We start from the raw sequence: 61,920 nt of genomic DNA, 5'->3' as shown, positions 1-61,920 counted from the left end.
AGAGATTGCTACCCTGATTACTGAACAGCCCAATATTGCCTCAGATTTGTAGAATAGAAATGTTTGATTGAAAAAAAAAAAAAGTATGAGCAATTGCCATGTGCCATATCATGGAGTTCAAGATATCCAATTGAAGAGTAGGCATACTCAGCTTAAAAAGCTGACAACCTAAATTTAGCTCAAACAGTACTAATTTTTTCCTCAGGTATTATATAGAAAGTCTTACCTGAAAAAATTCATTTTAATGTAAACAATTATTAGTAAAATGAAAAGGGATCAAAACTCATCTTTTTAGGATAAAAAGATAAGTATGTTAGCCAAAAAAAAATCAAACATTTTAAATTTCTTATGCTAAGTCGTGAAATTTTACCTAGACACCTGAGATTGCTAAAAAAAAATCAAAATAAATATATTGACACAGGAAAACAAGCAGAACAAAAGAATAAATCACTTAGAAACAGAAACTTGCATTTAAGGAAACTTGGTGCGTGATGGGGAGAGTAATACAAATCGAGAGAAAATATACTATTATACTATATATATATGAACTATCACACTAAATCCAAAAATAAATACTAGATGGATTAAAGTCAAAAATGTGAGAGCAAAATTTTAAATCTTTTACGAAAAAAAGAGGATAACTTTATGAGCTCAGGATAAAAAAAAGTACATGATATAAAGAAAATACTGATAAAGTATTACACTAAAATAACCAATGTAACATCAACAACCTAAAAATAAGTACATAGCCTACCATTAACAAAGTAAAAAATTAAAAAGCTATAGACTGGAGAAGATATTTGCAGCTCATAAAAGCAAAAGAAAGATTAGTATCTAGGATATATAAAGAAGTTCTACAAGTAAATAAGATAATCTAATAAAAAACAGAGCAGAAGTTATACACAGTATATTTACTAGAAAAGAGGTAACCACAGCCAAAAACCCATGAACTGAAATAAAACTTAACATTATTAGTGGCTGGGGTCTTGCAAATTAAAACAATGAGGAACTATTTCACATTCATGAGTCTGGCAAAATAAAATAACCTAATGAACTAAGTAATGACAAAGAAGTTGGGAGAAAAAAAAAAGTAACTCTTGTATACTTCTACGGGGAGTGTAAACCACACTACTACTTTGGTCAAAATTTTGGCGATATCTATAAAGTTGAAGACCCCTATCCTATGACACAGCAATTCTACTTTTAGATATATACATGCCAGAAAAATTCTCACATTTGTACATAAGACGATACATACAAGAAAGTTGCATTATTATTTGTAAAGAACTGGGAACTACGCAAGAACAATGTATAACATATTCATAGAATGAATACACAACTGTTAAAAGGGACAAACTAGACCTTACACTATCAACATGAATAAATCTCCAAAACCAAATGCTGGATAAAAAGAAAAGAACAACATGGTCCATAAAAAGATTAACATCATTCCATATAAGTAAAATGCAGAAATATAAAAAAACACTATATATTATATATACTCTATGTGACAACACTATAACAATATGTAAAGGAGCAGTAAAGATTAAAATGTTATGTGTACAGAAGTAGAAAGCAGAATGGGATTTTGATGGGGTACATAGTAGGCTTCAATTTTATCTGTAATATTTTATTTCTTAAGCTGAGTGGTAGGTACATGGATGTCTGCTATATTATGATCTATCCACTTTAATATATCTGATTTACCTAACAAAAAACCAATTATCAAAGAACTCCAATTATATACATTTATTTAAAAATATTATATACAGGTCAAATTATACAATTTAAATTCACTTTTATTCCTGTTTCCTTGTTAAGATATTTTTCCCAATGTGACAAAATCTATTGATTTAAATGGATCCATCACATATATCTAATTCAATACAACTGTTGTACTGAATCAAGTACTATTTAGTAAAACTGTTTAAGTTTTCAGATGATGCCACAAAAATTAATCTGAAAAGGAGAAATCTAATGTAAATATCAAGACATACTCTATTACAAAACTTGAGCTTTCATATTGTGAGTAAACCATATACTCTGTTGATATTTTCATTATAGGTTTCTATGTTTTTTATTAAAGAGTGCTATACCCATCACAGAAATTTGCTTAATGACTTCTTCAATCTACCAAGGATCCTCTGAGACTAGTAAATCTCTGCACTTTGTCAAAATACAATGTATACAACTGAGTTTGTAAATAATTTATCATAAGGTTATCACATAGATATTTGGTAATAGAGTCTTCTAGGTTTTATAGCATTTGAAGAAGTTATGGTATAATAAATTGTTTTAAAAGATAAAACATTTTTCAATGATCTAAACTCTTTACTTAACACCTGTCATCTGAGATCTCACAAATATACATGCCCCTGAATATCAAGATCCTCCTTCCAGTTTCTATAATTTGGTAAGTCAACACCTATTCTACCACTTATTAGCCTTATGATCTTTGGTGAGTGATTTTGCTTTTTTTGTTGCTTATATAAATAATCAAGGAAAAAACTACTTCATAGAGTTTTCTTGAAAGTAATATATGCAATTGATATATGTAAAGAATTTAGAATGACCACAACCAAACGCTAAAACATGTTGGTTAATATTATGAAAATTTGTCTAAAGCCTATTAGACTCTCCTTTTAGTCAAGAATACTTTCTGTGTATTGAGTATGGTAAATTATACTCAAGACAAGGAAGACCACTGGTTCATATACTAAAGGATAATTTACAGCCCCATATTTCTAGTCTAGTTAATTCTTCTCCAGTCTCCTCCTTATAGTAATAATAGTCTACTACTCAGATAACTTCACTTCTATCATTCACAATATACTACCAAATTGTCAGAGAAAAGTAGGTAACTAAGCCTACTAAATTTCACTTGACACGTATTTTTCAATCAGTGAACTTTGAGCTCAATGTTGATACATTCCTGATAATGGGTTAGTTCAAAAGGTTTTTTTCTTTCCATAAGGAGCTGGGTTTCCATAGGTTGAAGTTCCCAGAAGTCTAGCAGTTGGATAGTTGAGGTATTATGTTATTAACATGTTTTCATGATGCAAGGAAGGGCAATAGTGTTTCACAGACTTTAACCCTAGTATTGTTCCTGAGGTTGAGTAAAGGAAAGATTATCATCTACCATTTATAGAGAGGGTAACAGTGATGATCAAAGAGTGTGACTTGGAAAAGATGCCTAGGTGAAGAGTCAAGACTACCAACTTCAATAAACTGCTTACCTCCATACACCAAAATTTCTTCAACAATGTTCTAAAAGTCCTAAATGGTCAAGAAACTAAACACACATTACCCCAAAAGATCCAGAGTAATTTTTTATAACAAGATGAATCGAACCAAAAGGATAACAAAATATCTAAAAGTACTAATTTAATTCAAATTAGAACCAATCATTTTTATAAAGATAAACTAGAAGAGATCCAATTCAAGTGAAACATTTCACTCATATTCAAACTAATCTAATAATTGCAAAAGTTACACACATGAACTTCTTTCATATCAATTAATATAAATGACTCAATTTAAATCCCCATAGACAGTCACAAGAAGCTCATATCCTTATCTCAACCACTCTAAATTTTGCCTCTAGGTACCAAACTTAAAACAAGCATTTAAGGCGCAGCAGCCACTTAAAAACATTATAACAGATACAGTAACAGCAGTAATCATCAATGGCTACTACTAAAACTATTATGTGAATGTCTGACAGAGAATTTCTAATGTGACACAATACAAAGTACACAGCCCTTGCCTGTGAGGTACTCTTGCTAAAATATCAAACTAGAATCTGATTGATTCTTTAGATTAACCACTAGGTCACAGGAAATACAGACGAGAAAAGAATATTCTACACGACATTAAATAGATGCATTCAACAAAATCCAAACTAAGAAATTCAACAGGTCCAATGATCTGGATTTTTTCCATTAAATAAATGGTAAATAATAAATAAATAAATGGTAAATAATAAGACAGAAATGAAAAAGAAGGGGGTACTAGAGGCTAAAAGATTTATCATCAAATGCTGTGTGGAATTCTTTTGGATCCTGACACAAACCAACCAAAAAAATAAAACTCATGAGAATCAGAGAAATATGCTGAATGTTTAATGATATTAAAAAATTATTAATTTTTAGGTGTGTTAATAGTACTGCAGATGTGTTAAGAGTCCTTATCTTTTTAGAGATATATGCAATGAAGTATTTACAGACGAAATATCTCTGGGATTTGCTTTTAAATTACAGTTGTCCCCCTTATCTGCATTTTTGCTTTCAACAGTTTCAGATACCCACAGTCGACCATAGTTTGAAAATATTAAATAGAAAATTCTAGAAATAAAAAATTGATAAATTTTAAATTGCATGTCATTCTAAATAGCATGATGAACTCTCTCACTGTCCTGCTGTCCCTCCTGGCATGTGAATCATCCCTTTGTCCAGAGTATCCACACCGTATATGCTACCTGTTCATGAGTCACTTAATAGCCCTCTCTGTTTTCATACTGGGGTGTGTGTGTGAGAGAAGACAGATCATATTCACATAACTTTTATTATAGTATGCTGTTATAACTGTTCTATTTTATTTAGTTATTATTGTTACTTTTTTACTCTGACTAATTTATAAGTTAAACTTTATCACAGGATGTATGTTATTGGAAAAAACATAGTATGTATTGGGTTCGGTACTATTCCCAGTTTCAGGCACCAGTGGGGGTGGGGAGGTCTTGGAATATATCCCCTGAGGATAAGCGGGGACTTCTGTTACCCAGTTAAGGGAGAATAAGACGGAAAACAGAAGAAACAAAGTTTACATGTTTCAAACAGTTGAAACTGGTCATGGGTATGTGGTGATTCATTTTACTATTATATCGTTATATGTTTGTAATCTCTCATATTAGAATATTAAAGAAGAGTATTAGAGCACTAGATCAAAAATATCTACAATCAGAACTGTCAAATTTTGCAACTGCTTACTTCAACAGACTTTCATTTAAAAATCAAAAACAAAAATGTAAGTATGCCTTTAAGCATTACATTTGCACATTTTAAGTAATGACTTCAACTATTACATGTTTTCAGTTTATGACTGGTTCTTATTATTGACACCTGCCAGCACACACATGTGCACACACATGTGCACACATTACTCCATAAAAGTAACCAAGTTCTGAATATTATAACTCCTAAACATCTCAATCTGTTTCTTTTTTTCTACTACTTCTCTATTTCAAGCACTGAATATTTTGGTCAGTCTTGCTATAGCCTCCGATTTAAGGATCTCTCTTTTGAGTTTTAGCACACCAATTCACCCTCTATTATTGTTTCCTTAAATGGACCCCCAACAATAAAATTCAAACTTCTTTGCATGACATATATTGCCCTCAGATATCTGGTCCTTGACTATATAACACTCTCACCAGTACCCCATATTATCCTATATGCCACTCATTCCAGACTATGTAAAGGCATACCTCGTTTTACTGCACTTTGCTTTTCTGCACTTTGCAAATACTGTTTGTTTTTGTTTTTTACAAACTGATTTTAGTATAAGTACTACCAAAGCGAGCACATATTTTACAAATTGAAGGTAAGACCCTCCATTAGCAAAAGACTAAGGTGCTGGTTAGCATTTTTTAGCAATAAAGTATTTTTTAATTAAGGTATGTACATTTTTTTTTAAGACATAATGCTATTGCACACTTAACAGACTACACTACAGTGTAAACGTAACTTATATGCACTGGGAAAACAAAAAATCTGTGACTCCCTTTATTGGGATACTCACTTTATTACAGTGGTCTGGAACCAAACCCAAAATATCTCCAAAGTTTGCCTATACAGTACTTGTAGAGTAGTTCCCAGAATAAACTCCTCTTCTAAAGTTCAGTTCCCTTAGACTAAAACCACCAATTTAATGTCCCTTCTAATTCTAGGTTATTTCCAATTCTACTGACTCTACAAGACTTCATCTCTACTACTATCAGCTCCTTTGCAAGCCTATTCTACTTTTACAGTAATCCATGCAATAGTATCACACTATTGTTTTTTACATATCAATATTGCCCTTCAAAACTATTAAGTATCACAGTGCCTGCAACATAGTAGACACTAGAAGTTTGTTTTATGAAGTAATGTATGCATGTTCCATTGTCTTTTATAAATAACTAGAATATAAGCTGTCTGAGAATGGGAAACTTGTCTAACACATCTTTGCCATTCCAGGGCTCATCACAGTGTTTGGAATACATTAAACACTAAAATATTGCCAAACGAATAACGCATATATTTCTAGTAGCCACAGTAGATAATTTTTACACAATAGGATTCTGCTCTAGTTTTAAACTTGTGTTTCTTGGTATTTTATTTGTTTTGTATTGTTTTTTGGTCAGTTGACTGATCACTTTAAAAGCTTTTTAAAATGGTGAAAAATTTTGTATGATTTCTTTCAATGTCAAAGAAGAAACTGATTACCAGAAGCAAATGCCTTAAATAAGAGTTTACAATATGAATTATACTGTGTAGGTACAACATACGTTGGTGAACTTTTAGATCACAGTGTTGACCTAAAAGTTGAGGAGGCTCAACAAATTATTGGAGAACCTCAGTTTTAGGTTATCCTAAGGTTTTGCTATAATTTTACTGGAATAAAGAAAATCATACAAATCAATAGCAGTTAGGATGCAAGCAATGAAAAGAATAAAATCAGACTCTTAATTTCAAATTTTAAAGTGAGATCTCCCTGCAGAATCAACAAGATTTGCTAACAGGATGTACAACTCAATACTGAGTTCTTGCTATGTGACCAGTAGAATGCACAATTTATATACACAAACGTATTGTTTAGGGGAGCACATCTGCTATAAAAGACGACATAAATGGAAAGGCAGCAGAAACAGAAGAAACTCAGACACACCTTAATATTTGAAGGCTAGGTGTCAAAGTAAGTAGATAGCAAGACACTGAGAGGTTGGATTTAAAATAGCACCTGAAGGCTAAGAAATTATATTTTCAGTAGAAAGACACTAGAAACAAAGTCGTTGGCTGCTTTAATAAAACATTAGGAAGCAATGACTTTGAAGATGAATCATTTTCATTTCCACTTTCTAAAATATCTAAAATATTTTTTCAAAATACTTAATTGGTATGTTCGAATTTATGCTATTTATTAACTAAAATAGGGAAAACTAGATACATCACTTAAGTGTTAGTATTAATGGTTTGCTTTTTTTTAAAGGCACTTTGATCCAACTTCCCCTTTTCCCCCAAATTCCCTTAAACGCCATTTAAGTAATAATTTAAAAAACTTAGCGACGGTAAAGGAACTTAACATACTCTTCTTTGAAAAATTAGGAAAAAGATAAAATGGTGTTTTTACTGACTTTACATTACCAAAGAAGGTGGAAAATAATGGAAGGTGCCTATTTTTTCAAAGTATAACTATTTGTGGTTTCAGTTTGATATGGCACTTGAATTAGCTTCTAGAGAAAAGTAAACCTGCCAGACTCCAGCAGAGGGAGAGTTGTTTGCATGAAGCCTATCAAGTTCAAGTACAGACCAGAAATATCTACCTCGCTCTTCGAGTCCCTGATTTAAATGTCTTTGCAGGAAATCTTCAAACTTGATTTCTAGCATTAACAAAAAAAACTGTATCAAAACCTGCAGTGCACCGCATCCCTCTCTCCACTCGTTTGCACCTTCGGTTTAAAACACGACCAACCCTTCTCTAGGGCAATGGATGAGTTAGTACGACATAAATCCAGACAACACATCGCCTCCGTACCTACAGGAGCGCCCCAATAAAACCCTTAAACATTACTAAAGAAAATCCCAAGCCAGATCTACCATCAGTAAAGTGAAATCCCTCCCTTTTGGCTCCAAAAGGGAAATGTACCTGTGGAGTATCCGCTGCGCCGAAAACACGGCACAGCTCCAACCCCGTGTCCTCTATTCCTTTTTTGTTCCCTCGCAGCCCTCCCTCCCCATGCTGAACTTGAGCAGAGCATTTGGCTCCCTTATCTGCCAGCAACTGGCGCCAGGAGGATCGCGCTCCCGGGAGATGCGGAGCTTGGAGGCTGAGCGCTGCGTCTGGCGCGCTGTGGCTGCTGGGCTCAGCCAGGTACTCCCCGGCTCGCGCCTCTGCCTCCACGCGGGGCCCTCGCTGGAGCCGGATCTCCGCTCGGGATTCCCGCGACGAGGTGTCGCGTCATACTTTCTACCTGCTTCCTGCCCCTCACCACTGCATGAACTGCACTCCGGTGTCGCCAGGGCAAGTCCGGAAGTCTCAAGGCAATTTGGGGGTCCTTCACCCCAGTAAGCGCGGCTCCGCGCACACACTTGCCCGCCAAGTCCTCCCCCTTCCCTGCCCGCAACCCGAGTGCCATTTCCCCGCCGGGGCCTGCGTGGGTCCAGTACCATTCTCTTCACCGGGCGGACTCCGGAAGGGCAGCAACTCCACCTCCTCCTCCTCCGCGGCCTGTAGCCATCTATCGGGAAGCGTCTCCGGAGGCGGCAGCAGAGGCCGCCGGGCAAGGACAGCCCAGGGAAACCTTCTCAGAACTAACTCAGCTCCGGCGCTAGCAGCAGAAGCGGAGTCTTTCATAATTGTGCGACCAACTCCTCCGGGTGACCCGCCACAGGGACGCGCCCGCGCCCGCCTCCGACGGCGACGGGGCTGGAGACAGACCACGTGAGAGGTGCGTCGTACGCGTCGCCACCCGCGGGCCGGGTCACGTGAAGGGCGCGCGCTCCCTCTTTTCCAGGCCGCCTTCCTGCGCGCCGCGCGCACGCGCGCCCCCGCCCTCACTACCCGTGTTTCTCGATGGGTACTACGTCGGGACTTTCCTAAACCTTGTCTCAGCTCTGGGAATGGAACTTGAGGAAGCAGTAGTTGAGGGTTAAGGTTCCAGGCCTTTGGGATCCAGCCTGGAGTTGTAGCGTGCTCTCATCTCTACTAACTCGGCCTGGTCTCTGGCTGGGTGCTTAAGCAGCGTTTCGTAGCTCTTTCTCTGTTCTTCAGAGAGGATAGAGGCCTTAAATAGTACTCTTCTCGTCCAAAATAAAAATCATCTTACTCCAAAGTGTGTTCTTTAGCTTCTCCTGTTTTTTCTAGCAACAATTCTCTCGTCTCAAACTATGGACACTATTCTTTTCCTCCAAAGAAATCGCCCACAGACACCCGTACACCTTAACCAAAGACTGTGGGTTGTTTCTGGGTCTAATACATGCCTCTCTGTCTTTCCGTTTCATTTGCTATAACACCAGCTCAGGTTTGACGATTAGGGATAGTTCACAAAATGTTGCTTTCACACATCACACTCCTACTCCCCAACAACAGTTCCTCCCTTTCAAAAGTTCCTGCCTTGGACCCTCTGATATCTGACATTTATCTTTATTGGGAATGTTGGGAAAGCCCGGAGGCAATAGAATGTGAACTGAATCTAGAGGGAAGAATTGGGAGGGTATGTATAGGAGAAGGGTGTGCCAGATAAAGAGAACACTCAAAGGCGGGGAGGCATAACCTTATCATATCAACCTTTTTAAGTGAGACCAGACTAGGTCTCAAGCAAGAAACCCAAACAGCCTCTTAACTGGGATTAATTTAATAAGAATGATCCTTAAGTCTCTTCTGTACTTAAAACCCTTCAGTGGCTCTTCTTCTTATGACAAGTTCAAATAGCTTAGTATCTGACCCCAGTTCATTTTTCCAGGCTTATCTCTATTCACTTCTCCTAGCCTCCTTTCTATCCCCTTCAAATGTCTGTGACTAAACTTGTAAGGCTCCTTATTCAAGAATTTTTTTATTGCAGCATTATTTATAATAGCCAAGTTATAGAAGCAACTGAGGTATCAAATAAAGAAGATATATATATATATATATACACACACATATATATACACACACACACACATATATATATATAAAATATAATGGAATATTACCCAGCAATAAAAAGTGAAATCCTGCCATTTGCCACAATGTGGATGGACCTGGAGGACATTATGCAAAGTAAAATAAGTCCGACAGAGAAAGACAAATGACATGATTCCGCTTATATGTGGAATCTGAAAAAACAAAAATAAACAAAAAAACCCATCAAATTGATAGTTGTCAGAGGGGAGGGGGTAGTGGGGATGGGCAAAAAAGGTGAAGGAGAATATAGTCAATAATACTGTGAAAAGTTTGCACAGTGACAGATGAGTGCTACACTTAGGTGGTCACTTTGTAAGGTATATAAATGTGACTCACTATGTTGTATACCTGAAACTAATATAACATTTTATACCAACTTGAATAAAAATTTAAAAAACAAAAAAAATACATTTTTATAAAAAAATTAAAAATAAAATTTCTTCTTCCTCAAAAAAATAAAAAGGTTTTTACTCTCTCCGGTCAGGACACCGAGTCTGAGTTAGGTGCTCCTCCTGTATATTCCCTTGGCATACTGTTTATTCCCTGTTTAGCATTATCTCACTGTAAGCTAATTACTAACTTACTAACTTGCCAGTGTATCCTACCTTGATGATACATATGTAGAAGTCATTCAATAATATTTGTTGAAAATAAAATAAACTAAACCCCTGATAGGCCAAAATCTGAAGTCCTCTGATTTTAGCATGCAGAGTTTCATGTCAGATTAAGACGAGGTGCTATTCCTACATAGTAGAGGTTTGCAGGAAGTGGAGCAGAACATGGAGCTGATTGTTTAATCAATCAGTGATTTATTTACTCTCATTATAGTTGACGAACATCTGCTATGAATCACATGGTGTGCTCTAGGTCACTCCCTTGCAAGGCCTTTTGCCTCTTTCCTGAAATGTTTTGTCCTGAACCTGATCAACTACGTTGGCCTTAAACTGTAAGTCTCCAATTCTTTACCACATGTGGTATGTAGAGACAACTATAAGATGTCTTATAAGAAAGTAGAAGTGAGAGAAATACAAAAGAAAATTGCCCTTATAAAATCAATTCCTTAAACATCAATTTCCTTATTACTATCTATATCCCTTAAAAAGTCTTTGTATAGGACCATAGGCATATATACCCCAGTTTGAAGACCGCTGCCTCAGAACACTAACTCTGATTATTCTTGTGATGGTTAATTTTATGTGTCAGCTTGACTGGGACATGGAGTGTCCAGATTAAACATCATTTCTGGAAGTGTCTCTGAGGGTTTTTCTGGACAAGATTGCATTTGAAATGGTGAACTAAGCAAAGCATATTGCCCTAGTGTGAATGGAGCATCATCCCATCTGTGAGAGCCTGAATAGAACTAAAAGGTAGAGAAAGGAGGAATTTATTCTCTGCCTGACCGCTGAGCTAGGAATCAATCTTCTCTTGCCCTTGTCTAGGAATTACTCTATCAGCCCTCTTGTTCTCAGAACTACATCACCAGCATTCCTGGGGCTCTAGCTTGCAGACAGCAGATTGTGGGACTTCTCAGAATATATAATTGCATGAACCAAGCCTTATATATTATATGTATCTCAGTACTGTTTCTCTGGAGAATCCTGACTCATAGAACCTCTATTCCATCTTAATGTTTCAATCTACTGAAACATGCCTAATTTTGTTATAGAGAATTATAATAGTGTGGTCAATAAAAGCTTTTCAAGCAAAATTTTTTTATTTTAATCAAATCAAATAGGAAATGAATAATTGAATTTTTTAAATTAAAACCCCAATACCATTTATATTAGCACCAAAAAACAAAAATCTAACAAAATTAATACACAATTCAAATGAGGAAAATTATAAAACTCTGATTAAAAAATTCAAAAAAGCTACAAACAAATGGGGAGATACTCCGAGTATGTGGATAGAAAGACTCAACATTGTCAAAATATTAGTTCTTCCAACTAGATCTATAGATTCAATATTATCCCAATCAAAATCCCAGCAGGTTATTTTGTGGATATCAACAAAATGATTCTAAAGTTTATATGGAGTGGCAAAAGACCCAGAATAGTCAACACTATATTGAAGAACAAAGTCAAGGACCGACTTCATACTACCCATCTTTAAGACTTATTACAAAGCTACAGTAATAAAGACAATGTTTTTTTAATATTATACTAATTTTTTTTAGTTTTATTAAATTTATTGGGCCTACCACCAAGCCACTCTGAACATGCCCGATCTCGTCTGATCTCAGAAGCTAAGCAGGGTCGGACCTGGTTAGTACTTGGATGGGAGACCACCTTGGAATGCCAGGTGCTATAGGCATTTAAAAAATAAAAAAAATACAACTCTATCGGGATGACATTGGTTAATAAAATCATATAGATTTCAATTGTACAATTCAATAATACGTCATATGTGTATTGCATTGCATGTTCACCACTCAAAGTTAAATTTCCTTCGATTACCTAGATAGATAATTGGATAAAGACATTGTGGTACATATATACAATGGAATATTACTCAGTGATAAGGAAAGATGAAATACTACCATTTGCCAGTCTCATAATAATCTTGAGATTATCATGCTAAGCAAAATAAGTCAGACAGAAAAAGTTGAGAACCATATGATTTAACTCATATGTGGGATATAAAACTGAAAGCAACAAATAAACATGACAAACAAAGACAATGTGATTTTGATGAAAAACAAGCAAACAGGTCAATGGAACAGAACAGAGAGCCTAGAAATAGACCTATACAAATACAGTCAAGTAATATTTGACAAAGGAGCAAAGTTGTTTCAATGAATAAAAGGTAGTCTTTTGTACAAATGGTGCTGGAACAACTGGACATCCACATGGGGAAAAAATGAATCTAGATATAGATCATAAACCATTCACAAAAGTAAACTCAAAATGGATCATAAACCTAATGTAAGATATAAAACTTCTAGAAGAAAACACAGAAGTAAATCTAGGTGACCTTGAATTTGGCTATGCCTTTTTACATACAACACAAAACCTTGATCCATGAAAGAAAAAAATAATAAGTTGCTCTGTGAAAGATACTGTTAAAAGAATGAAAAGATGAGCCACAAACTGGGAGAAAATATTTGCAAAACACATCTCTGATAAAGGGCTGATGTCCAAAATATACAAAGAATCCTAAAACTCAACAATATGAAAACAAACAACCCAATTTTAAAATCTTCACATTAAAAAATCTGAAGAGAAGTAAAATGGTCTGAAAAAACACCTCACTAAAGAAGATATACAGATGTCAAATAACCATATGAATAGAGATGATACATCGTATGTCACCAGGAAATTGTAAATTAGAACAATAAGTTACCACTATGGACCTATCAGCTGGCAAAAATTCAAAACACCTATAACGCTAATTGCTGGCAAGAATGTGGAGCAAGAGGAATGCAAAATGGTACTGACACTTTAAAAGATAGTATGACATTTTCTTACAAAACTAAACATGCTCTCCCGATATGATCCAGCAATTGTGTTCCTTGGTATTTACCCAAATGAATTGAAAGCATATTTCATTTTAAAAACCTGCACATGGATGTTAATAGCAGAGTTATGCATGACTGCCAAATATTCAAAGCAACCAAAATGTCCTTCAATATGTGGATAGGTGAACTGTGGTACATCCACACAATGGAATCTTTTACTGTGATGAAAAGAAATGAACTATCATACCATGCAAAGACATGGAAGAGCCTTAAATGAATATTGCTAAGTGAAAGAAGCCCATCTGAAAGGCTACATACTGTATGATTTCAACTGTATGATGTTTTGGAAAAGGCAAAACTCCAATAATATTAAAAAGATCAGTGGTTGCAAGAGGTTTGAGAGGGGGCGAATGATGAACAGGTGGAGCACAGGGTATTTTTAAGGCAATAAAACTATTATATATGATACTGTAACGTGAACATATGTCATTATACATTTGTCAAAACTCATAGAGTGTACAACACAGAGTGAATCCTAATGTAAATTAGAGACTTTACTTAATAATAATGTATCAGTATTGGCTCATCGACTGTGACAAATGTACCACACTAACGCAAGATGTTAATAATAAGGGAAACTGGCTGAGAGGGATGTGAGGGGCTATGTGGAACTTCCTGTACTTTTCACTCAATTTTTCTGTAAATGTGAAACTACTCTAAAAACAAACAAACAAAAAACAAGAAAAGTAGACTGAAAACACAAATGAAGGACAAAAAAAAGATGTAAAATTTCCTATTATTGAAGAAGAGTTTGTTAGCATTCTTAAATGAATGACAATGGGTATGAAATCATTATATTTAAATTCCAAGCAATAAAATTCATATTTTAAAATTTCTAAATTTGGAATGTTATGGTGATTACATTTCTTACAAATATTTTTTAATGTGATGACAAATATATGAGAGTTACATAATAGTTGTTTTAGTTTGATTTTTTTTTAATCCCATATTAAAATCATGTTTATTCATCTGATCTTCTAGTGGGAAAAATTGGGTAATCTTTATTTTTGAAATCTGGTATAAATTCCTAATTTTTTTGAGCTATATCCTCCTTTACCTTCATCCATAGTCCTTCATGTTCTTTGTGCATTTAAAAAAAAATTTTATTAGTTTCAAGTATACAGTACATTGGTTAGTTATTTATATAGTTTATAAAATGATCCCCCTAATTGCTCCTTCTTTCCTCTGTTTTCCACCTAGCCAATATATTATTAATGCTAGCTGCATTCCCTATGCCGTGCTCCCCATCCCCGTGACTATCAACTACTAATTTGTACTTCTTTAACTTTTCACCCCATTCTCCCAGCTCTCCAGCCCTCCCTCCCCTCTGTTACCAAATTATCCTCTATGAGTTTGTTTTTGATTAATTTGTTCTTTCTGTTCCTTAGATTCCACATATAAATGAAATCATATGGTATTTATCTTTCTCTGTCTGACTTATTTCATTCAGCACAATAACCTCTAGGTCCATCGATGTCATTGCAAGTGGTAGCATTTCATTTTTTTTAATGGCTGAGGAATATTCCATTGTATATATGAACCATAACTTCATTATCCAATCATCTGTTGATGGGCATTTTAGGTTGCTTCTATATCCTGGCTATTGTAAATTGTGCTACTATGAATATTGGCGTACATAAACCTTTATGAATTATTGTTTTGGTTTTCTTTGGATATTAGGTTGATTTTTTAATTGAGATTATAATTAACGTATAGCATTATATTAGTTTCAGGTATACAATATAATGATTTGAAGAATGTGTATATTGAAAAATGATCACCAAAATAAGTCTAGTTAATATCCATTCATCCAAAGTAGTTTTACAAAATTATTTTAGGTGTTATGCAAACAAAAATGTTTGAGGACCACCATTCCAAGGACTTTTCATTGTTTTGGAAGAAGGTAGAAATAATCATAGTATTTTCTTTTTCCTTTCTTTTCTTTCTTCTTTTTACAGTGTTTTAGACTTTAAGTTTCATAACATTTAAAAATTAAGATTAAGAAACATGAGAATAGAAATAGATTATATAACTCCCACACAGTAGGGAGGAGAAATGGATAAAATAAAATAAAAAAACCTCAGTCAATCCAAAAAATGTCAGTGATTAGCTCCACAATTTCTTCTTTGTTTTTGTAATTTAAAATCTGTCGACAAATATAAACAATACTTGCTGTTCCATTTACAATTAGAAACTTTCAGAAGCACATATTGTTAATTTAAATTCATAAACAGCTGTAGTAGGGATATGGAAATTTTAAAGCAACCATTTTAAACATTAGTAAATTCTCTGAGTTTTTAGGGTGTTTAATAATAAAGACGCTTAATTTTAACCTAGAAAAAATATTTTTAGAATGCTGTTTTAGTATATCTGAAGTGACTAACAAGTAGTACAATTTATGATTACTTTCTTTGACACGAGCCAGGTTTTATGACTTCCCATAATTATTTAAAACATTTCTTACAAACCTTGAAATCCACACAGATAGAGAGTTATATTTACATATGTAAACAATAGTGAAACAATTTGAAAGCATCAGTTATTACTTCCTTAAAATGAATAGCTAGCATTTACTCAATAGTTTCTATTTGCCACGTATTGTTCTACTCACTTAACAAACATTAACTTATTAAATCCTCTCAACTCTATGAGGTAGATACTATAATTATTATCCCAGTTGTACAGAGGCATAGGGCAGAACCAGGGTTTCAATCAAGACAGTCTAATTCAGAGTTTATGCCCTTAATCCTAATGCTATATTACCTCTTATGACAGTAAAACACAACTGAGAAATCTGCCACTATTAATAGAGAACAGATTATATATGATTCAATCTTTCACAAAATCTTTTCCTCAGACTTTTCAATCGGCTAATCAAGAATCTTAATTTACAATGTTCATTAAGTCCAAATAGTTGGCTTATGTGACTATTTCCACCTTAATCATGCTCTGACTTCTCCCCGAATGGATGTGCCACCAATGTGAGTCCCTGGGCAACTGAGAAAGGACACTGTATCTCAAAATTAAAGAGGAACAACTTAGAATGCTGGGGACATTAAAACAATTAAAATCAATTAAAGCATCAAAATAATTTAAAAGAGCAAATATATGAAATGTCAATTTTATATAATTTTCCCTGTCACTTAAAATTAGACACTCACAAATGTTTGGCAAATCCTTTGTTTACATAAGCAGAGAGAGATTAAACCAGTTCTAACAAATTTTGCTGTACTTTGGCTAGAGGATTAATGGATTTTCTTTCTTAGGAATTCTTTCAAAAGAATTAACCTGGTTTGCAAGAAGAAAGCTTATAAAATGGCAACCAAAAATAATTGAAATGTTTCAAACGTTAATCTCTAACCCCAGTAGCTTACTACAGTGCCTGGCATATCATAGGTATTCAAGAAATAGTTCTTAAATAATCAAGAGGGTGAAAATCAATCTTCTTCAATTTGAAAATTAGTTACACAACATATAAGTAGTAAACATTTTTTAGTCTTTTTCTTTGGCCTTAGTTTATTTTTAAAGGAAAAAAATCTGTTCCTCAAATTTTCAAGCTCTGCCCCAAGTGACTAGATTTAGGCAAAGCTAGAACAAATGATCAGTAACCATAGAGAGAAATTCCCCTTTGTATTTAGCAAAGACTGTGTTGATGAAGAATGTTATTGCTAGGACTACATGAACTTCTCTGAAGCATATGTGAGTGTATAATGAATGAATTTCTTTGGTTGGTTAGAGTTTAGCATGGTCTAAGACTATATGCATCAAGCTGTGGTAAACAATGATAATTTCCTAAAGCTAATTTTGATTGTGTAGCTATTCCTAAATCATTTGATTCAACTACTTCCTGAGAAAGTGAAAAAAAAAATCAACTGATGAAGCTTAGGTAAAAATACCAGCTTCCAAATTTCAGTCTGAGGCAGAGACTTAATCACATAAAATTGAAGGATGAACAATCAGGTTGTACACATAAGTGATTCTGGATTTAAGGAGCATGAGACTGCTGTAGATTTTAATTTTTACAATTTGAAAATTATTAATTGGTGATTCTAGCTGTGAATTGTTATTCGTTTGCACTGACACATCAATGTTTTTGAGCAAAGCTAAGTAGTAAAATATTTATGAAAAACAGTCTATTTAAACTTGATTATTTAGTATGACACAAGCTGTTTGCTTTGATATTTATTCTGATTGCTAAAAAAGATTTTCTTTACATAGGTAAAAAATTGAAAACAAGGAATCTTAAAAAAATCTGATTTTCTGATACTGGATATAATTATTCCTAATATATATATACATTACTAACATATATTTCCTAACTTAATAACAATTTACTGAAATTTTAACATTTAAGGTTATCTAAGGAAGGTCATAAAGTACAGGTTAAATAGTATTAAAATGAAGTTACTATAAATATATATGTGTTTATGTGTATGAGTATGTGTATACTTGCCTCACTATTTGTAAGAGATTTTCATCTTGTTTCCTGAAGATCTCAAAGGGATAGCATTCAAGTAGCCAATCTTAACCTAATATACTTCAAGATCATAAAAGCCAATTACAGTATACATAACACTCTAAAACATGTAAACATAAAATAACCAAGCAACCAGCTATTAATTGGATTAATTGGCTCTGTGCTTTAAATATTTAAATACAATGTTTAATAACGAATGATTCCAAATGTATAGCTGGAGTAAAAACATAAAAAGATGCAATAAAAGGTGATGAGTTGAACACAGATGTAATTTTGTGCCCTCATGAAATACTATGAAACAAATTTTCAAAACTAATGAAAAATTTCATACATATGCAAAATAGAAACACTCATCACCTAGATTAAATTGTTGTCAAGATTTTTCTGCACTTTGTTCTTTATTTTTTTCTTATTTTCTTAGCTGAAGCTGATTTATTTTAAAGTAAATCATAGATATCACGTCATTTTGCTCTTCTATATTCAACATTCTTAAAATAGAGCTGAAAAATGCTCATGCCTAATGACATAGCCATCATAAGGGTTGTAGCACAATGCATTACTCACGTTTGTAATGATGCTGGCGTAAATCTACTGCTGTCAGTCATGTAAAAGTATAGCACATACAATTATGTACACTGCATAATACTTGATAATAATAAACTTCCATTCAGCTGGTTTTTGTATTTACTATACTTTTCAATGTTATTTTGGAGTGTACTCTACTTATTAAAAAAAAAATTTTGCTGTAAAAGTGTTTTACTAGCAGCAGCCACAAACATCTTTTAGTGCATCTTGTTTGTATCATTTTCTCTTGTATTTGATTTAATCTAGTGTTGTTTTGTACAGTAAGATGCTGTATAGGCTATACCCTATTGCCTAGGTTTGTGGTAGGCTGTACATTCTAGGTTTGTGTTAAGTGCACTCTGTGATGTTTGCCCATCCATGAAATCACCTAATAACACATTTCTCAGAACATATCCCTAGCACATGGCACATGACTAAGCAGCACATGACTGTATATTAACATATGCTTAGTCATGTGCCATATCTAAAAAATGATCAATAATTATTTGGTATTGTCTTATATCTAGTTCATAACCAAATTTTCCAACATGTGGCTCTCAAATATTGTTTGGTTTGTCGAATTGGGATACAAACAACATCCACACAAATCATTTGGGTGTCATGTCACAAACATTTCTCTTAATTTAGAGCAGCACCTCCTTCCTGTTTTCCCCTCAGTGCTGTTGATTCATTGCAAGAATCAGTTGTCCTTTAAATGTTACATATTCTATATTTTAAAGTTTGCTTTCTTGTCATTTAATGTGTTCCTCCATCCTCCAGATTTTCCTTAGTTAGAAGTTCCTGCTCTAAATTTGATTAGATTCTAGCCTGTCTTTTTTGTGCTTCACACTGCATCATATTGAAAGGCCTACAATGTCTGGTTGTCCCACTTCTGGTAATTCTAAGATTTATCAATGATTTCAGGTGCTGACAGCTTAAGGCCTTCCTTTCATCTAATGGTTTCATATGCTGATAACCATTGCCTAAAACAATTTTCATTTGGGATTATGAAATGGTTATTTTCTAATCTTATCATTCACAAAAAGCTACGGATCTCTTCTCCTATTTCATATAGCTGAGTAAATGTCCCTCCCAGACTCTGGCAGAAAACTGGAGTTTTATTCTCTGGAGACAGTAAAATAGAGGGGAGGATACCAATAACAATTGAGGGTATGCATGGGTAACACACTGAAAATGGTATTTGAGTGAATGTCTGCATATAGAATGCTGAGACCCTCTCCACACTTTCCCCAATCACATGACTCCAGGAGTTTGGAAGAGAAAACAATACAAATAATTTACTATTTAACCATCTATTAGTATGAATGCCTATTAAGAGAAAAATAATAATTTTTATAATTTGTATTTTGAAGTTTAGTAGAAGTACATGATAGAAAATGCAAAAAGTACACATATATAGTGAAAAATAAATCACTTTCTTACCCCTGTCCCTCAGCCATCTAACCGTGAGAAGATTGAAAATCAAGTACATAATAGTTTGTTATGCATCTTTCCAGACATGGGCCTGTGGGATGAAACAATGTTCCTCTGCAGCAGGACATGGAGGGAACAAGACTTCCCCAACATGTAGTCAAGACAAAACATGCTCCAGATACAAAACTGGGCCAACCACATCTGAGTTAAAAAGAAGTACGATGGCAGAGGATCGTAGTATTTGTGGGAACAACATCAGCAAAGCTAAAAAAGCCAGAATTGTTCATCACAAGGGCTATGATACTTTCTCAGTAAAAAAGTCTGTACATACATTAATTCAATAAATATTTATTAAGGGCTATTATGTATCAATATAAATTTCCAATAAATGACCCACATGAAATCTAGGTTTTATGGAAATTTGTCAGACTTATACAACTACACGATTTCATAAGTGATTATTACCATTTATACCTTATGTGAATATGATCTAGTAGTACACTTTTAGTCCATTTTCCATTATTTTTACTAGTCAAAATAAAACATTCAAATTTCATTTTAAAATAGAATTTATTGAATATCATAATGAATTCAATACATTAAAAATTGTTTTTCTTGTCAGTATTGGCACATAATGAAGAGTTTTAAAGCACTGCTAAATTAACACTTGAAAAAATTTTTTAATTTTAAATCATGTTCCATAAAAAAAGCCTAATAGTGTTATAAAGTATTAATTTATATAACTTACATATCAAAGTGTTAAAAAAAAGAATTCCACACTCAAACCAATCATCTAAAAAGTAAAAATTCAATCATATGTATTTTTAAAAAGGTTCTCGTTAAACAAAATACAACAGAAGATATAAAATGCCAAATTTACATTGATTGGTTTTACTATGAAATTCTGCAGGCTAACCAGATAAACTTCGGCTATTTTTTTTTTTAAAACAATCAATATTCCAAAGGAATATTAGTTGTTTACAATACTTTTCATGCCTAATCAAAGAAACACATGACATTAAATATTCTATATATTTTTTCTTGTAATTGGCAATATGGGACTATAGTAAAACTTTAGTTTAAGAAATAATTTCCCCCCAATGATTAATTTCTTAGATACAAAAGATGTCCTTAAGTATAGAAACATTAAACGAGAAAGCTCACACATATGGTCTTCATTAGAACATGGCCTGTATATTACTGTCAATCATTTTGTTTACACTGAAAATTCAGTAATCCAGATCATGCATACTATACAATTTCTTTCAAATTCCAAAACACTGAGTAATTTGGTTCAGATCTCTTTAATTTACAGAGTATCTTCCTTCCAGGAAGCAATATTCAGTATTTTTATTTTATTTACGTTACCTTCCCCAACTTGTTTAGAATTATCTCTGCGATAAATAGATCACTGAAAATAAAGTTTTTAACTGTAGAATTTGTTATTTGGCATGATTTTAAATCGAACTCTTTTCCTCATTAATGGATAAATATAAAGCCTTTCAAACTAGTACATTCTACCAGTCTGAAATGTAATTCGTGTTTTTGATGTCTCATTGGTTGAGAACAGGCTGATAATTTAGAGATCAAGCTTAAATAAATTAGTTCAAATATTTTTTGGTCAAAAGTAAAAACCATGTTTGCTTATACCTAAGGCAAAAATTGAAAGAAAAAAAAATATATTAGAAAGCTCATTTGTATTTACTGTAAATGCACCATTTCACCAAAATCTCTATGGACTTTAAAATCTATGAATGCCAACAACAGATGGATTGAAGTTTTCTTCTTTCAAAAGAGAAATGGCAGATTCTACTAGTAAGGTACTGCTAATCTAAAGAATACAAGCCAGAAGAAAGTATAATGTATTAGAATAGCAAGGTCTTTCCTAACAAACCTCATATTTATCTTTGCTAAACTAAACTGAAGTAAAAATCACCTATATTACAATTTGAGATACTTAGTTATTTGATAAGCTACAAAAATGTTCAGGGAGAATTTCTAAGAATAATTTTTTTCAATAAGTAACCTTATTGACATGTTTAGGAAAAAACAACTTCTCTTCCCCTTAAAGTTATGGGTTGTAGGAGGGCAAGAGAAGACATGATACAGCCTTTAAAAGCCAAATTTTCATCTCCCCTACCCTTTGTTCATTTTGATTCCCAAAATAAAATATTTCTGTACTTTATAATTTTTCTTAATATTTTCAGCTGGGTTGATTGAAGAATTGTTTAAGTACAATGTAAAATTGACACTGAGGATGGAGAAACAAAGAATTTCACTTTTTGTTTCTTATTTCTAATTAATCAATAAGATTTTAATAGCAAACTAGAACAAGGTTTAACTTCCTTGTTAAATAATGGTTGGATAGAGTAGAATTTGTATCAATGAGCCAAAATTTCAGAATTCTACATGTAAAATTTTCTTTAACATTCTTCATAAAATGTGGTTGAGGCTTTTGAAAATCAAAAAGCTGGGATGAGAATGCAGATAATTTTACTAAAAAAGCTGTATTTTGGCAAACATTTTATTGATATTATAAAGCAAAATATAGTTGGAGCTTTAAAATGGCACTTAATCTCTTCTCTCTATCAGAGTCTGCCAACTAAATCAGATTCTTTGGAAAAAATTCAAATGATATTATGGAGGCAAAATTAAGATTAACCCTTACTTGTCAGATACTTACTTATCATTTATCAAAGAACCCATAAGTGTATTAAGTGGATAGAGGGCTGTCAAGAGAGCCTCTCTATCTACAATTTACTCAGCAAGTTAACCAACAAAAACATCTAATTCTCTCAAATGCTAAATTTAAGCTCTGAATCAAAGCTCTGAATCATTTTAAAAGACATTAGCTTTATCCTTTAATCAATCAAACGGGACTTAGAATGAAAGATCATAGATTTATTCACATATCTTGTATATTATTTACAGAGAAATGCAAAATTCTGCTGCCTTTGCAATCACTTGTCATTTGGAAATTTCTCAAGAGAAAATAAGAAAACGGAAAGATAATTTGATGTTTGACTCCCAGTAGAACGTTCAAGGCCACATCTGAGATTTAGCAAAGAATGAAAAAGATTTTTTCAAGCTGGGAGGTACCAGAGTGATTAATTGGTCTAAACTACTCATTCTATAGATGAGAAAACTGAAACACAAGTGTCTTGAGCTAAGACAGTTTACACAAACTCTTGTAATATAATTAAATTGAAACTAACACCCAGTCTTCTGTCTTTTGTCTCCAATTCTTTCCTCTGAAGCACACTTTGTATATTAGTAAACCATCCTCCACCAAAATATTAAAAGGTTAAGAGGTTTCCTTTGGGGAAAGGAGTGGGAATCAGGAAAAAAAGTGGGGGAAGGATTGTTAGAGATGTTACACTCAAACAACGAGCTATATGTATCAATATACAATTTGATAAAAAAATAATTTATACAAAATATCAAGCCTTAACATCAACAGAACCAAACTTCAGAGATCAGAAATGCTGTAGTGAAATTGAATGTTAATGTAGAAATATAAGCTACATCTTCAAGGAAACAGCAGACCACTGAAAACTGTGGACTTCAGTTTTTGTGTCCTTTTAATGACTAGTTCTATATATTATGTTTCTCTAATCTGGAAAAATAATCTAATATAATACATATGCAATTTGAAACAATTTAGGTTCTCAAGTTTAAAAAAAGGACTGGAATCTTTGTTAACTTATACTATAAAAATATGCATTTATGTATATTCCCAAGTTATATTTTTCTAACTTTTGCAGTGATAAAAGACCAAAATTTCATTGTTGAACTGCCTTTTTGCATGGTCTTAAATAGTTATTTCTATAGATCATAAAATCTGCATAAACCTTTACAAGAAAATCTGTTCGGAAACTCACTTTGACAGAAATACTTATATCTGTCACTAGAGTTGAAAAAGAACAGATTTCAGTAAGAAAAGTGCAGGGGTGAGTTAAGACCTTTTTTTTAGAAAAATATACTGTATATAATACATTCTGAAAATTACACAGGCCATATCCTTTTATTTAATGTGAAGGCACAACTTTAACATAGTTAAAAGTAAATGTATTTTAATTATTTATGATGTAATTGTCAGTACCAGTGCTTAGAAATACATATTTGCAAGCTATCATTGGAGATTCTTTCAGATTGTCAATTCAAAAGTCAATTTAAAAGTTGAACTCTATTTGTAGATAATCAATTGACGCATTATGGCAGGTCCACATAATATTATTGTTGGACAATCTGTTCACCAGGAGTCACAGAGTTTTCTTCATTTGTTGCATAGTCCGGCTGGTCCATCATCTAGGTATAAACAAACATGTTAGCAAATGCAAATTTTCAACTTGTCACTAATTTGGCAAACGGATTCCCAATTTTTAAAAATGACAGAGTGCTCTATGGACCTGAGCACTCCCTTTTGGAGTAATTTACTGGTTCAACATCCATGCTCCTAAGGATGTGGTTGAAGTGACACTGAACCTTTCGGCAAGCCCAATCATTGGACTTAGGGCCAATTTGATAAATGCTTTCTCCGGACCTTCACTATTTCCCTTTCCCTAAATGAATACTGCCCTTCATGCCAATGGGAACCCTACTGTAAAAGGATGATATTCTTGATGCTTATTCCAGGACACTATACCAATCAGCGTCCACTCCTAGAAGTGAAAAAACTAAAAATGGCCCCACGACTCACTGTAAGAATACTTGCTGGTTCGGGAACAGTGCAGCCTGGTTGACACCTTGAACTGACTTCAAGACAACTTAAAAATGATATGAAATTCTGGAAATATTGTATGACAAAAATTTCTACTAAAAACAAGTAACTTCAAGGTACTTAAGGTCAAATGATATCTAAAAACAAAATCAAGAATACGTTTGCTATAGACTATTTTAGAGGAATTAATTACCAGTTAAATTTTTCTCAAATGATCACTTCAGCTCTTCCTATATTCCCATAAAAATCTTTCCATATTTGGGAATGAAGGAAGAAGTGCTTAAAATATTTTCAGTGTTTTTACCCTGTTCTTCAGATAAATTCCTTAAAAATAGAAAAAAATACTTAATGTCTTTGTGAATATTGTCAAAGATTTTTAGATTAGTGATTAAATTTCAGTATTGTGATGCACTTTTTTTTCTCCTTTATCAAAAATCAGAAGAAAAGACCAGCAAGATAAATGTTCTTATTTTTGTAAACTGATTCTATAAGCTTTAGTGTTTTTTGGAAGAGGAAGCAGAGAAGCTTCCAAATAGGGTCTGAAGCACTTCCAAATAGGGTCTCAGGACTCGCCAGACAAGAAGAATACAATATGAGCTGAGGCTTTCAGCTGACAACAGTCTCAAGTATAGAGAGACAGCTTATATAACTCAAACTTGCTGATACTCTGAGTCATCGCAAATCACCAGTCAGTTTTGAGGTCCTCTGTCTGCCAAAGATATCCCCTATATGAAGGTAGTTACATGTGCGTAGCTCTTCTGGAGGGACAGAAGAAGTCAAATCAAGGCAGGTAACATTTATTAAGCATTTTACTATATGAAACATAAGGTGAAGTTGTTGAAGAGTTGATTTTAGTCACAATTTAAATGAAGGAGTGAAAGGAGAAGCATGTAAGATATATTTAGCCCCCCTTTCTTCTAGGAATTTAGAAGCTCTGGGTCTAAGAGGCTGGAGCTGTGGTGAGAGAGAATGGAAGCAACCTCACCTAATGGATGGTGGGGAAACCCTCTTTCTTCCTCAAGACCTGTTTACCCTGGTACCTGTAACCTAATGAAATAATAGCCTACATACTTTAAGTTCCAATATGCCTCTACTTTGCTAATGTTCAGGCACCTCATTGGTACTGTAATCTAATCCCTAAGTATAGAACTATATTAGTTCTATAACTTAGGGAATCTAATCCCTAAGTATAGAACTATATTAGTTTTAAAAAACACTTTAAAAATCAACTTACTGAGAAGTAAACTTCTCTACTCTGTATTTACCTTTCTTTACTGACTTTTCAATGAAAATAATATAGAAACATATCATTTACTGATAGCTCTGCTTATTTATAATTAAACCAATTTCCAAAAACAGTTTAATAAAACACTCATTAAAGCAGGAGAGTTACTGGAGAGTTGTTGATACTAAAGTAGAGTTGTTCTAAGTATCTCTACTCTGACTAGTTAGTCACAGCTTGTGACTTCTAAAAATAATTAGAAGCACTAGTGACATTTAACAGAGACAAACCCATTGTATACTGGATATCAACAAACTGAAAACTTACGTCCCACCCAGAGTAAAACTGCCCATTGGAGATAGCTGCATAAATCTAACTGTACTGATTTAGGATTAGGAACAAACAAAAATCCCCTAAGATGATTATTTCTTTTAATTGTTCTACATGCCAAAGTAATTACACTACTGCCTGATTTTTCTCTCTAGAGAAAATACACCTTTATTTACTCTATACTAATTAGAACTAAGACTTTTAGTAAAATCAAATAAATGGAGTCAAATACTGTACTCTTGAAGCATTCTAGAAAAAAAGTGTTAAGTAGCTTTGAGCTACAGAAAAAATATACAATTGAGATTTCGAAATTAGTATTATTTTAGTGAAATCCTATAGAAACATTACTTATTTTGATCAGAGAAATTCACGGAAAGGGCAGTAACACTCCATGTAAAATACTTAAGTATTCTATGAAGTCTCTCTAAGTTTCGACAACAAGGGAGGTATAATTTGCCCTTTGAAAACAACACAAAAAGGCTGTCAGGGCTTCCCATTACATTTAGAAGTCTCCAGTGGAAAGCCCTGCTTTTTACCACCACTGTTCATGCACTCCACGCTAATATTAGGCATTAGAATAACCAAATGATTAACAGCATAAACAAAGATGCCATTGCCTTAGATTCTGACTTTATTTTATATTATTTGTTTTATCTTGAGTTATTTCAAAACAGCAGCAAAAATTTTTAGCATCTGCAAAAAAAATGATTCTATATACAGATTGTAGAAATAGAGGTCTAGTTTAATGTTTTTAAAGTGCCTCACTTTTATACCTTATAACAATTTTGGTAATTTTATGAGGGCTGCTAAAAAACAATCAAGAAGCTTATATACACACATACAAAACTGACTAAAGGTTAGTGGATTAAGGACCAAACATTACAGCTACTTTGCAGGAAGAATTTCAGTAACACTGAGAATTTCCAGTATATAAAACACTGTTATCGGCACTTCGGAGCTAATAACTTAGGGAGGCACATAAATATCTACATCAGAAGGCAGATGTTAATAAGTATTTAAAGTACAAAGTCTAAAAAAAAAATATGGGGAAAGGTGAACGAACTTAATTGCAGTTAGAGAACTCTTGGATGTCTGCTTGGAGAAGGCTGATTATGAGTTGGGAGTTACATAAGGGATATTCTAGAAACTGAGACTGCCAATACTATAAAGGTAATGGAGATAGGGAGAGGAGGGAAATGATTATTACACTTGTTAGCCTAAGAGATGAACCAGGTGTCTGACAGTTGTCTTCAGAGCTGACCCTCAGGCTTATCTTACACAGAAGGGGTCCATATCTAGTCTCCCTCTGTTTTACCAGGCTTGTTGAGGTTCCCTGGTCTCCTTTCCCAGCGTCTGCCCAGCCTTATCTGATTTCACCTGACTCACCAGGTCTTGGGCTAACTCACCACTATGGATTACACATTCTCCTACCTGCCTGTGGATCCAACTTCATTTTATGGATGAAGAGACAGTCTTAAGAGATTAAGTAATTTGCCAGAACTGATGCCAAAACCTATAATATACTTTATGTATATAACCTATAATATACCACAAATGGTAACATTCAAACTAAATTAATTTTGACTTCAAAGGCTGGACAAAAAGCAATGAGAGATTTTTCTTTTTCATAGTAACAGGAAAATAATTTTGTGAAGGCATCACATTGTATAACTTTTAAAAATGCTAGTTTTCTGGAAAAATGAACTCTCTCTTGGCAGCAGTTTATACCATCCTACAATTAGCTTGCTTAAAATTTCAGCAAATATCCATTCTTCATATTTTAAAATCTAGTGCACAGTGGGAAAATGACTGCATTTAACAAACAGCTGTGATGGGTATCAAATCCTTTTACAAATAAATTAAAGGGACCAGATTTAACAAAGACCCAAAGTTTTGATACCCAAACCAGGAAAATGGAAATCTAGTTAATGAATTGAAAAATAACAGCCAAAACAACAAATAAACCAAAGCGTAAAACTCCAATTCCTACAAATAATAATAGCAAATACATTTAAAGTGCTTAACGTTGTGCCACGTACTAGTCTAATCATTCTATATATAGTACAACAAACCTCTTAAGTAGGATGGTTATTATCCTATTTTATATTGGAGGAAACTGAGACACCAAGAAATTAAGTAACGTGCCTAAGATCACACGGCTAATAATTAACAAAATCAGAATTCATACACAGGCAATTTGGCGGCAGACTCCACGCTTTTTATTACTATGTGTTATTTTACATTTTGAATGTCTTTATTTAGTAAAATTACGACACCACACTACAAAAGTGAGAAGTGTATAACCAAGTTGTTCTATCTTTTCAGACACTTTTAAAGGACTTTCCTACAATCAATATCCTTATTTAGCTACTATGTCACATGATGAAAGCCCTGGAGTCTGTCCTTCTGGGGTGATTTAGTACCTGCTTTGTATCCAACTGCAAAGATTGTTCCCTTTACAGGTAGCTGTTGTGTAGCAGATCATAATTTTTTCAAGATCATAACTTTTAAGAATAAAATTTGGATGGTCCAGGGCAGAGCTTTTATTCATAGGTAACATAAAAGCATCCCATGCTTGAATTCCTTCCTTATCTACAACCCTTTCTCCTCAATAAACATGGAGAGAGAAAGAAGGTGCTACATTAAACCCTAGAAAAAATGAGCTGTAGAATATTTCCAAAGAGACACAATGTTGTTATATCCACCTATAAAACATCTCTAAATATTCAACTATTTTTAGTATGAGTTGGCATAAAAAAGATGTGGACGCTCCACACAAACTGTTCAGAGTAGCTGCCCCTTCAGGGTAGGGGTGGGGTTGGAAGATAGCCTTCAATATTTAGAGTTTTGTATTGTTGGTTTAAAAAATGCAAACATGCATTACTTCGTAATTAAAATACAAAAAGAAAAACAAAGTAAAAGCAGGATTAGGGTCTATGTAAAAAATTTAGTTCATTAACTGCCAATAATATTAACCTATAAGTCATTAAATACAACAAAGATGACTAGAAGTACACTAATGAACATCTTTTCATGTCAATTTTGCCCAAATTTTTAATCATTTTCTGGATGAACCGCTGAAGAGAAATTACTGGGTCAATGGAAATGGTGAAATAATGTATGGTAAGTACAAGTAAGAAAATATTATACAGCCATTGAAATGATTCTTACAAGGAATTTAAAATTAAATAACACAAACATGCAGTGGAGAAAGAAGACAAGAGAGAATTACTTAGAGTATGGTATCATCTACTACTCCCCTATCCATTTATCTAGGAAGGCATAGAAAGAACCTTACTTAAATCTTAAGAATGAGATTATCTAGGTGGTGGGATTACGGGTGGATTTAATTTTCTTGTATTTTCCTACATTGTCAAATAATAAATAATAAAGTACTTTAAAAGCTATATTAAAGGGGAAGGAAAATTTTATGAGTAAAAATGAAATGCTGCTGATGAAAATGACAAGAAATATAATTTAATTCTATAAGATAGCACATGTGTTCTAACAGTCCCAAATTTAAATTCTAACGTAAGTAAAGATGGAGTGAAGGGTTAAAGAAGTACAAATCAATAGTTGATAGTTGGGCATGGGGAGCACGGCAGAGGGAATGCAGTTAGCATTAATATGATTGCTAAGTAGAGGGCCAGGGGAGGGAGGGAGCATTTGGGGGGATCGTTTTATGAACATTATAGATGTCTAACCATGTACTATATTCTTGAAACTAACTGAAATAAATTTATTAAAAAAAAAAAAAAAAGGATTTAATGCCAACTCTAAACAAAATTTCCTCATGTTGCTCATCTTCCTTACCCTTAAGTCATAATCAGTTAATCAAATCGTCTCCAGTGCTCTTAGGACAGAATCCAAACCCTTTAACATGGCTACAAGACCCTACAGGCTCTGACCTCATTTCCTCCTCCAGTTTTCATTTCCCACAGCTCCCTTACTCCTACTCAACATTATGGTCACTCTTAACTCCTTTTGGTCCCTAGAATGTGCCATGCACTCTTCCCTCTGAAGACATGGTTCCCTCAATATGGAACACAGCTTAAAGTCTCAACATAGGTTTTTATATTCTTTAAAAAGCCTTCCCAAAATCACCTTTGACTCTGTCATGAAACCACAAGCACTGGGTGTCCCACCTCTAGCTTTCATGTCACGCTACCCTGATACATTTATCACACGTTACTGTTAGTGACTCTATCTGCAACCCTCACTACACTCTAACTTTCAAGAGGCTGTGAGAGTAGGCCTGTTTCTAACTTGTTCATCTTTTATCACCAGCACCTAAAATAGTACTTGGGTCATAGAACTGCTCAATAAACATTTGCTAAATGAAGAAATATAAAGCTATTGTTTTAAAAAGGATGACAAAGAGCACTTAGGGGGATGTGACTTTCAAAGGCTATTAGTAGGGCATACTTTAATTTTTTTAATCTATAAAAAAATCTATGTGGATGTCCTCTTAATGGAAACATTACCATAAACTAAGTCTATGTGTATAAATATAAATTAAAGCAATAGCATTGTGAGGTAGGCAAGGCAGGTACTGTTATTTTATATAAATCTCAGAGAAATTACAAGATACTTAAAAAAACTCTAGATCAGTGCTTTTTCCAATTATGATAATCTAACTTAATGTGTTAAATCACCTCTTGTTAAATAAAAATGATCCTACAGACCAACCACAAGATGGGTATGAACTTTGAACTGTTTATCTACTAACAGAATTGTAGCCATCCACTCAAAGTATCTCTATTTTGTTCATGTGACCACTGATATGCATGCATGAGGATGGATGGAGGAGGGCAGTTTGTTGCAATAGGGCAAAGCAAAGCTAACTGCTACATGAAGGAATCAATGCCATGACCCTGACCTCAAAGGCTAGGATTTCCCAACCTTTTAATTTCCATGCAAACAAACTTTACTGGAATACCAAGAACATTCAGAAAAAGAAGAAAGGGGTTTAACTTCAGCGAAGAAAGAACTCAAATATAATAGATTCTGGTATCAAGATTTTCTCTGTTCTGAAATTTTACAGAAAGGTCAATCTTGATCCATTTAAATCTGAAATGAGTGCCCTACTTAATTTAGTCAGGCCTACTGAAATGCTGAAGAGAGTATACTTTTTATCTGCAAAACCTTAGGACTATTACTATAAATAGCTAATGTCACTCTCAAAATTCAGTACTTAAAAAGAGTGTTACCTCATTACGTCTACTTTTGTGTGGATTTTACAAACTCATGTTGATATGCTGTTTTGGTTTTCCCTGATGCCTTCCACTTCTTCCTAGTAGTTTTATCTTGAGTCACCAGGATTTTGGCATCAGATTGACTTTGGACTGAGAAATGATGACACAGCAAGTGGACGGGAAGGGGGCAGTAGTGGAAAAAACTTAGGACATCCTGAGAGATCCAAGATAACTTTTCGGCACATAAAAGCTCTGATATACATAGGCAGCTCCCAGCTTAAGTCAGTAGTGAAGTATGTCATAAGATAACTCAGTAAACGAAACATAAGCACATACCTGATATCCGCTACCTTTCCAAAACCTTTTCATTTCCTTACGTTTCCAAGCAACAACTGAGGCAGTAATAAGTGTGCAAGGTACTAAATAGAGAAGAGCAGGTTGCCCCTTTTTCATCAGCACCAGAACAACAAATGTAAGTATCATGCCAACAGCATAGGCTGCAAGAAGAATACCAGGTATCAGTCATTTCTACATGCTCCCAAAGGTGGATTTTAACTCCTTCATTGAAGTGATGGTTTTCAAATATTTGAAGACATTTTTACCCTATGTTGTCTTCTCATAATTTCATTATTTTTCTAGATAGTAATTAGGAGAGACATTTTACAGAACTTCTGAAAATTTTGGAAACTGGTATTTCAATTATAATTACCCTAATCATCAATCATAGGTAAAGAAGTAATTCAATAAAGTCTCAATTATTTGTCACTATTAAGGATTTGAGTTGGTCCACATTTTAGATAACTAAAATCTGTACCTATAGGTACTAACGGTTGCTTTGAAAGATATTCCTAATATTGATTATATACTTCCTGAACTTCTTCAACAAAAGTATACCAAACATCATTTGATCTTTTCTTAATGACTCAGGGTCTCATTATGAACATAGGACCTCAGAATTTTGGAGCTAGATTGGCTTTTACAGACAATTTACTCTTTCGCTTCATTTTATAGATGAGGCAATGGAGAATCAGGGAAGTTAAGTGAGTTGCCCAAAGTTAAACAGCAGAATTGACAGACGGTCCTATTATATAACTTCATTGAGTGTTCTTTTATTGTATCACTGTGACTCTCTTATTGTGACTCTATTATGTTAATAACCTTACAAAGTACCATACATAATGGCCTCAGATTGCTTTTCTTATTTCTTTATAGATTTTTCTTTTTTTTTTTTTTCATCTTTTCACTCACTTAACTGTTCTTTCTTATTGTCAGAGTACCTATTTCTAGCAACAGCCTTCTCTACTACTAATGTATACTTTTAATTTACTGGACTTAATTCTACTGTGGAATTGAAAACCTTGCTAGAACAGTATCTAATTGGCTCTGGTGCAGGCCCCTTACCTAAGTATAAAGAACTTCAGTGTATGGACTTTGAGATAATCTATTTGATATATTCAGAAGTATTAAAGTTATTTTTTGGCTCCCTTTCTGTTCTTATCTGTTTTCAATAATACAGAGAGGTAAGTTAACAACTACCTCTGCTGTCCTAAGTAAGATGTTATTTTGCCATAATTCATTTATATAAACACAAAGTTATCCATACAGTATTTTTTAAAAAGTCTAATATTATACAACTTATTGACTACTTATGTGCCAGGTGCTTTAATAAGCATTTTCTATATAGAACCTAATGTGTTTCTTTCACATATAACTTCCTTTTTAAACTTTGAAAACTTTGTGATATAGGTAGTATAATTATCCTTTTTTGAAGGAAAAAGAATTATCTTATTAGTTAATGGTAAAGAATTAGAATCCTTATTTTCAGACCTCTACCTTTTCCTACAGATAATACAATTCAAGATAATAAAAAGAAAAAACAAAAAATTTACCAATTGTGGAGGAGACATAGTATATAGAAGAAGAACCAGTCTGTTCATCAAATCTTCTACAGTATGCAATCAACAGACCTTAAAAAAAAAACAAAAAAACATTCCATGTTAAACAACAACTGTAACACAAATTCAACTGTTAACTGTGGCAATAGTACACGTTGTATTTAACCTTCATTTTTGCATCCTGAGAACATTGAAGTACCTCAAATTCTGGACAAAATTTTATATGCTAATTTTTTGTACTTAATGCCCTATTTTAAACATTCCTCCAAGCCATTAAATAGTCTTTAAAAACATGATTTTATTAGCTGCTTACTATTTCGTGTCATGGAGAAAATTGTTTATATTTCTGTTGTATCAGTTGTAATATTTTCTCTTTCATTTATAATTTTATTGATTTGGGTAGTCTCTCTTTTATTCTTGGTTAGTCTAGCTAAAGGTCTGTCAATTTTGTTATCTTTTCAAAGAACCAACTCTTAGTTTTGTTAATCTTTTCTACTGTCTTTCTGTTCTCTGATTTATTTCTACTCTAATCTTTAGTATTTCCTTCTTTCTACTAACTTTGGGCTGAGTTTGTTCTTCTTTTTCTAGTTCCTTAAGGTGTAAAGATAGGTTGTTTGTGATCTTTCTATTTTCTCCATGTATATGCTTATCGCTATAAACTTCCCTCTTATAACTGTTTTTGTTGCATCCACAATTTTTGGAATGTTGTGGTTCATTTTTGTTTGTCTCAAGATACTTTTTCATTTTTCTTTAAAATTTTTCTTTGATCCATTGGTTGTTTAATTTTCCTGTGTTTATGAATGTTCCAGTTTTCCTCTTGTTACTGATTTCACAGTTCATACTACTGTGGTCAGAAAATACTCTTGGCATGATTTCATTCTTCTTAAATTTGCTAAGATTTATTTTGTAGTCTAACATATATCCTAGAAAATGTTCTGTGTGCACTTAAGAAATATGTGTATTATACTGTTGTTGGATGGAATGTTTTGTATATGTCTGTTAGATCCATTTCATATACAGAATAAAGAAAATATTTTGAAGACAGCATTTTAAAAAACCATATTGAAAAGCATCAAAGAAGGCAATTTCAAATTGTGATCTAAGTCTCCCTCATAGAATAAAATGACTTGGAATTTTAATACAAAGAGTTCAAATAAAAATTAAATATAAGCTCCCATTTGTAAATATGCATGTATGCAGAAATAACCCATTTTACTACCTATTTCTTTTAAGAAATCTGTTGACCCTTTCCAAAGAAGTTTCAATTGTATTTACTGATTTAACACTGTTATAAAACAGTAAAAATGACACTTAACTATTTCAAAATCATAGAATAATTTTATTATTTTTATTGGTTGTTTGAATTAATTAGTTTTGGTTCCAACATAATTAATCAAATAAGTTCCTTGACAGTCCTTGTTATTTTTATTATATTTGCTGTTTAATTACATTTCTGCGTGCTTAAAAAAATGGTATTCCCTCCACCCAAATCAGAAATATAGCTTTTACAATTAAGTCATGTATTGTCAAAAATTCTGCTGTTTGGGAAAATACTTGTTTGGGACCTTTAACATTTACTTCAAGAACGTAAAATTTATATACTTTTTCCCTCAATTCGATGCTAAGTGCTATATACAAGATTTTATATAGCACTTGGTGTAGAAGTAATAAAATTGGGGACAAGATTAAAGGTATCTGACAAATCATAAAGTTACTCAGTAGAATGCTCTCCCTACTTTATTTGAATGGAGACTCACTGAACTAAGACCAGTTGCCAACACTGGACTCTGGCACACCAACTCACAAGGCAACACTGTTAAATTCTCCCTCTACCTGGCTTTGCTATGTAAATGAAAGAGTTTTTTCAGACGAGCTAGCACTCTTTACCCATCCATAGGCAGTTAGTACACAAGGAGACTGTAAGAAAAGTGAGGAAGGACAAACTGTCAGCTGATGAGAAAGATTAATTACTTCTAAATTAGTTTATTAATGAGCTAGGATTAAGTTTATTCTATAGGTAGCCCAGTTAGGAAAACACCGTCAGAGATGGGAAAATGATGCAGAACTGCAATCACCGTCAGAGATGGGAAAATAATGCAGAACTGCAGTCATTGTCAGAAAAGACACGTTGAGAGGTGACTGACTCACTACATGCCGTATTTTTGGGTATCACAGTGCCCTACAAGCTGGTGTTCTACTATGTTTCCCCTCTTAATCATGACTTTGTCTAGTATTCTTAAACTACTTTTCCTAAAATATAACTATTATTTAAAAATAGAAAAGAAACTTTAATGGATTTGGTATTATTACCTTTGACTTTTAAAAAGGGTGTAATATATATTATACTTTCTTGGGAAAGAATGTCAAACTGATCCTAGTTGCTTCATCTAAGACACTTTTTCAGTCATGGAAGATATACTTTGGTCGTTACCAATTAGGCTTTATCTTCCATACCTCAAAATGTTTTTCTTTCTATGTTACTGATCCCAGCTCTACTGATATATTTAATACAGAAATATTTAATACAAAGTAGGTAACTTTTAACAGATACTATGCATTTGAGAATTTTAAACCATCAGTATATTTTTAGTGAAATTGTTACAAACAATTGCTTACCTGGTACAATAATGTCTCCAAAACCTAATATTGAAACTGGCATGAGGCACACACTCATTACTGAGAAATGGGCCAGCTTTGGTACCCTGATGACTACTGGTAACTGTAATTAAAAAAAAAAAAAGGGCCATCAATAAACCTCTTAGGAATCTTTACCCATTTCTTTTAGAAAAGGAAGGATTAGTATTAGAACAATTGTTTTAACATTTTAAAATTGACATTTATAAGAACTTGAAATTAGAGAACATAAACTAGACACATATATACTCAATGTATCAGAAAGCTTGAAAGAAAGAGATTTGTAGTGCGAGAAAAATGAAACCCAACACACATATAGGGTTAACAGTATTAATCCAGTATTCCCATATCTAACCTTTTTTTTTTTCCTTTTTATCAAAAATAGGACTCAGGCCTTGAAACAGATTTTTTTTGCAATCTGAATTTTTTTCCCCAAAGAAGAGTCTTTTCTCAGAGGGTGTGATTTAAAGTCCAATGAACATATCTGAAATACAATCCTTACTTTCTCATGGGGAGCTGAGGGTTGAGCAGTGGCTTCCACCAAGTTTCCATCATTCTAGGATGAAACCCAAGTCAATAGGTATTTAATAATTTAGAATAACTGAGAAAAGGGCTATATTTTGTGAGAAATAAAGTTTTACAATACCGTAACATGCACTACATGACCAATGAGTTACACAGGAAGGCAAAATTATAAACAGGACACACATACATACACTGGCAACCATTTGTTTAATTGCCATCGCTACCTTTTCATTATTTCCAAAAGGTCCAGCTGCAAGTTCAACCATGATACTCTCGCCGTTCTAAAATTGAGAAGATGAAAGAAACTGTCCAATCATTTAAAGAGAACAACCTACCAGTATTCAAGAATGATTTGGCCCCATTGCTCATGGCCTACTGTAAATTGTTGAAAAATGGGCTGTAGACTGCTATCTCTGTAGATAGTAAAATCTGGAGTCATCTAAAACAAACTCACCTAACACACTGTTCCACTTTATCAGAACTCAGCAATTATCAAAAACTGACAGATAAGCCACACACTTATTAAAGTGAAGCTTTAAACACTGATTTGTATTAACGACTAGTATCTAGCATTTCTAATCAGCTACAAATTTTAAGTGCTTATAGTTATATCACATACTAAGTGTCCTTAGTCTCTTTAACAATCGCCATTGGGACACAAGAAACACTAAAATTTTTAATATTTAGATTTGAATAAATATACATTTGACCTCTGGCTACTCACCACAATAACAAAACAATGAGGCCAAACTTGAACAGACCCAACCCTAAAGAACTTGAGAAGTTTCTCTAGCCTGACTCCTTTCCAATTTCAGCCCTGCCTACTTTTTATGTCCCAATCAAAACATTAACCTTAGCTGAATTTCCTCCCTTGTGTTTGGCTAAGTCTTTTAATGTGGGCTGTGTGAGTTCATTAAAAAGTTCTTTCCTGACAGCCAAGTATGTTGTGGAGTGAGGAAACATTTTGAGGTTAGCAAGCTAAGACTGCATGAGCGCCCATCGTATGCTTCACATTATAACAAATGTATCACTAAAACAGGTAATGGGAAGATAAATAAATGCTGAATTTTAGGTAAATTTGATTTACTAACTATAATATTTTCCATGTGGGTGGGGTTCATAGGAGATATCGCTAGAGTATTTTTAAGAGGCTTTCACTGATACCTGAGCTGAGTAGAAAGAAGGATAAAATCCCCAGCTACAGAAATCTTTTCTTCATGTTAAGCTTCGGGTTACAGAAGGGTTAAGTTACAGGAGTTTTGGAAAATAAACTAGTATTAAATACAGTTTCTTCCAGCAAACTCCCATCATGTGATTCAATTTCTCGATAAAGAGTTCATTTTGGTTTGTTTTCTAATTGTTTTTAAAACATTTAACTGAAGACCGTCATTGACATACTCTCATATATTCAAAGATATCTGAGTAACTACTATTTGTAAGATACTATACCAAGTACGGTGGTGGAGGAAAAAAATGAAGAAAGGCTCTTACTACCTGTACTAATGGCTAACTGCTCTGCCAACTCATTAAAGTTTACTATACCAGGTTCAAGAACATGCTTAGAATGCTCAATATTTAATTCCTGAAATTTTCATTGAAAATCACAAAAATCAGACATATCTGATTCTCATTTCAAATTATGTACTATAGCCTTAATAAAAACAAACAAGACTGAGAAGAAGGTGTTAAAGTAAATCTTTAACAGTGAATAGCAAAGAGCACTTCAGTTTTTTCTACCAGATCGGATTACTAGAAATCACATTCCTAGTCAGTGGGAACGAAGATGGAAAAGATGAAAAATCCCCTAAGCACAGAAGGAAGAAAGTAGGCTTAAAGATATCTTGATTATTACCTTATACCTTTAAAATTCTAAAACTTTTTATGTGTAGAAAATAGTTTGCTGGCAGATACTTTTGGCATCTAAAAAGTGATACTAGTGTTCAAATAGAATGGTTAAGAATTTAGTCATAGTTTATAGCTATAGCCACTGTAAAATATATGACTACCTGTTGACCTATGACAATGGCTTTGTAGAGAGAATACTTTCATTACGAGATCTCTGAAAGAGTGACTTACAGAGATGTTTTATTGAACCGAAAAAACTGACACAAGCTAGGACAACTTTAGATAGAATTTTTAAAAATAGAAAATTAACAATTTTTGTTATAATCTACAATATTAGTTCTATGCTTTTGTAGATTACTATCACAAATGAAGTCAGTTAGTCAAATGGCTCATCATCAAGGTGTGAACGTGTGCTAGTAAAAAAGTTTGGGTAGCTGTGATTTGGGGCAGTTAACTAACTACATTTGTTACCTAGTTGCAATTTTAGCTCCCCGATGGAGCACATACTTGTTGTCTTATGCCATTACAGCAAATATCAGAAGTGCAGAGTTTTACAGTGATTTCACAGATGGTAGGCTGGGTTTAAGAACAGATAAAGAACCAATGGGAATATAAGTAGTGATTATAGTATCAAATACTAAATATATGAGAGTGACAAAGGAGAAAGAGATGATATATTTATGAAGCAAGACTCAAAATAAAATGGGGAAAGTGGGAGGATTAAGCAATAATTAATAATATATTCATGAGACAGGAATAGGGACAAGGTGGAAAAATTGGGCGAGTAATGAAAGATTACTACACTCACCCAACACCCCTTCCTTATTCTGGGAACAGCATCACCATTTTATTGAGGAACTAGTGGCAGAGCTGTGAATAGATGACCTAGGAAGCTTCCAGTTGCTATGATTCTGACCTCATGGAAAAAGCCTGTCTGAGATAATGAAAAAATGGACAGAAACAGAGTGGGAGAGCATGGAGCCCTGCATCTAGTTTCTCCTAAGGCCAGCTCCACCCTGGCCTCTACACACAGCCTCCAGAGATGGGACATTTTTAGTATAAAAGGGTAGGTTGGATTCTGTCAGTAGCAACTAAGAGATTTTTTACTAATGAAGAGGGAAGATAAAATGCTAGCAATATTCTTTCACACAATGGATTAGAAAACTGAAGCACTAAGAGCTAAGTGACTTGTCCAGGGTTACAAGGTTATGGAGCTACACTTTAGGTCTTCGGATTTCCAGTGTGGTGCTCTTTCTTAGTCTCAAATAAGGACTACAGAAATAAAAGCAGTGTTGACATTTCATTATTTTTGTATTCTACACTGCCTACAGCAAACATTTATTTTATAATCATAAGAAAAGTTACTTTAAAAAGGGTAGGAAGCAAATTTATAGACATTCTCATGTTCGCATCAGCCAGGAGACATTTTTTATTTAGCTGAATGTCTTAAAGGTTTGACAATATCCTTTATTAAAATGCCAATTTCAGTGACAATTTTCTTACAAAAATTAGATCTCACTCAGTGGTAAACATCTGCATAATCAATAATCTAAGGGCAGGGTTAAGATTCTCTTTTAGCATGTTAACATCTTTTAGCATGTTACTCGTGGATTTCAAAAAATATCATACCTTTGTGATGAATGGTGTTATGAAAACAAAAAATACATCATAGAGGAGGAGGAGGCCTAGAAGTATCACACATGACTGTTGAAGAAAGAAACAAATTTAAAGGTCAAACTTACCATGTCTAAATTAAGAGATTATTTTTCAAGTTACAAATAAACTGTGAGCATACATTTGAACACTATATTTTTAAAGCATTTAATGATTATTCTATTTGTAGTTTTATTCTACAAATCACATCAAAACTTTTCTTTATCTAAATCTTTTTTGTTTAAAAAAAAAAAAGAATCACTCAACTGTTCTTCCCTGATATTTAGTCCTTTATGGATTTTATGAATTTGTCATATTATATGAATGATTAAAAATATTTTAGCTAGCAAGTCAGTGGTTATCTGGGGCTAGGGACTAGGACTGATTGCAAAAGGGCATGATAGAGCCTTTGAAAAAATGAGAAATGTTGTTGGACTTGATAGAGATGGTGGTTACAAAGTTACACATTTATAAAATTTCAACAAACTGTACACTTAAAATGGGTGCATTTTATTGTATGTAAATTACACCTTAATAAAGTTGTTTTAAAAAGAAAAAACTTGTTTTAGCTAGAAAAGCAGTATACTTTACCTTGAAATTGGGTAACTTCAGTGTTTTAATTAAATTCAGACAGAAAGCAATTCCCAAGATATCCTGTAAAATCCAAGCCCACCTAAAATCAAAAGAGGTTACTCTACTGTTTTATCCAGTTATTTTTGATGGAACTTTTCAAAAGAAGCGATCACTAAAATAATACTGTTCAATTGCTATAATTTGACTATTTAATAATTAAGCAGCAATTATAACAACAACAAAAAAAAACCTGTCCGAGTCTCCATATTTAATAATTTACTGTCCTAGTAGAATAATGAATACTACACTAAGAAAAAGTTGAATGGCTATCTCAGAAAAATGTGTATCAGAAATAAGTGCATATTTATCTTTAATCTTTGAATTTATACACGTCTCTTTCTAGAAAGGTAACTCATCACAAGGATATTGGTGTTAATACATGCCCAGGTAGCCAGAATATAAAGGAAACAAGAGCTATACAACATACTTTATCAGAAACTGATATGAATAATTATCAATTGATTTATCACACCTGAAGCTGCCTAAAAGTATATGAACTTGACGCCTAAATTTTAGACCATTAAATCATTTGGGCTTTAATGATTTTATTAAAAAACCATTAAACAAACTTAAATATACATTTTTTTCTGGTCATCTTTCCTGCAAATAGACAGATACCCATGTATTTTCTTATATCTCCTTCTTTATTAAATAAAAGGTAGCATATTCTAGATATTCTTTTGCACTTTGCTTTTTTCACTTATAAATATATTCTGGAAATCACTGCGTATCAATTCATAAGAGATTTTCCTCATTCTTTATAGGTGTATTGTACTCCATTGTGTGGCTATATAATAATTAAGTACATTTTTGAAGTTTATTTCAGCTTAAATGTTTAAATCATGATTCATATTTCCTTCTCTATATAATGTCAAGTCTATTCTCTATATCACAACAAATCTGCTTATTTAAGAAGTAACTTTTTTCAAGACTATGGTGTTCTGGGGTAAAAGCAAAAAACTTCCATAATAATCATAACAAATAATTATCAGAGCAAGATATAAAATAATCCATCCTTAATCTAAAAGCAAATTGACTCATACCTATCTTCATTTCGAAACACGGCCCAAACAACAGCTACTGCTATGCACAGTCCAGAGAGAAAAATAAGTCTCACTTCAATGCTTTTGCTGCAACACACAATCCTAAAAAACAGATTGAAATAGGTTAACTCTGCAGATGAAATAAACTGTTCACTTAATATGAGAAATGACAAATGTTAACCACAGTCACAAGAAAGCTACTGAAGTACCAATTTAAAAGTCTTGATTTTAAGTAAAACAAATGATACACAATAAAATAAAATATTTACCAGTTCAATAGGACTTTCTGTGATGACAGAAATATTCTTTATCTGTGCTGTCCAACACAGAGGCCACTAGCCACATGGGGCTATTTATTTAGCACTTGAAATGTGGCTAATAGGCCTAAGAAATACGTTTTTAATTTTATTTAATTTTAATTAATTTAAGTTTAAATAGCCACATGTATATTGAACTGCACAGGTTTAAAATGAGACTCTAACTTTTTCTTGTATTGTTTTAAGTTACAAACACAAAAATAGGATTCCTCATAAGAGATACATACGTGCATTGTCCATATGGTATCTTACGAATTAGTGCAGCAAGGCAGTTGTACAGACTCATTGCTGATGCTATGCAGAAAATTGCTATCATAACATAAACTAGAAAAAAAAAAGACACTAAATTATATGAGAACCAAAAAAAAGGTGACAGAGAAATATCTACACAAGCAATATTAATTCTTTAGCTTTCTCATTGGCTAATGAGAAAGTAATGAGGTACTTTCAATGCAATGACCATACTATAATCCAAATTGGTTACTAAACTGAAAATATTAAGTTCCTGAGTTTTAAGAGCGGGTATTTTATGTGTTGTTTTAGTTACACTATACATTGGTAGGATTGCCTAGGGGGCTGAAGCTGGCTCTACATTTTCTATCATTCAATGATTCAAAGTAACGTGTTTGTTAAAGATTTCTATGAAATGAGCTGTGGACTTTTATAAATATTCAATTTTAACTAAGGAATGGAAGAATTAATAAACTATTACAAACACTTTTTAAAATGTAGAACTGAGACCTGAGACATTAGCTATGCTACCTCTATTTTCCCATGGTGGAATTTATCTGTGATAAAACCAAACCTATTTAAACAAACCTTTTTTTTATAATACAATACTAAGGTAGTTAAAATTGACAAGTGTTTTTCTATAGTAGGTACACTTATCTGAGAATTCTTTAAAATTAAAAACATTTTATCTCTTTGCCGTTAAAATTTCAGACGAAATTATTGTATTCTAAAATAAAATAAAAATATTCATTTTCTGAACTTTACCAAAACTTCATAATGAAAATGCAAATTTTACCTGAATTTTTCAAATTCTACTAAATTTCAGAAAACTGTAACTGTGCTGTGAGAAAGAGAGAGTAATCTACAGGCAGTAAATCAGGAACAGCCACTTTCTAATTGGTGATCTTGGACAAATTACCATTTGAGTCCCTTGAGTCTCATCTTTAAAATGTAGTAATACCCATATCAAGGTTATTGTGAGGATAAGTTAATATATGTAAAATGCTTACAACAGTGTCTGGCACATAACAAGCTTTATATAATTGTTATTTATTGTCATTTTTATTATTGCTTATATACAGTAATATGAGTGGTAAGACAGACAAAGATTGCCAAGTCAAGTTAGAAAGTCATCCACCAAAGTCTCCAACCCAAGTTTGAAAACACGGTAGAAATCATGCTCTTGAAGCCATAACAGAGTTTTAGGTGTCTCATTCGGTGTCATACTATATCTAAGAAAATGATTAAGCATGGAAAAGAATTTGAGCATGACCATCATAAAATGGTAAGGGGAATCCTAGCATTTAACAGAGTCCCATTATTTAATTTATTAAGAAAAGGCAGCAATTTTAGCCATAAGAAATCAGTTGGAAGTAAATTAGATCTTGCAATATCACACAAGACATTCTGAATCATAATTAAAATCCCATGTCCTAGGATAAGTTTCCTCCTACGTCAAAATTACATTTATAAACAGGGTCAACTTTTTAAATAGCAATCGGTTTAAGGAAATTTCTCATAAAAAAAAACACACGCTTTATGGTAGGGTGGCGAAATCTCTTTTTCTATCAAAGACCACTAACATATTGTCTGAGGGTCAGACACAAACAATTGAAGGCTATCAAAATAGAAAAATTAATCGCTCAATGATATGATACAAATAGCATCCTAGTACCCACTCTCCCAGCAATATATTGAAATCTGAGTGATATTCAAAGAATGATTTTTTTTCTAATTGGAAATACACGTCATAAGTTGTATTTTTAATTGCTGCCACAGGACAAGAGAAATTGAATAAGCTGAAACCTTAGGGCCTCAGTTTTCTAGTCCAGAAAATTGTACTAATGTTCTCCAAATAAGCACTGTAGCCTTTGGTGGTTTTGACAAAGGGTTTTTGCTAGTTCTCATCGAGCACATCTCCCTTTTCTCTGATCTCACCAGTCTCTCTTTGTGTTGTACGTTGGTCAGAGATGGCAAATTTCCATCCTATCAAACCATTAAGATTGTTCAGGGGATGGACAAGCCATTACAGTTCCTACTTCTACCTTCTCAAAGGAAAAAATATCAGTTACTCTCTAGATCGCAGGCAAGTACCTGTGTGTCTTTAGATGTGTTATGATCCCAACTGTTTATAGAAGTAAAACAAAATTCAAGCAATATAACATCTTGATTTGCAAACTGAAAAAGAAGAATAAACTACATTTTGGGGATAAGCAGAGACAATAATTCAGTAATCTGAATAGCCTTCTATTTCATGTAACTAAATATAGCCACCAAGAAGTCCTTAGTCTGCTCTTTAGATACTAGGCTATCAAGCTTTATCTGCAGAGAGGGAAATTTAGAAACCATAGCAATTCTTTCAAGTCATCCATGAAGAAGTGTTCTTATCTGAAGACATAGTACATTTTTAATCTGAATATTTTTATTCCAGAGTAATGCAGACCTAACACTTCTGACAATTTAAAAAGTTAATATCACTTCTTAATTATTTACTTAAGTTTTCCAGGTAGAAAGAAAAAGATACATCTGGCAAAGTAAATAAAAAGATTGTACACCAAAAGTAGCAAATATAAAATATGATCTCTTACCTAACCATTTGTAGAAGAAATAAAGTAAGACCATCATAACACAGCAGATGACCACAAATATTACAACTGTTAGAGGACTAAAAGTTAAATATTCTTCCTTCTTTCTTCTCATTTCTCTATCTTCAGTGCTTGTCACTGCCTTCATGTTTTCCCTGCATAAACATACACGGGAACTTCAACAAAACTCTGCCAAGCAGTTATTTTTAAAATCTGTCTTTAACTTAAATTTTAAATTTGTTACTGATTATAAAGTAATATACTTTAAAAAAAATTGTACGCCAAAAAAGAAATATTTAATCCAGACAGAAAAAAACTCCCATAATTCTATACTCCAAAGATAATCTGTTATTAATCACTAACTTTTGAAACAGCGTTTTTTTCTGAAGGCAAAATTGTTAAAATGAATGACATTTATTATATAAACAAATTAATGTTTGTGGAATTTTACAATATTTAATTTGGATACCATACTGATGTAATAAATTTCAGACAATACCAATTCTTCTTACACACTTATCAATTGCACATAGTAAAGTACTTCCAAAGTTAGCTTCTTTCAAATGTAAAACTAAATTCTTCTATCCATCCACTCAGTATTTACTACATGCCTATTCAGTGCTCATCAATGTAATATGAAGGATTCGAAAGAAGTTCAAGACATAGCTTTGTTCTACCTTGATTTGAGATAGCAAAATATTATTTCTAATTCCTCCAGTAACCCTTGTTAGGTCTCACAGCTAATAAAACAGAGATAGAAGCTGAAGAAGAAAGAGCCACAAGTGTCCTTTGTTGAGCAGTCTCTGTTCTGTCACTTACTATCTCCTCCCAGTCCTACGGAAGCCACTACATACTGTTCCATCGCCAATCCTGTCAACTTTGGTCTACTAAACTCTGTTCCCATCTTATCAGGTCTGCAGCTCAATACAAACTTCAGATTAAAAAAAAAAAAAAAAAAAAAGACTATTCTTATCAAATTGCACATTGGCCAAACTGCTTATTCACCAAGGTGTCGATTTCTTATTAGAAAATTGTTGATTGGGATGGCCACCACAGTACGCATCTATGACTTTAGGAAGGCTGCCTGGGATAAGAGAAAGGACAGAGTTTGGCGAGAGACACAGCAGCATCTCCCTGAAACTGAAGAGCTGGATGATGGGGTTATTAACATAAGTTTCAATAAAAGTGATATCTGAGTGGGAAAACATGCCAACTTTTGGTATCAATTATTACAAAGAGATACATTTAAAAACGTTTTTATCATAGCACATATGTAAGCCATAATAATGAAAGATTTATATATTCATATTGAGTGAGTGTACTAAAAAGCACCAGGCAATTTCTTGAAGGGAAAACATCTACTAGATTGATATCACATTAATTTGATACTATAAATCATCTGTTTAAAAAATTGTACTCTTAAATCTCTCAAGAGCCACAATGGGAGGGAAGCTAAGCTCTTTCATCCATGCCATCTTGAGTTTACGAAGCTTGAGGACCAGTGATTTCATTATAATAAGACTTAAGTCTCGACTGAAAAGTCTGTATATGGGACCAAGGCATCTTTCCTTTTTGCATAAGGTGCACCTTTCATATGGCAGGGTAATTCTGAGTTATGAGGTCCTGTTCTGGCAAATTTTCCCTTCCCTAAGCCTTATTCTCTTTCCCCTTCTTTTATCTTACTCTTTACTTGCTAAGTAATAGTCTTTATGTTCTTAATAATTCTACTTTTCATGAACATTTTTCCTGCACATTACAGTTTAAGAAGCACTACTCAAAAGAAACAATTTACATAGTAATGGAAGTACAGGGAGAATCTATATTAAATGGGAAAAGATGTTTAACAAATCAGTAGCTTTTGGGAAATTATAAAGTTTCACCAAATAATCTAGAAAATAATCTTGGAGATCTTATATAGTATGCTTCATAAAGATTAATAATGAAAAAAAATGTTTACATGAAAACATGTGACTGATACATGTTGAACCATGTTTTCCGAATATGTAAAATATCTAAAGTTCAATCCTCCAGGAACCTAGACTTGTTAAACTCTAAGATTTCGTTCTTGATGTAAGTCAATCAAATTTTAGTATTTTAAGTAATTACAAATAAGCTTATTAGCTTCATTTAGTTGCAAATAAGCCCTTTTTAATGAAACCTATAGACTAATTCACAAGGTGAACATACTGTTCTTTATGAATGAAATAATATGCTCTGAACACATTTTTTTGTTCAGTTATAAATATGAACTGATATTGCCTGCTTTAATTTAGAGCCAAAGGTACATAACTATAATATTGGGTATAGGTTGTTATTAAATAGGGAAATCCAAATTTTATGTACATTTGGAATTTCTGTATTTAAATTAAAATACGGACATGCTTAATATCCTTAGGACTCCTACAGCACTGAACAGAATGATAAGGTTGCACTGTAATGATTCAACTCAGAAGGAGCTGAAAAACTCCCTACCTCCTCTTACTTATTTTCTTCCAATCAAAATAAATAGGCATGTTAAGACACTAAGTATTTTCACCTTTTCTGGGAGAGATCATTAAACATCTTAATTTAAAGGAATCTTTGATGGAATTTCAATGTTTCTCTACCTCCAGAAGAGTCAAAGGAACCTATGACTCCCTTCTTCTCAGTCAAAAGTTAAATGACCTAATGTGGACAAACTGTAATATAATCTTAATGGCATCATATTCTGGGGTCAGGTAGAATTTTAAATGTCACATGATTAAAATGATTATCAAACAATAACTTTTAACCATATATTACAAAAACACTGAAGTATAATTAAACTTACAATTCAATTAGTCCACTCCAGTATCCTCCTAGTGCCACTGTGGATACAGCAATTACAAAAATAACCACCACAGTATAGTCAAAGTTAGGCCATGATGGAGAATACATTTTCACAGTAATGTTATCTCCAAGAGTCTGAAAGGCAAAAAATAAGAATTAAAACACTGGGTTTAGTTTTCTTTTTATTACAGTGTATGTCAGTGTATGTCCATTTTCACTCCGGAATAGCCACTATACAACAGACAGTCAAGAATACTACAACTATTTTTGACAACATGATATATTCTCTTGTCAAAATTATGAGGCTAGACTTTGGTTTATTAAATCTTGAAAGGGCAGTGTTCCACACAATTAGAGATTTTGAAAGTAGAAACAAACACATATCCTTTCTACAGTCAGGGCTCTGAAACATCTTGTGTTAAACGAGAGGTGAATACTTCCCAAGTAAAGACTTGCTAGGCATTTACAGCTTCTCGATAGCAAATGGGGCACGTAAAATCATTTAAATATCAATGGTTAAAAGCAAAGAGCTGTTCTATTAATAAACTTTGTCTAATATGTAATTACTAATTTACCTGTTTCATATCTTTAAAGTCTTTGCGGTTTATAAATGCAATCAGTATTTTCACATCATGAAATGCAGATTTGTTCCCTGAGGGAGGAAACTAAAAGAAAAAAACATATTATGAAAACATGAAATACTAGTATTTTTACAGAATAAAATACAAATTATTCCATTAAATATAAGTATTACATCTTTTTTGAAGTCATAAAACAAACTTTCACATGTTCTTTCTCAATACAGTAAGCGTTCTCAAACTGATATATACAGGTATATCAAACACATGTACCACACACAGAGACACACATACATATACATATTTGTTCCTATCAAAGTCTTGTCTACTTTAGGAATAGAAAAGAAACTACAAAATTTTCCAATTTAATACATAACCAGAATGTTTATTTAAAAAGAATCCTACCATCAGATTATTCAAAACTCAGCCCCTAAAACACACACAAAGAAAATAATTCAATCTGTGAAATTTGATACCATGAGCTCAAAAGAAGTCATTACAGTTTCATAACTTACTAGGACACTGTTATTGGCAACCAACAACGCTTCAGCACCTCCTATTTGTGCAATTCGGGCTTTTTCAAGAAAATGGCAGGTTCCCCACTGTACCACAACTGCTTTGTTCTTTATTCCATCAGGGGGAATATCAGAAGTGTTGCATAGTGGTGTGGAAGTCAGATTCATCAAACTAATGGAAGTCTGAAAAAAAGAAATGTCTTTAATATGACAAATATCATATTTCACCCTAAATGCATTTAGTGACGAAGTATCTATTGGCTTAACACAAGTTTCTTTTAAGTTATAAATATTTTTTTATGACGATTAGGCTTTGAAGTATTTTAAAGTTCCCTAACTTATTTTTTTTCCACAGAGAGAAAAATATTTAAGCAAAAGCAATAAAATGAATATTACTTATTAATCACCATATATTACAATCAGTTCATATACTAAAACATAATCATCACTTATTTTCACCTCTCGATTCTTTCTATGATTACAAATAAATAGTAACTATGATTTACTTACTGCATTTTCTAGGGTACTTGGAAGAGCTGTCCAATGAGGGTTATATAGCATGCAATAGTCCTTAGACAGTAAAGGTTTGCCATTTCCAGACGCATGCAGGATTGCTTCCTCAGCAGCTGCCTAGGATGCGAACAATAATTTTCACACTGGTGATAATTTGGCTTGCCGACAGCTAAGGATTTTAATAAAGTTATTTATATACAGGTTTGACCACATTTCCGTAAAAGGGAAGATCTTCCAAAGAATTGTTTTCTTATTTGAGGAAATACTGAAAGTACACATTTGCTTAGAACACATCCTTTGAGGAAGTTAAGTCACTTTTTTATGGGGATACAACTATGGCTCTTGTTGTAAAGGGCCATATCCCAGGGAGGATTCTTGCTATAATGTGTTAACTTCAGTACTCCCTTTACAGTCTGAAACTTTCCTTCTCAATCTCTTAGGTGTTAATACTTCACTGTTTATGTTCTATAAAAAGAAAATTCACTTGAAACCCCTCAACCTGTCATACCTTCCATATTCTATGAGTAACAAGGATAAAAAAAAAAAAGTGCTATCTTTGGAAAAGAACCAAAGAAACTGGGACGTAAGAAACTGCAACTACTTATTCAAAAAGGCCAATTCAGAGTTTAAAGTGAGGAAAAAGAAGAGCTAGAAAAATGTTCTTTCCTTTTGTCTCATTTCTCACTACCTGGAAAGAAAAGAGAGACAAGAGATAAGAAGTAACTGGAAAGAATAACTATTGTACGTGGGGGTGGGAGTGGAGATGAAATGATGAAACATCCTAAAATAATTAGAATACCACTCCACGTCACAATTCCCTTCAAACATGGATCAATCCAAATCCTTCCTCTTTCCTCCTTTGAGCAAATCCTTCTCTAAAACATAAGAGAGAAAAAAGATTGCTTGGCAAATAAAGATGCTCTACTAAGCCTCCATCACTAAAGCATGCATTAGGTTGAGCCACATAAAATATCTGATATTTGACCACTTTATATATAAAGTTGATAATTAACACAAGTCAATCTGAATTTCTAAAGAGTACAGAAATGTTCTAATCTATGCTCTCCTACTTAAAACCTCCCTTGACCATTTGGTCAACAACTTCTACCAGTAAGAAGCCCATTACATTATGATATGCACCGTACGTAGCTATTAAAAAGAAAGAACCTGATCTACTTGTAGAAACAGATGTCCATACTAAGAAAAGCAAGTTCCAGGCAAAAATTTATAGTATCCTATTTTTATAAAAATAATGACCCCCCCCAAAGCTCTTTATATATTTATATATATCTGTACATTTATGTATCTGCGCATTTATATGAGCTTGAAAGAGGATGTGGTGACAGACACACCAGGCTATAGAAAAAAAAAAAAGAAAAAGGAAATGAGAGGAAAACAAAGGTAAAGGTGAGGGTGTGAAAAGGGTGGAGAGAGAAACTTAAAAGTGAAAAAGAAAAAAATTCAAACAAAACAGAAAGGTAGAAAGTCCCTCTCCTATTATTCTGGCTTTCACAATCATACTCTCAGGGGTTTCTTTTCTTTCCTTTTTTTTTCAGGGGTTTCTTTTATATCTTTCCAGACACTACCTATGAATATTTAGACTATATATAATATACATATATTGTTTATTTTACACATGAGATATGAGATTATACTATATATTCTGCTCTATAGCTTTTCTAAAATTTAAAATTTAAAATTAGATTTTCCATATTGATACAGATAAACTACCACCTTTTACACAACTGTATAATATTCAGTGTTACTCTTATAAATACAAAAACTAAGAGATTAAAAAAAGCTTAAATGTCCAAGAATTTCCTATAATAATAGAAAATTCATCACTGATAAAATAAAAACAAAACTCATCAATATTAAGACGAAACAAATTGTAGTGGAAGATTAGTATAAAAGAGGAAAGTATAACCATACATGTTGTCGATTAGACTGAGTGTGGAACATGCAGCAAATTTCACAGCAAGCTAACAAAACATAAAAACTTAAGCATTTCCATTAAATTTTAAAACATTGTGGCAAAATTTCTTATAAAGTTTGTATAGCTTTAAAAATTCAGTTTATTAGCAATAGATGTCATGAGTTTTGGAATTAGAGACCTAGACAGAATGGCAGTTTGATCTTTTACTGGCGATACTACAAGTCATTTAATCTGTCAATCGACATCTTCAGTTTTGAGATGACAATAAATGCCAACCTCATAAAGTTGTCATGAAGATTACATTAGATGATGCAATTGTTTGCACATATTAAGCTCTTAATAAATGTTAACTATTATTATTAATAATACATCTAACATCTTGCCAAATACTTGTACCACGCAAAAGAAATACAAGATAATTAGTGGTTGCTTAAGGTTTGGTGGGATGTGGGGATGGGGGTGATAAGCTAATGGTTATGGAGTTTCTCTCTTTAAATAGACTTCATTTTTTTAGATCAGCTTTAGGGTCACAGCAAAACTAAGCAGGAAGTACAGAGTTTCCACATACCCGCTTACCACACACACACATAGTGTCCTCCATTATTAACATCCGCACCAGAGTGGTGTATTTGTTACAATCAATGAACTTACATCCATCATTACCAAAGTCCATACTTTACAGTAGGGTTTACTCTTGGTGTTATACAGGTTTTGACAAATGCATAATGTCAGGTGTCCACCTGGCCTAAAAATCTTGTGTTCCACCTATATGAGGTTTCTTTTTAAGGTGATGTAAATGTTTTAAAATTGACTTGGTAATGGTTACACACAACTGTGAATATATTAAAAGCCACTGAATTGTACACTTTAAATGGGTGAACTATATGGTATGTGAATTATTAAAGATGTCCCTCCCCCGCAAAAAAAACACTAAACAAGAAAGTATAGTCTTATTGAAAAGATTTAAAACAAATCTGAAGGTGCGAAGGATTAAAAAGTACAAATTGGCAGTTACAAAATAATGACAGGGATACAAAGCACAGTATAGGGGATAGAGTCAATATTACTTGTAATAACTGTGTATGGTGTCAAATGGGTACTAGATTTATTGCGGTGATCACTTCATAATAAATGCCTAATCACTATGTAGTACACCTAAAACTAACAGAATGTATATCAACTGTAATTGAAAAATAAATTTTAAAAAAACCTGGGACAGATTATCACAAATAGAATGTGATTAAAGTAAGAGTTTCTAGTAAAAGCTTTTGTGGTTATAAGGGTGTTAAAAATGCAAATTCTTGGCCTCTATTCCAGATCTATTGTATCAGAGACCCTGGGTAGGTCATTTTTAATAAACTCTTCTTGAGATTCTGCTTGTTAAAGTTTGAGAACCACAGCTATAGAAGCAGTGCTTCTCAAGATTTAATGTGCGCACATATCACTTAGTGATAATATTAAAATTCAGATTTTGATTTAGGTCAGTACGAGTGTGAGATTCTACATTTCTAACAAGCTCCCAGGTGATGCTGATGCTGCTGGTCTATGAACTGTACCTTATGTAGCACGGCTATAAGAGAATACAGTAGTGGATATTATACCACTGTGGATCACTTAATTTGAGAAGCATAGAGAAAAAGGCTTGGAATTCAGTATCCCTTCAAATATTACAAGCACAAAATTAGGTTGAGATTCGTGGCCCACCCAGGCTGTTAGATCATCTGACAAAGACTCTATTGTGAGAGGGCAGGACACCTTCCTTTATATCTTCCAAGTTAGAGACATGCTCCAAAACATCTGAAATTTTCCCCTCTGATCAACTGTGGTCCAGGCTTTTATGACTATTCAACTTTTAAAAAATATCTGTTTATATTTTCAATCAGTAATGACAATACTCTCTTTGTAAAAAGCTCAATATCAGGAGCTTGAAAGGATTTAGGGTAACATAATCGAGTGCTTTTATTTTATAGCTAAAACAGATCCAAAATGATCAAAATGGAAGTGGTCTCAGGGGGCAGGATTAGACCTGAGCTCTCCAAAACCCAGACCAGCAGTCTTTCAATTCTGCTTTCACTTCAAGTTCCTTCATGCAGCCAGATGCCCAAGCACCTTTTAGTGCCCAGCCATCACACTCCAGTTTTAATAATGGTTGCATATATCTCTGCATTAGCTGTTAACTCCTTCTTCCACAATATTGGCATGGGTCTCCTACCACCACTCAAATTCTAATATCCAATTAGTTCTTCCCACATCCTACATATCCCAAACTCTAAGTCCTTTCCTTGTACTCTTCAAAATACCCTCAATTCTAAGTCTGTAGAACTCCATGGGATTCATTTCCCTATGACAACTGCTCCTTACTGCCTGCCCCAAATCCTCCTCTTCAAGCTAGTTTCTACAACCACTACTTATGGAATCAAGCGTTCTTCCGGGCCATCAAATCATCAATCCCACACCAGTGCCTTTATTTTCTGCATTTTACTTGATTCTCACATGCAAGGAAGCAAGTTTATTAGCCCTGAGTGTGAAGTAACACTTTTTGATGCAAATTTACCTCACATAATACTTCATGGGATGTCTGTTGTTCATGAACAATTCCTAATTTACTTGATTTCAGATAATTTTCCATCACCTTCTTTCTAAGTCAAAGAATACTGATATTTAAGTCTATCTTAATGTTACAGTTGCCTATTCCTTTATTTTTTTCCTAAACAGCTTTTGGTATGACATGTGTCAATGATTACCAAAAGTCTAAAGAGCTGTAACAGCATGTACTATACTAACATCCTTGCAGGTGCGCTATCTCCCCATTTTCCCAGACCAATCAGACCTTAAAAAGAGGAACATATTTAAGGTCCTTTATGACATCAACATACTTGAGACTGCGTCAGTCTTGCTCTTGCTCTGACCTTCGAGTTCCTGTCCCTCGGGGCTACACCCTTGCTTTCAACTCCAGTCTCTTGGTAGTCCCAACTACGGGCATTTGAATTCCTGGCCTCTGTTCTAACAGCCTCCTGATGATGACTCACCAGTCCAATATTAACCCACTGGGAACAGGGCTGTTGTCCTACTGTCCAAGTTAACAGCACAGTTTGAGGATTCTTCTTTGACCTTGGCTCACAGGTTTAGTTTGTCTTCTACCTTTCTTTCTCCTTCAAAAGGTATCTTCCAGCATTAGCTCTATTTTCCAAATTTAAGTCTTCACATATTCCTTTTGAAAACAATAATTCTCTAGCTAAAAATTCATCTTACTATTTACCCTGTATCCGTGCCATCTTTTCGGTCTGCCAAGACTCTGTCTTGGCCCATTTTTACCTGCTCAAGATTAAGCCTGAATAATGCAATACTTTTTTTATTTGTATGTTTTGTTGTTTTTTTGAATAATGCAATGTTAACCCTTATCCATTTATATATTAAATTCCCTTAGAAAATGTTAACAGATTAGCCACACATGGTTCTTTTTTCCTAAAGATTATGCTCAGTAATATGTGTAGCAATTTCTTACTCTATATTATAGATCATTGCTTCTTGAACTTTAATGTTCTTTTTGAAATGCAGATTCTGATCCAGCAGGTTTTAGGTAGGCTTATGATTAAGAATTTCTAACAAGCTTCCAGGTGGTACTATGATGTTGGTCCATAGAATACATGGTTATAGACTTCATAAAGAACAGTAAAACTTGCCAGTCTTCCAGACATTGTTGGAATTTTCTCAAGAGGTGAGTCGCATCGTACCTGCTAGTATAGCCAATGTTCGTGTTTTGACCAACAGTTCGCCCATTTCATACATAAGTTCTTTCAAAACTCTTCAGTATATGTATCGCTGGGTCCTAGCTTCCCTACAGTATGTGAGTTAAATGTGGTTTACGTTATTTCTATCATTCTCCATTAGAAATACTTAATTCTCCAGTTTCAAGGGGAAGTGTGTGATTGTGATTAACTGCAACTCTCTTTTCAATTAACTCCCTGCAAAATTTCTTCATAAAATCTACAAATTTAACTATTCCTCTACTTTTAGAGACCAAATATGAGAGATGGGGCTTTTAAGTAAATTTTGTTAATAAACAGACTTTATTTATAATGAGAACTAGCAATTTTTTAAAAAACTATATTCCTAAACCAGAAGATATAAAGTTACAACGTAATCATGGAATGGTAAATGCTGAGGACCTAGTCATCTAACATTACTCTTACATCATGGCAATGTAGGAGGTGTTCCTTTCTTTACAAACATCTTTCTTTTTACATAGCTGTGAGTTTTAAGTCAATAGCAATACAGTAAAAGAGTTGAAAGGGGCCTCTACAGGAAAGGCAGAGGGGTAGTATGCCTGAATGACATATGTTCCAAAGTCAGGCCTAAGTAACTTTCTCGTCATTCACTATTTCTATTCCTCTTTGCTCCCTAATAAGTTATATAATCAAGACAATCTATATTGTTTCTACACTCGCTTCCAGTATTCAAGGTTTATGGAAATGATTCACTAAAAGCACACAGACCCAGACCCAAAAAGATTAACTGTAATCTTATTACTTAGCTAGTGGTTTAGGGGGAGCTAGGGCATCAAACGGGGATTTATAGGGAATCAGAGAAGACTGTGGGCCATGGGAAAAGTAGAGCTAAGATCATTCCTTGCACTTGGAGAATATGGGGACATATAATATACAGGTTAGGTACTAGGTTGTGAGGAGGAGACAAGGTAACCATTCATTCATTCAACACTCTGCAGTCTATGAGAGTGTTGAATGAATGAATGGTTACCTTGTCTTCTAGGAGTCTAGGGGAGATAGCAGAGCACAAGTAAGGTAGGGTTTCTCCTTCATGAGGCTTATATTCTACTTGCTACCTAGATCCAGCCTTCTTCCTGGTTATCGTTAAGTAATCTTACTAATGCTATATCTTGGCTGTTAGAGAACTTATTACTAATACTAGAATTCATAAACTCAAATGCTTACAAGGCCGGGCAGATATAAATGCATAAATCGGAGTTGATTTATGACCATAGGGCAAGGTAAAGTATGACAAATTCTGTCCTAAGGCAATAAAAAATATTTTTTTAAATAAGTATTTTGGGGTAAAGGCCTATACTTGGAGACTTTACGGTCTAGATTTTTGTAACAGACCCAATATCAGGTGATTTTTAACAACAACAACAAAATCTTATCAAATGTATAATAAACATGACTTCTCCTATCTTTAAACCTTTTCTTACTTTCACAAATTTATTCAGTCTTGTGATATAGTGATTCACCAAAAAATCATTACGACACAACTAAGTGAATGTCTGGAATCTCTGGGTTGTAGTTTTCTTTTTCATGACTTCCTATCTAATCTAGGACAAGACATAATCTTCCTGAACCTTCTCAGGATTATTTTTAATTTCAAAGAAGATGTACCTGTAGCAGTTGCATTTTGGTAACAAGATAACACAGTCATCGGTGACTTAGAAAGCAGAAAATGGGATGCGGAATCCACAGAGACAGCTCAGAGAAAAGAAAAATTGTGAAGAATCTCAAAATTAAAGGAAGAATGTGACAAAATGTATCTAAGCTCAGGCTGTCATAACAAAATACCATTGTCTGGACGACTTACTCAACAGAAATTTATTTTTTCACAGTCTGGAGCCTAAGATCATGTGCTAGCACGGTGGATTTCTGATAAGGGCTCTGTTCCTGGCTTGTAGATGGCTGCCTTCTCACTGTGTCCCCATGATACGGAGAAAGAGGGAGAGCAAGACAACAATCCCATCTTAAAGGCCCCACCTTGATGACCTCATTCTAAACCTAATTATCTCCCAAAAGCCCAATCTCTAAATAACCAACCACATTGCGGGGTAGGTCTTCCACATAAGAATTTGGGAGGACACAATTTAGTCCACAGCATTCCGCCCCTTGCACCCCAAATTCATATCTTTCTCATGCGAAATACATTCAGTCCATCCCAACAGTCCCAAAAGTCTTAACTCATTCCAACATCAACCCTAAAATCCAAAATTTCATCTAAATATCATCTAAATCAAATATGGGTGAGACTCAAGATACAATTCATCTAGAGGCAAAACTCCTCTCCAGTTGTGAAACTGCGAAAGCAGACAAGTTATGTGCTTTCAAAATATAATGGTGCGATAGGCATAGGCTAGACATGCCCATTCCAAAAGAGAGAAATCAGAAGGAAGAAAGGAGCGATGGAACCCAAGGACGTCCAAAACCTAGCAACACAAATTCCATTAGATCTTAAGACTCAAGAATAATCCTTTTTAGCTCGATGTCCTATCTTCCAGGCCCACTTGGGTGGCAGCATCACCCCCATGGCTCAGTGGGGTGGCCCCACCCCTTTGGCTCTCTGGAGTACCATCCCTAAGGCTCCCAGCATATGCCTAAAGCTTGCTGAAACTGAGCCAGTGGCCCTGATGATCTCTGAATGCCTTTGAGGCCATTACTCCCTCTTCTTGAAGAATAATGCACATTCACAGCCACATAGCTCCACCATCCCATTCTGTCAAATCCAATAAGTCCAACAACCTTTCTTCATTTTGTCCCATTTCTGTCCCTTCAGTTCAAACTGGCAGTGTTTCTACTCATATAATCCTATCCATTCATTATCAAATAGTTGTTCAGCCATACCCTTAGTGTTCCTTCCAGAACAAGCTTCTCATTTTTTGCAATATGGATAGCCCCCAAATTTTCCAAATCTTCAAATTCTGCTTCCTTTTTACTTAACAATTCCTCCTTCAATTCTTCTCTCTTTTACAGCCAGGAGGAACCAAGCTGCTCCATGACCACTTTGCTTAGAAATCTCCTCAGCTAATGTCCAATTTCGTTGCTCACAATTCTTCCTTCCACAAAACACTAGAACACAGTTCAGTCGAGTTCTTTGCCATTTTATAACAAGGATCACCTTTCCTCGTTTCCAATGACATGTTATTCATTTCTCTCTGACACCTCACCAGAATCGCCCTTAAGGTCTATACTTCTAGCATGCACCTGAAATCTCTTCTAACCTCTAGCCATTACCCAAGTTACAAAGCTGCTTCCCCATGTTTAGGTATTTGTTACAGCAGCATCCCACTCTTGGTACCAAAACCTGTCTTAGCATGGGCTGCTATAACAAAATACTGTAGAGTAGCTTAAAGAGAAATATATTTTCTCAAAGTTCTAGACATTATAAGTCCAAGATAAAGGTACTAGCATGGTTGATTTCTGTTGAGAGCTTTCTTTCTAGCCTATAGACTGTCACCTTCTCATTATGTCTTCATATGGGGGGGAAGGAGAGACAGCAAGCTCTCTAGTGTCTTTTCTTATAAGGCCACCAATCCCATCACAAGGGACCTACTATCTGACCTCATCTAAACCTAATTATTTCCCAAAGGCCCATCTCCAAATACCATCACGTTGGTGGTTAGGGCTTTAACATATGAACTTGGGGTGGGGAGTTAGGGGGTGGGGGAAGGTGGCACAATCCAGTCCATAGCACAGCAGCTCGGCATGTCTCCCATAGCTTGGGTAGCAGAACACACCTCATTTCCTCAGGAGGTTTCGAGAGAAGGACAGAAGATAAGGAATTAAATCCTTTCAATTGGTGTAACATTCCAAAGGCATGCAGATTTCTGCAAGAGATTTTCCTGCTGGGGATCCTGATTATTACTTCATTGTAATGAGTTCAAGATGGGTCTATATAGCACTTCACATTCTTTGAAGTTATGAAAAAATGAACTGAACTTTTGTAAAAACATTATGAAAAAGACTCAGGATTCTTCAGAGAACTTTGAAGCAATTTTAGAAAACAGAACCAGGTTAAACTGCATTCATTCTCTTTGCAATAGAACTCTGTGACTGTATGCAAGTAACACTGAAATAAAGGTCTAATCATCAAGGTTAGGGGTTGGGGTTGCACTAGAGAAAGATGAGTGCGATACGGAATCATGGTGAGGCAAAGAGAGAATTAACTACCTGCCAGAAATTCTTTTTAATTCTAGACTTAATGTTTAATGGGTTTAGAATTCACTAAAATATCCAAACACACAGTAGTTTGAGTTTAATACACACAGTGACGTCATTGATGTGAATAGGGCAAGATGAGGAGAGCAGACTATATGAGGTTCAAGGACCTTTCCAAAATTAAATCCTCTGCCTCTTCTATAAGAATGCAGTGGTTTCTGGAGATTACATGCTGCCTCTAGATGAGGATGTTGGCCCTGTTCTTATGTGACTAAGGGGAAAGAAGCCCAGCAGTGTCAACTGCAAAAGCCCAGAAAGGAGAAATGAAATGATTAAGCTGACATCATTAATTCAAATGAATTCAGCGAGGCTACCCAGAGCTGTCAGATTACAGAAGAGACATAAACAAGGGTTTCAGGGAGAAAATGGTAAACAAAACATAAACAAACAAACAAAAACATCAGATAGTGTTGTAGGAAGGGAAGTCGTATCCAGTAAGCAGGCAGAAGGAAAAAGATCGAGCTCCTACTGAGGAAAAAGAGATCAGATTTGAGTTCCTCAAAAAAAAAAAAAAAAAAAAAAGAAAAAGAAAAAGAAAAAGAAAAACGAAAAAAAAAGGAATGAGAATCATTTCAGGAAATTAAAAGAAGAGTCAAGACGAAAACAAACCATTGAAAAACCAACAAGAAACAGGAAATCAATACTAGTTGGCACTGAAAAAAACTTTGACAATTGAAAAAGATTTTGTTGGTTTATTCAGTCAGCAGCACAGTACCTGGCATATAACAGATGCATGCCAAATATGTGTGGAGTGAAAGAATGTTACTATGGGACTTCAGAAGTAGTTGCCCCAAGATGTGCATCTGTGGCATGTGGACTGTATTGAGCTAAGGGCAATTTTAGGTGTGGGCCAGGAGAAACTTCTGTCCCCCTCTGGAATTAGGAGCTTTACCCTTAATGGGAGATTATCACAGATAACCAACCTCTTTTGACCTGTCTCTAGGACAGGACAAACTTCTATTTACTAAACTGTCTGCTTTTCTTATCATATGGCAATGACCCTTTGAAGTCTCCAAGTCACCTTATCTCATTCATACTTCAGAATGTCTTACATATACATTTTCCCTTTCTAACTCTGAACCTCTGACTCTCTCATGTATATGAGGTTCCCAAAGATATGTATGCATTAAATTTAGTTATTTTCTCTTGCTAATCTATCCCATGCCTACCTGATTATTGAGCCAGCTAAAAAAAACCTTGAGGGTAGAGGAAAGTTTCTTCCTCTCCCACAGTCCCCACAATCCTAGGATTGAGGATTACAGAACCCAAGATTAATACAGTAAGATACAACAAAATACATACATGCAATATAAAAAGAATGAAATCTAGAATGTGGGAATAGGAGGCTAGCAACAATCTGGAAAAAGGACAACCTTCAGATTTGTGAAGCTCTTGAAATTGTATGAAAATTTTGCTTACATTTTTCTAGTGAGAGGGTTCAGAGATTTTATAAGAATTTCAATGTGAGATCATGAGCAATTGATGTATTAGATTAATTTGTGTTGAGAAAGGATTAGTGAGAATGTGATAGAGAACATATATTCTTATAATTAGCTTAAGAAGTTCAAATGAAAATGAGTGCAAAAGCACTCATTTCTATCTGCATTCAGACTGTGAATTGTTATCTTTTGGACATAACTGACTATATGACAAACGACACCTCAAAGAGTCAGTCTAATACTGCTAATGTTATTCTTTTTATATTGTTTATACCCTTCCCCCCTCCCCATGCAGGTTTTAGATACATTATCTCATTCATGTACCAAATGTTGCCTAACAAATTATAAATACGCCAAAGGCACTTATCCCTTTTAGACTCTGATTTTGTTTCTTAACAAATGTTGAAGACACTTTCATAGTGAATATATTCACTGATAGTAATCCTTGAAACTGGAGAGTGTGCAAAATATACTTTTTCGGAGAAGTTACACATTCTGATGGAAAGAACTAGACAGGCATACACCCCACGAAGTGTGTAAATAAAACTCATAAAACTCTGCAACCTTAAGTTCCCTAAGTGAACTTTACCAGAAACAGAAACTAAACCACTGAACAATGGCTCCTGACCACCCACTAAGGTTCCAGCTGTTTGGTGTTGAATTTTTAAACACTACTTTTCTGTAATTTCGAAAACAAACTTGTGAACACACATTTGTTACTCTTATTCAACCTACTAAGTAGGCAGAGAACTAAAAACCACCAAAGGCATTACACTTTGGTGTGTTCTTTTCAAAGTTATTTTAAATTACTGCTATTACTGAGCCCCCTCCCGCCATCCCAGAATGGAATCAAAGAAACCCTAAGGGTAAGCAGGAACTACAGAGGAAGAAAAAAAAAAATCTGTATTTAGAGCCATTAAAGCTCAGTCCTTGAACCGCTGACCTTCCTGGGGCAATGTACATTTTTTCTTCTTGTGCCGAGGAGGAAAGAGGTTAAGAAGTTGTAAGAAAGGTTAGACCATAAATCTCAGAAGTCAATTAAAAATGCCCGGAACAGTGAACCAACTAGACAGAGGCACCAAGGTCAATGCGGTAGGAGGGGCTCTGCAGAGAGCTTTTTTTAGGGTTGTTACTTCGGGGGCTTCCAAGGACAGGAATGGTGGGGCGGGAGGCTGGAGGAAAGGTGAAAAAGCGGCTAGAAGGAAAGGGAGTAATGGGACGGGGAGGAAAATAAAAGGGAAAAACGGGAGCAGGCCGCCTAGCTGCGGGCAGAGTCCAGGCGGGAGCCCGGGGAGTGGGGAGGAAGAGGGGAAGGGAGCCCTGGCCCCAGCCCCGCCCCGGGGAGGCCGGAGCGCCCGCCCTTACCAGCCGCCGGAGCAGGAATCCCCAGAGC

General features: G+C 34.1%; 2 protein-coding genes and 1 pseudogene across 2 annotated transcripts in view; 1 reads left to right on the top strand and 2 right to left on the bottom strand.

Annotated features, from left to right (window-relative positions):
• The window catches only part of TRPM7 (transient receptor potential cation channel subfamily M member 7), a 94,761-nt gene extending 86,053 nt beyond the window's left edge, over positions 1-8,708 (bottom strand). The window contains 1 exon segment of the mRNA XM_006920365.3: positions 8,427-8,708. Within this exon segment, the coding sequence (XP_006920427.1) occupies positions 8,427-8,429 (3 nt within the window). The 5' untranslated portion in view covers positions 8,430-8,708.
• Positions 8,709-12,118: 3,410 nt separating this feature from the next.
• On the top strand, positions 12,119-12,237 carry LOC112469750 (annotated as a pseudogene).
• An 8,230-nt stretch (positions 12,238-20,467) lies between these two features.
• Positions 20,468-49,315, bottom strand: SPPL2A (signal peptide peptidase like 2A). The gene is made up of 15 exons (XM_025038812.1): positions 49,156-49,315; positions 48,646-48,828; positions 48,128-48,217; positions 47,554-47,687; positions 44,748-44,899; positions 42,156-42,252; positions 41,612-41,713; positions 40,527-40,608; positions 39,912-39,986; positions 36,662-36,718; positions 36,415-36,468; positions 35,895-35,997; positions 33,273-33,350; positions 31,720-31,880; positions 20,468-24,224 (listed from the first exon to the last, which is right to left on the bottom strand). Exons 1-15 carry the CDS (start codon positions 49,204-49,206, stop codon positions 24,150-24,152), a joined length of 1,494 nt encoding a protein of 497 aa, XP_024894580.1. The 5' UTR covers positions 49,207-49,315; the 3' UTR covers positions 20,468-24,149.
• Between the last annotated feature and the right edge of the window lie 12,605 nt (positions 49,316-61,920).

Source organism: Pteropus alecto, unplaced genomic scaffold, assembly GCF_000325575.1.
Source record: "Pteropus alecto unplaced genomic scaffold, ASM32557v1 scaffold86, whole genome shotgun sequence".
NCBI lineage: Eukaryota > Metazoa > Chordata > Mammalia > Chiroptera > Pteropodidae > Pteropus > Pteropus alecto.
The sequence above is the reverse complement of the archived record's forward strand: the minus strand, read 5'-3'. Positions and strand labels throughout refer to the sequence as shown.

Coding starts and splice junctions, on each gene's coding strand:
- SPPL2A (XM_025038812.1), bottom strand. CDS start 49,206: ATGCTATATAACCCTCATTGGACAGCTCTTCCAAGTACCCTAGAAAAT. Junction 33,351..35,894: donor TGGAGACATTATTGTACCAG/GTAAGCAATTGT, acceptor TTTTTTTTTAAG/GTCTGTTGATTGCATACTGT. Junction 31,881..33,272: donor CTATGTCTCCTCCACAATTG/GTAAATTTTTTG, acceptor TTCTTCTTGCAG/CCTATGCTGTTGGCATGATA.